This window comes from Scyliorhinus torazame, chromosome 4 (assembly GCF_047496885.1).
Source record: "Scyliorhinus torazame isolate Kashiwa2021f chromosome 4, sScyTor2.1, whole genome shotgun sequence".
Lineage (NCBI taxonomy): Eukaryota > Metazoa > Chordata > Chondrichthyes > Carcharhiniformes > Scyliorhinidae > Scyliorhinus > Scyliorhinus torazame.
The window spans coordinates 103,288,504-103,360,592 of record NC_092710.1 but is presented as its reverse complement, the minus strand read 5'-3'; the positions used below and the strand labels follow the sequence as shown (position 1 = coordinate 103,360,592).

Below are 72,089 nucleotides of genomic sequence, written 5' to 3'. Positions count from 1 at the left end.
CTTGTGACACTAATAAAGATTAAAAAGATTTAATGTCTTCACCCAGTGAGTGGCGAATCTCTGGAATTCGCTACCACAGAAAGTAGTTATAATAATAATATAATAATAAGTGTCACAAGTAGGCTTACATTAACACTGCAATGGAGTTACTGTGAGAAGCCTCTAGTCGCCACATTCCGGCGCCTGTTTGGGTCACAGAGGGAGAATGCAGAATGTCCAATTCAACTAACAGCACGTCTTTTGGGTCTTGGGAGCACCTAGAGGAAACCCACGCAGACACAGGGAGAATGTGCAGACACCACACAGACAGTAACCCAAGCCGGGAATCGAACCTGGGACCCTGGCGCTGTGAAGCAACAGTGCTAACCACTGTGCTACCTTGCCACCTTTCCCTCTCTGTCCATCCCCGTCTCTGTCCTTGTCTCTTTCTCTCTATCCCTGTCTCCACCTGAATCCTGCCCCTTTCTGTTCCCATCGCCTAACCACATCTCTGTCTTTGCTCCAACTTGTCCCTATCCGCTCCCCAATCCCTATATGGACCCCTCTTCCTGTCCCTTGCCCTACCTCATGTTGGCTCAGTGTTTTGGCCAGCGTTGGAATTGCGAATCATTGAACATACTCAGTTGGCCAAACCTGTCCTCTCAACAAAGAAAGATCCCAAAGCATGGAAATGTACAACAACAATGTCTTGCATTTGTGTAATGCCTCTGACACAGTAGAACTTCTCAAGTCACTTCACAGTAGCTGAATCGAACAGAATCTGACTCTGAACCACATCAGGAGCTATTAGGGCGAGTGACCAAAAGCTTGGGCAGAGACAGAAGTTTTAAGGAGCAGCTTGAAAAAAGAAAGAGATACATGCCTCGGATAATCATTTTCAGGTGTTTTAAGTGTTTTCCCAATGGGAAGTAAAACTCCAAACGCAAAGCAGCGAGAGGTCACCATTTCTGACGAAAACATTAATTAAAACCGCAAGTGAGGAGAACGTGACTTTGATCTTTGGCTCTGAATTTCTCCATTGGCTCCTATCCAATCAGATACCATGTTTAAAGTCATCCATCTTCCGCCCCAGCCCTGCAGTGTACAAAATCTCCTCGTCCCGCAATACCATTTAGCTCAACATCAGATCATTGCTGACACAGTAACTATTGACTGTCACAATATTGTGATGCTTCTGATACATCCACTCAATTGCCATCCATGTATACCTCTCATCCTGTTGTCAACGTCGATTCATAATCTAATTGTTTATTTCGGAAAGAAAAAATGATGAAGGGGATTCTTATTCGAAGCCTGATTATATCTTACTCCTTTCAGATGCTGACTAGTCGATTATATATCTACTATATTTTTCTGTTTTTATGTCGCACGTTTGGTTTATCTTTTAGTCTCGGGGTTTCATGATTATGCCTATTGATCCCACAGAATTATTCATCTGTGTGGCATCAAGGTTTTGTTTCCCCTCATCCCAGGGCATGTGACTATTGCGATAATATCCTTGACGTCTGCAGCTTTGTCAGTCAGCATTATCTCCTTCACTCAGCTCCTTCTTTTCAGATACTTGCTCATCCATTTTGAGCAGGTGACATTGCGAGATAGGGAAGGCAGCCCAAGAAGACAGGTGAAAGTGGGAGAGATTCGAAGGGAAATCCTGCTGCGATTGAAGGCAGCGGGAATAAAGCGCGAGAGCGTGCTAGTGCGATGTGAGTATAGCGCCGACTTGGCGTCTGTGGCCTGTCGCACCTTCCAGAATAAAACTGGTTTCAGGAGTTGAGCACCGGCTGGGAGGTTGGTGTTGTTATAACCCGCATGGGTCTCACGGGGTACGGGTGATCCACTGCCCCCGTGGAGCTTGCAGAATATGGTCTCCCCTGGGCCGGAGAGTCGGCACATACCCCGACCGGCACCGCACTGACCATGCGATTCGCCCCGGCATCGGGGCGGCGTGGCCCGATTCGCCGACCTGGCGGGGGTCAGAGAATTCCGCCCAAGGTTCATGTGTCTTTGTATAAATCGAGTCGGCCAGTCAGGCACTGACAAGAGAAGGCCTTGTAGGGAACTACTGGAGCTGTACATAACAGTTAATGTGTTAAAGAAAGTAAGTTTCGTTTTTCTCTACAACTTGATGTACCATCAATGGTACGAGACGAGAATGGTGAAACAATCGAGGCTTTATTGCTGAAGATGTTGTGCCTCCTGCAGCTGGAAGCAGAATGGGAGCAGCGGAGGAGAGCTTACACTTTTATACGCCGCCTGCTGGGAGGAGCCAGCAGGCATGGATTTACTGTTGTACCTGTAATAGAGTAGCAGTACCGTAATACATGCAATGTGTTACTAGTGGTGTTTACCACATTCACCCCCTGTTTAAAAAAGAGTCTGGCGGAGGTGAAGAACAACATTATAGATTAAGTCTGTCGGGGGGCTTTGACCCTCCGCTGCTATCGCCTCAGTCCTGGTGGTGATGTGGGCACCGACGTGGTCACCTGCGACTCTGGGAACGCGTTGTCCTCGTCTTCGTCACCCCTTAGTGGATCCAGTGGGGAGACGGATCCTGCTGGGGTGGGGCCTGCGGTGAGGTTCGCTGGTGGGAGGGTGGGTAGCGCAGGGGTGAATGAGGCAACCGGGGGGGGGGAAGGAGCGGTGTCAGGTCGGGGGTCGTGGGTGGGGACCCGGCGGGTGATAGGTCCCGGAGGGTGACTGTGTCCTGTTGCCCGTCGGGATGTGCCACGTACACGTACTGCGGATTTGCATGGAGGAGGTGGACTTTCTCAACCAAGGGATCCAATTTATGGCTCCGCACATCATTCCGGAGGAGGACGGGTCCAAGAACTGTTAGCCATGTTGGGAGCGAGACCCCGGAGGTGGACTTCCTCGGGAAGGCAAACACACGCTCGTGAGGGGTTTCATTAGTCGCAGTGCACAGGAGCGACCGGATGGAGTGGAGCGCGTCGGGGAGGACCTCCTGCCAGCTGGAGACCGGGAGATTTTGGGACAGAAGGGCCAGCAGGACGGCCTTCCAGACCGTCCCGTTCTCCCTCTCCACCTGCCCGTTTCCCCGGGGGTTGTAGCTGGCCGTCCTGCTCGAGGCGATGCCCTTGCTGAGCAGGAACTGACACAGTTCATCACTCATGAAGGAGGATCCCCGATCGCTGTGGCTGTAGGTGGGGAAACTGAACAGAGTGAAGATGCTGTGGAGGGCTTTAATTACCGTGGCATGTCGGGGGATGGAATGGCGAAGGGAAACCGGGAGTACTCATCAATAACGTGAGGAAGTACACGCTGCGGTCGGTGGAGGGGAGGGGCCGTTTGAAGTCAATGCGGACGTAGAGCCTGAAGTTGCTGAACTCTACACCCTGAACGGTGAGGGTCGCGACACAGTACCCCCGGATTTCCACGGAATGGGATCCGGAGGCCAGGGAGCTTTTCTGGGAGACAGGGAGTACCGGGAGGGAGCGGCGCCTTACCGTAGCAGGGTGGATGAAACTCTCTGTGTTCCCGGAGTTAAAGAGGCAGGTCGTCTCGTGTCCGTTGATCTTCACCGTCATCGTAGCGGTCGCGAGGTTGCAGGGCGGAGACTGATCCAGGGTGATGGAGGCGAGCTGCGGAAGATGTTGGGACGTCCCAGGCTGAACATCAGTGGCGGAGGTATCAGCGGGCAGCAAACAGCCAGACGAGCAGGGGTCCTGAGGCGCGGTCCAAAATGGAGCCTAAGATGGGGGCGCCCACGGGCCGCACGTGGCTTGTGGTGAAGAAGATGGCAGCGCCCCTGGATCACACGTGAGGGGGGGTAAGCAATGCCAGGCCTGGAAATAGAGGCGACCGACCGGGCCTGGCAAACGGAAACAAAGTGGCCCTTCTTCCCGCACCCGTTGCAGGTCACACACTGCGCCGGGCAGTGCTGCCTGGGATGTTTGACCGCAAAAATAACACTTGGGCCTCCCGGAGTTGGTTGGCTGCCGCGCGGCTCAGGCTAGCGGTGAGCTCGAGTTGGCAGCTGGTGGGGCCCACGATGCCATGAGGGTGCCACGTGGTCGGGGGTGTAGGCCTCCAGATTACGGGAGGCCACTTCTAGTGAATTAGCAAGCTGCCTAGTCTCTGCAAGATCGAGCGTACCCCCTTCCAATAGTCGCTGGCTTCATGCCCGTGACGTAAGCATCTCTGATTAATAGTTCGGTGTGTTGAACTGCCGAAATTGCCTGGCAGTCACAGTTCCCACCGAGAATCTGTAGGACCCGTAAGTAATCATTCAGAGTCTCCCCCGGGAGTTGCCATCTCGTGGCCAGGAGGTGCCTGGCCTTCACTTGATTCACCGACTTAATGAAATGTCCTTTCAGTAGCGTCATCGCTTCTGTGTAGGTGGGCGCATCCCGGATGAGGCGGAAACATTTCAGGGCTCACCCGTGATTAGAGTACTTGGAGCTTCTGTGGGTCTGAGAGTTCTTCAGTGGCTGCTCTGAGGTAGCCTTCAAAGCAGGCTAGCCAGTGCGCGAAGGTGGACATGGCGTTGGCTGCGTGAGGGCTCAGCTGCAGGCGATCAGGCTTGATTACGAAGTCCATCTTTTAAAATCTTGTGCAATAAATTGATGAACCGTCAATTACCACGAGACGAGAATGGTGAAACAATCGAGGCTTTATTGCACAAGATGTTGTGCCTCCTGCAGCTGGAACCAGAATGGGAGCAGCGCAGGAGAGCTTACACTTTTATACGCTGCCTGCTGGGAGGAGCCAGCAGGCTGGGATTTACTGTAGTACCTGTAATACAGTGGCAGTACCGTAACACATGCAATGTGTTACTAGTGGTGTTTACCACAAAACTCTGTTTGGACTCTTACAAATTTGGTGCGCGCCACGGTCAGATGAGGACTCCACATGGTTGAAGCCTCAATGCCAAAAGCAAGCATGGAGGAATGGCATTTGGTCAAATTATCATAAATAGATAGGGATCATTAAGATGGAGGTCATGTGGCACAGTGGGTAGTGTCTCTACCTCTGAGCCAGAGGCTCTGGGTTCAAATCCCACCCCAGGACACCCCTAGGGCAGCACGGTAGCACAAGTGGATAGCGTGGCTTCACAGCGCCAGGGTCCCAGGTTCGATTCACCGCTGGGTCACTGTCTGTGCGGAGTCTACACGTTCTCCCAATGTCTGCATGGGTTTCCTCCGGGTGCTCCGGTTTCCTCCCACAGTCCGAAGATGTGCAGATTAGGTGGATTGGCCATGCTAAATTGCCCTCAGTGACCAAAAAGGTTAGGAGGACCTATTGGGTTATGGGGATAGGTGGAAGTGAGGGCTTAAGTGGGTCGGTGCAGACTCGATGGGCTGAATGGCCTCCTTCTGCACTGTATGTTCTAAGTTCTATTCAGGACTTGATGGCTAAGGACGGGGTGCGTTCATAACAGGGTCAAGCAGATTGAGTGCGTCAACCTATAAAATTCTTCCAAACATGCCAATGGCTGGTGGTAAGAGCAGGAGAGACACCTGGTCAGCCATGCTTGATGTGGAGTGTCGTCCCTCAAGCTATAAGCCCCTGGTGACAGATTAATAATAATAATATTTTCTTGTCACAAGTAGGCTTACATTAACACTGCAATGAAGTTACTGTGAAAAGCCCCTAGTCGCCACATTCCGGCTCCTGTTCGGGTACACGGAGGGAGAATTCAGAATTCTCAGCTGGTACTGGAATTGATTAACAAATTGATTAATAAGGCATTCAGGAGAAACATGTATACCCAGAGAGTGGCGGCAATGTGGAACTTATTACCACGTGAATGACATAAGAGGCATTTAAGGGGGAAATAAACAGAAAGTGCTGGGCATACTCAGCAGATGGTTTTCAGAATTGTCACAATGCATTCGAAAAGTTAACTCTTGTTTCTTTATCCACAGATGCTGCCAGATCTGCTGACTTTTCCCAGCATTTTCTGTTTTTATTTCAGATTATCAGCATCTGCAGTATTTTGCATTTGAGAGGAGAGTTGGATAAACCCGCGGATGAGAAAGATAAATGTCGGGATTTTCCAATTCAGCCAGCCACAGGACCGGGATTTGCTGCCCGAAATCAAGGCACCTTCGGCTGATCCATCAGATTTTTCATCCTGCCCGCAACTATATCCATCGTGGGCAGGAGCAGAAAATCCCGGCCTTAGGAAGAGACAGGAATGGAGGTGGGAAGAGGAGAGAGAGGGAAGGATATGAGAGGCAAGGAAAGAGAGAGGAAATGAAAGAAGAAAGAAGCAAAAGGGGATTAGAGGAGAAAAGAGAGGAAGAATTAGTGAGGAGCACATCGAATATAAAAATCTACAGCATTAATTTTAAGAAAGGCGATAAATTATAGGCTATGAAAAACTATGAATTTTTCAGTAGCCCCATGAGGCCATTAGCTAAGGATTCCATCTTCCACCTCGAGTTAAAGCTGACCTTTAGGAATATAAATTTGCACCTTTCTGAAAATTCGAGTCAATATGGCGAAGAATGATGGCTTTCTGCTTCAGAAACAGGATTCACAGGCTATAAATTGTCTCTATTATTACTCATTTCCGACAGTGTGGTCTTCCTCTTCACTGAGGAACATATTCCATGCATGTGCCCAGTATAACTGCTGAGCAAAGGGCGGATTTATTATTTGCTTCATGGAATCCCTTACCCACCAGAGGGCTGAGGTCTACAGCTGTGTTACAGTCCTTTAACTGAAAACAGTGCAATTGCTCATATCTAAAACACACATAACTCAAGAGCAGATTGAACTCCAATACCAAACCCACAACCTCTATCTAGAAGGACAAGGACACCATGCACATTGGAACACCATCATCTCCAGAGTTCTCTTGAAGTCAAGCACCATCCTGTCTTAGACACGCACTCCTATTCCTCTATTGTCACTGTGTGTTAACTGCCCTTACATGCAGGTCAGCAACAAATAAATGAAATTATATTTAGAATAATGTATAAACCAGATTGCAATCCATTCTACTTCGCTGGTCAATCTTTGAAAGTTACTGCCTGATCCTTCTGTGGCAGCTAACTAATCAAGGGCTTCACGTGCTTTTTTTAAATGTGTACAATGGATGTGGGCATGGTGGGCAAGGTCAACATTTATTGCCCATCCATAATTGACCTCGAGAAGACAGTCGCCTTCTTGAACCGCTGCAGTCCATGTGGTATAGGTGCACCCACAGTGCTGTTTGGGAGGGTGTTCCAGGTGTTCCAGGATACTGACCCAATGACAGTGAAGGAACATATATATATTTCTATATATATATAAGCAATATATTTCTAGTTAGTATGGTGAATGACTTGGAGTAGAATTTCCAGGTGGTTGTGTTCCCATGCATCTTTAGCCCTTGTTCCTCTAGATGGTAGAGGTCATGGGTTTGGAAGGTACTGTCAAAAGAACCTTGGTGAATTGTGTCTCGAGAATTGTTGGGGCTGCGCTCATCCAGGCAGGGAGCCATTTAAAAATGGTGCCCCAAACTCTTCCTGCATTGGTGACTGGAGCCCCTGCAGGAAATGTGATGAGTGTGGGCTCGGAGGGCCATTCCCTGCCGGAGCCCGAAGAAATAACAGGAGTGAAGATTATTCCATTACACTCATGACCTGTGCCTTGTAGATGGTGGACATGTTTCACAGAGTCATGAGATGAGGTACTCACCATCGGATTCCTAGATTTGACCTGCTCCTGTAGCCACAGAATTTATATGGCTAGTCCAGTTCAGTTTCTGGTCAAAGGTGTTAATAGTGGGGGATTCAACGACAGTAATCCCATTCAATGTCATGGGGCGGGGATGTTAAGTTTGCCTGATAACTCTCTTTTTTCTGTGTTTGGTTTATTCAAGTGAGAGTAAACTCAAAGTGGGGAAAGGAAAGGTTAGGGGAAAAAAGATAAGGAAAGGGGTCACATTGGCTGTGACACTTTTGATGGTGACTAACTGATTCGATGGAACTTGTTGGAACTCCATGGCAGCTGGAAACAATCGGTAATTTAAGTTATAACTGGAAAATGTTTGAACAGCTGTTCCAAATATTTATCACAGCTAATGATTTAAACACTGCCACTGACGCAACAAAATTGCCCTACTACTTCAACAGGAGGGCATGAAGCTAGAGGAATCTACAATTGCTTTAATTACTTAGAAGGTGAGGACAACACCAAAGTAGACGTTATACTCAAAAAATTTTCTAAACGCTGTAACAGTCAGCCTGGTGCGATGCTGGAAAGATTTAACTCTTGTCAGAGAAACGGAGGGCCCATCTCTGATTTTTTAAACAAATCTCAAGTTAATACCACACGGCTGTGATTGCGCTGATTTCAGAGACACTGTGAGAATTCATTAATTAATTTCTGGACTATCTGATAAAAATTTGAGGGAAGAACTTTCACAAAATAAATATCTAACTCTAGAAATCGCTATACAAAAATGCCTTGCTTGTGAACAAAAACAAAATCAGTACTTTGAGTCTCTACAAACACAGAATCATCATTTAGAAAACAAAATCAGTAAAAATGGCGTGAACACTCACCACGAGGCGGAGGCAGGGTTGAATCGGAGGAAGATGAAAATTCTGAGTGGCAGCCATCTTGGGAAAGGAACCGCACATGCTCAGTTGCGAAAAGAGCGCACAGTACAGGAAACACGGTGTGCGCACGGGCAATTGAGTCCTACGCATGACGTCATAGGACCAGGACCACGCCCACTTAAAAGGGACATGCACGAGAATGAACAAAAAGAAATTTAAAGCTGCAAGACCCAATTTTCTTGCCTCAAAAGACAGAACAATGCCTGAACTTACACCAGCAGTTGAAAATAACTTTCACAACACCCTGGAACAAGCAGTTAGCACCGCCCTACAAGATGATATGGTCCTTGTAGACGACAACTCAGGCGAAGATTTCATCTTGGGAGATGTCTACCCCAGTACCAAATCCGAACTGCAACTAGAGGAGTTGTACCGGGAAGACCCCAAAGCTGAGTTCTTCGGAATGGGGAATCTTCAGCCCAGCATATATGACATCCCGACTTGTGAATGCAGGATTATGCTGCGGCCTGACGCCAAGAAACAGAGAGTGATCCACGCACCACGAAGGGTCCCAGCCTCCACACAAGAAGATGATTTGTTCATTGAACATGAAGAGAACGATCCCAACTCCGAATCAAAAAGCGACGATCCAATATGTATAGCCTTATGTGGGTCCAATAGGTATTGGCTTAAGTCCAATATGTATAGCCTTATGTGGGTCCCAACATCCCCAGAACAAGTCCCAATGTCCCAGGAATCTAAAAGAGTCAATCCATTTCTCCAGCCACACATCCAGCTGCTCTATCCTCCTATTTCTGTATTTATTAGTGCATGGCGCTGGGAGTAATCCAGAGATTACCATAATTGGGGTCCTATTCCCAAGGTCTGAACTGCCTGCAGGGTCTCATTCTCCCTTTCTGCATATATCTTTAGTACCGGTATGAACCACGACTGCTAGCTGTTCTTCCTCCCCCCTCAGCTCTTTGAAGTTGCTCAGTGATCCTCCCACCAGGGAGGCAACATACCATCCCAGATTTACATCTGTGGCTGCAGAAATACCTGTTTGTTCCTCTAACAATTACATTTCCAACCACTGTTGCTTCCCCAATCTTCCTCCTGCCCGACTGGACTTTCAAGGTGCTGTGGACTTGGCTCCGGCTGCATTCCCCAGGAGAACCATCACTCTCAACAGTCTTCAGAGCTGAATACCAATTGGAGAGCAAGAAGCACACTGGGTACCCTGGCACTACCCATCTGGTTTCCTTGTCTGTCTGGCAGTCACCCATTCCCTCTCTACCTGCACATCCTTAAGCTACCTGATGAATCCCACCAGGAACATGCCGTCCACATCGCTCTCAGCCTTGTGGAGGTGCCATAGTGATACCAGCTGCTGCTCCAGCTCTGGAGCCTGAGTTCCTCTAGTTGACAACACGTTCTACAAATGTGGTTTGCCACAGGAAGCAAACAGGATTCCCACGTCATACAGGATGTGCAATCCATGGGACTGATGTGCCCTGCCCTGTTTCTATTCAACTTATTAAACTTTAACAAATATAAACTAAAGACTTATGAACGAACAATATAAAAAACACATCAGCTATTTATCAATCAGGACTTTCCCTTGCGCTGTTGTTATATCTAGTTTTTGTTTTGCCATGCACCCTGATAATGATGCTCCCTTTGGGCTTCAGTCACTCTCCTGCACCATCATCGAACTCCTTCATGTCTGCTCTCCTGGCCTCTGGACTCTCCAAACTTGCTCAAGAAAGAAGTTTGTTCTGTTTACTCACCCTCCCTGTTCTGTCAATGTTGATGTCACTTTCCCAGAATACTGAGAATCCTCGGTCGTTTGAATTATTTGAGTCCCTCACTGTCATTCTGTTTTAAACTGGCTGTTCTCATCCTTAAACGTTCTATGTTAATTCTCCTCAGCCTCCCTGCTGAAGGAGATTGTGGTTCATTGTGGAGTGAATAATGGATAGGCAGTGTGACAGCAGAGCAGCAGTGGAGAGATGGAGAGTAGGTGGAGAGCTGGGTGTGAGCATAGGGAAGATGACCATACATCTGAAAATCATGTCGGCAAGATGCAGTACATAGAAATAAAAGCTAAAATGTTGGAAAAGTACAGCAAGAACGATAACTTCCCTTTATATAGCACCTTCAATGTTTCAAAATGCCTCAAGGCCCTTCACACGAGCAAAATTAGGCAAGTTTGACACTGTGTCACATAAGGAGATATTAAGAGAGGTGGCCAAAAATGTTTGGTAAGAGAGATAGGTTTTAGAGAGCATTTTAACAAATGTAGGGAGCTGAGAGATTTAGGCAGCAAATTCCACAATTGAGGGCTGAGAAAGCTGAAGGCAAAGCCACAATGACGGAAATCAAGAAGGTGTAGGGAGGGTTGAAAAAGTCAAAACATAAAAAATTCATAGTGTAGAAAGGGGCCATTTGGCTGGAGGAGGTTACACAGCTTTGCAAGGGGTGATGCCATGAAGGGATTTGAAAACACGGGTGATAATTTTAAATTTGAGATGTTGTGGTATTGCGATTGTCACCAGGCAGGGATGTTCCTTTCCAGTCGGGGAACACTTCAGCAGTCAAGGGCATTCAGCCTCTGATCTTCGGGTAAGCGTCCTCCAAGGTGGCCTTCAGGACACGCGACAATGCAGAATCGCCGAGCAGAAACGTATAGCCAAGTTCCGCACACATGAGTACGGCCTCAACCGGGACCTTAGATTCATGTCGCATTACATTCACCCCCCCCCCCGCCCCACCCCACCAACTGTCCTGGCTTGAGACAATTCACACCTCTTTAACCTGGGATTATCCCTCTCTCTGGTTGCTCCGTCTGGACCTGTAGACTTAATTACCTGCAAAGACTTGCATTCAAAGTATCGTATTGCATCTTTGACTTTGTCTATATATATGTTTCTGGAACTCACCTCTTCATTCACCTGAGGAAGGAGCAGCACTCCGAAAGCTAGTGATTCAAAACAAACCTGCTGGACTTTAACCTGGTGTTGTAAGACTTCTTACTGTGCTCACCCCAGTCCAACGCAGCATCTCCACATCGTGGTATATCTATGCATGCGTAAGCACAGGGGCAATAGGTAAATGGGACCAGGTGCAAGTTCAGATTCTCAGGCAGTGATAAACCCGCCTGATGGATATAAAAGATTCCAAGGGCACTAGTTTGGATCAAGGATTGGCTGACTGACAGAAAGCAAAGGGTCGGCATAAATAGGTCCTTCTCTAGCTGGCGAACTGTAACTAGCGGGGTACCTTCGGGGTCAGTCCTCGGACCTCAACTGTTTACAATCTATATCTGCAAGCAGGACAGAGTGTAACATAGCAAAATTTGCAGAGGATACTAAAATCGGTGGGTAAGTAGGCAGTGAAGAGAAGATAAAGATTTTACAGACGGATGTAGATAGGCTGGGAGATTGGGCCAAAATTTGAAAGATGGATTTTAATGTGGATAAGTGTGATTTTATCCATTTTGGCCGAAAAAATAGCACAGCAAATTATCTAACTGGAAAGCAGATTCAAAATGCATCTGGGCAGAGAGATCTGGGTGTCTTTGTTCATGAATCGCAGAAAGTCGATATACAGGTACAGCATGCAATTAAAAAGACAAATGGAATTTTAGTGGTTATTGCAAAAGGACTGGAATATAAAAGTAGAGAGGTGTTGTTGCAATTGTATAGGGTGGTGGTGAGACCACATCTGGAGCATTGTGTCCAGTTTTGGTCTCCTTATTTGAAAAAGGATGGCATTGGAGGCAGTTCAGAGGAGGTTCAGCAGATTGATTCCGGGGATGAAAGGGTTGACCTATGAGGAGCGATTAAACAGTTTGGCTTATACCCGCTGGAGTTTAGAAGGCTGAGAGGGAATCTGATCAAAGTATATAAAATACCAAGAGGGATTAATAAAGTAAATGTAGACCAAATGTTCCCTCCCTCGTGGTGCAATCTCGAACAAGAGGTCACAGATATAGGTTGAGAGGTGGTAGAAACTGAGATGAGGAGGAACTACTTCTCATTTGTCGAATTGCTGCCCCATAGTGCAGTGGAATCTGAGTCATTAAATGGTTTCAAGAAGGAGATAGGTATATTTCTGATTAAAATAAAATGGGTTAAAGGGATATGGAAACAGGCATGGAGGTGAAAGAGATCAGCCATGATCTGATTGAATGGTGGAGCAGGCTCAAACTGCGCCTAATTCCTATGTTCCTATTAGGATGAAGACCAGGAGAGTATTTCCCAGTTTTCCAAACAATATTGATCCCTCAATCAAGATCAGTAAAAAATACACAATCTGGTCTTTATCACATTGGTATTTGTGGGAGCATACTGTGCACACATTGGTTGCAGCATTTCCTGCATTACACCATTGATTATTCTTCAAAGATATTTCACTGTGTGTAAAGCGCTTTGTGACATGAAGAGTATTATGTAAGTGCAAATTATTTCATTCTTCCATTCCTTCTTTTCTTTTTCTCTCAATCGTGTGTGTCTACTATTCTATTTACAATAAATAAGCCCCATCACATTCCTACTTAATACACAATAAAAACAGCAGGGACACTCACAGCCTCTCTGCTATCGCTTTACTTAGCAACTATTTGAGCCTTTGTTCTAAATACTCCCTTAACTGATGGTAAACAGTGCAGTTGCTGCCGCTGTCTGATGGATAACAAAAAGGCACTGTCCTTCTATTGTCCGGTTGAAAAGCAATTACTGCCAATGCTGTGTCGAGGTTGCCCTCTAGTGATAGCTAGATTTTTAATCTTCACAACAAGGCATCGCTGTTCTTTGCCTAGTAGATTATAGCTGCCTGCTGATGCAATTAGCCTGTTTACTTTTATACGCAGCTTGCTGCAGCTCATTTGCTTTGGTGTCCCTCTGATTATCTGGAGAATAGAGAATAACATAGCATCCCACATGTGCTCAATAGTTCATAAAGACAAAAACAAAATACAACACAATGCAGAAATATACCACAACAGAGATAAACCACAGAGCAGTTATGCCACAGCAGAGATGTACAACATCACAGAAATAAACACAGATATATACCAAATCGCAGAAATATACAACACAGATATATACATCACAGAAAAATACAAGAGAAAAACAACATCACAGAGATATACCATGACACAGAGATATACAATACATATACCTCATCACAGAAATATGCAAGAGATATACAACAGCACAGATATATACCATGACACACAGATATATAGCACAGATATACACCTCATCACAGAAATATACAGCAGAGATGTACGACAGTACAGAGGTATACCATGGCACAGAGATATATCATGACACAGAGATATACAACACAGATATATACCTCATCACAGAAATTTACATCAGAGACATACAACAGCAGAGATGAAGCACGACACAGATAGACGACACAAAGATATACCATGACACAGAAACATACAACAGAGATATACCACGTCACAGAAATATATAAGAGAAATTAAATGAAATGAAAATCGCTCATTGTCACAAGTAGGCTTCAATGAAGTTACTGTGAAAAGCCCCTAGTCGCCACATTCCGGCGCCTGTTCGGGGAGGCTGGTACGGGATATACAACAGCACAGAGATATACCACGACACAGAGAAATACCATGTCAGAGAAATGTACAACAGAGATATATGACAGCACAGAGATATGCCATGATACAGAGGTATACCACGTCACAGAGATATACCACGGCACAGAAATACACCACACTAGAGCATTTCACAAAATATAGGTATATACCACATACACCTGCAGGACAAAATTGTATTCCTTTTAATACATCTTGCAGTCTGTTAATCTTTTATTGTACAGAAATCATCATTAAAGCATAAGTAAATCAATCTAAATATTTTCTGTCCTGAGCGTAGACTAAACAATTAAAGCAGCTCGAAGTTGAATCATTGTAGAAAGGTCCAACAGAAAGTAGTCGTGATTCACTGATGGTTGAAATTCACTCAGGCCTCGTTCCCTCTGCTCGTTGTCTGGGCTGGAGGAAGGAGTTGACGGGACGTTATCAGTTCAGGTTCTGTCTGGTAGCCAATATCTCGGAGAAGGCAGAGAACCATCTTTCTTTCTCCTGTGTCTTGTTTTAGTTACCTGTAGGTGCAGAACGGGCTATCCAATTAGTCCCACCACCACTGCACTTCCCCCATTGCCAAGTCTTTAGCCAATTCCTTTTTGAAAGTTTCTCTTGAATCTGCTTGTACCATTCCTTCAGGCAGTGCACTCCAGATCATAACAATTCACTTAATACAGAAAAACTACATTATCCCTTGGCTTGTTTTTCTCATTATCTTAAATCTATATCCTCTGGTCACTAACCCTCCTGCCAGTATCAAAACAACACATCATTTTGAACATCTCTATTGAACCTCCCCTAACCCTCTTTGCTCTAAGGAGAAGACTCCTAGCTTCTTCAGTCTCTCCACATATCTAAAGTACTTCAACCCTGGTACCATTCTCGTAAATGCTCTCTGCACCTGTTTGGAGGCCTTGATACCCCACCTAAAGCGTGGAGACTGGGACTGAGCACATTACTCCAGCTAAGGCCTAGCCCACGTATCAGAAAGGCTTCATGTAATTTCCTTGAAATTGTGCACGCTGTGCCTCTATTTATAAAGTCCAGAATCCCGGATGCTTTTTTAACAGCCTCATCAACTTGTCCTACCTCCTTCAAATCACAACCTGCCTGTGCCCCCTAAGCTTTGTCATGAATTGGTCCTCTGTAATGTTCAGGTAGCTGATTGCACTGTGGGAGTGTGGTAGTTGTGTTGTTGAACCAGTAACTATTTCAGAGACAATGATCTGTAGTTTCTCAGCCCAGTGGAGAAGAGCTTGGAGACAGGGTGACCAGGAAAATAGAGGAGAGTCATGACAGACTCACCCCACCACCCCCCCCGCCCGCCAATATGTAGCTGTTGATGTGACCTCTAGGTAGCCAGACCAGATTCCATCGGAACCAGAGACTCCATGTCCCACCAAAGACATTGCCAAGACAATAGGCCTCTACTCTGGCTGAAACCAATCCTGTGAGGTATTCCTCCTCCAAATCATGGCTCTTCCTGCTGTTGGCTTTCTTTTACAGAAGACATCATCAAAAGCATCCATGTTTCATAGATTTCATAGAATTTACAGTGCAGAAGGAGGCCATTCGGCCCATCGAGTCTGCACCGGCTCTTGGAAAGAGCACCCTATCCAAGGTACACACCTCCACCCTATCCCCATAACCCAGCAATCCCACACAACACTAAGGGCAATTTTGGACACTGAGGGCAATTTAGCATGGCCAACCCACCTAACCTGCACATCTTTGGACTGTGGGATGAAACTGGAACACCCGGAGGAAACCCACGCACACACGGGGAGAACGTGCCGACTCCGCACAGACAGTGACCCAAGCCAGGAATCGAACCTGGGATCCTGGAGCTGTGAAGCAATTGTGCTAACCACTATGCTACCGTTCAGCTATAGGTGGTGGCACGGTGGTTAGCACTGCTACCTCATGGCACCAAGGACCCGGGTTCGATCCCGGCCCCGGGTCAATGTCCGTGTGGATTTTGCACATTCTCCCCAATTCTGCGTGGGTCTTAACCCCACAACTCAAAGATGTTCAGGGTGAGTGAATTGGCCATGCTAAGTTGGACCTTAATTGGAAAAAAAAAATAATTGGGTATCTAAATTTATTTTTTAAAATATTGTTCTGCTTTAGGACCAGTCCACATGGCATGATGGGCATGTTGATGAACTCTCGCCCTTGTCTACTTGCCTCAGCAACGCCCACCTCTTCCAGCGGGACTGACAGTGAGACATGGCTGTGGGCCTGCTTTTGGACTTCCCACTTCCCTGGTCCACCCACTGTCCTTAATTGACCGGGCTCACGGAGGCAGCTTCTTAATGGGGTTCCTCCAGGGGGATTGAGGCCAATTTCCCTCCACAGACACTTCCAGCTTGCTGGTCCAGAATTGAGGCTGACGTCGGGATCTCAACCCAAACGGGAAAATCTAACTCAGTGAGTTCAAATCCCACCACAGCAACATGAAAATTGTAATGAAATTTGAAACAAAGAATCTTGAAATCAAAGGTTTGCATCAGTGTAAGTGAACATAAAACCCAATTAAGTCACGCCCTTCAAAGATCCTTACCTCGTGCGTGGTCATTTGTAATTCCAGTTCCTTTTCTGGCCTTTTCAAGGCTCGATGTTCTTACTCTTTATAGATGTCCACTCTAAGTTGTTGGAGGCACATAGAATGTCAGCGACCACCTCCAGAGCGACCATTGAGAAATAGTGCCTGTCCTTCAGTACACACGGTATCCCAGAGGTGTTGGTTACAGGCAATGGAACATCTGTCACAAGTGAAGAGTTCTCAGGATTCCTGATGGCTAACGGGTTATGGCACATCCGCATGGCCCTGTTTCGCCCAGCTTCAAACAGGCTGGTGAAAAGAGTGGCACAAGTATTCAAACATGGATTAAAAAAGCAGACTTTGGGGTCAATGGACACGAGACTGACCAGATTTTTGTTCTGCTATAGGTGGTGGCACGGTGGTTAGCACTGCTACCTCATGGCACCAAGGACCCGGGTTCGATCCCGGCCCCGGGTCAATGTCCGTGTGGATTTTGCACATTCTCCCCAATTCTGCGTGGGTCTTAACCCCACAACTCAAAGATGTTCAGGGTAAGTGAATTGGCCATGCTAAGTTGGCCCTTAATTGGAAAATAAAAATAATTGGGTATCTAAATTTATTTTTTTTAATATTGTTCTGCTTTAGGACCAGTCCACATGCCAGACCGGGGTGGCACCGGCTATGTTTCTAATGGACCAAAGGTTTTGAACCCATCTTAGCTTGGCTTTTCCTGATATTGGCGGTAAAGTGCGCCACAGCCAGGAACTGCAAGGGCGTTGCCCTGTTCGCCGAAAACCGCCCATATTATTTGTACCACCTGATGCAGTCTGTGTTCCAAACTTTGCAGATGGCACCCAGTGGATCTCAGGGACAATTGTCCACCAGATGGGGTCGGTATCTTATCAAGTTCAGGCGCAAGGTCGCATCATGAAAAAGCACCTCGATCACATACGGTCCAAGCGTCCAGTTGTATGAAAAATTCCTTGGGAGAGGAAAGTTATGGTAAAACTAAATCCGATGCCCATAGAGATTAGAGTATTACCGCAAGCGGGTCAAGATGCTGAAATGAGAGATTCTAGATACGGAATCTCACATGGAAACCCAGGCATCAAAAGTCTACGACGGGGAGCAAGAAATGCAGCAGTCTCAGACAGTGCATCCACCACGATGTACCAAACCAAAGCAACGTTCGCCATCCAGATCCAACCCTGCAAGTGCAGGAAGCACAGCCATGGGCAAAGAAAGACTGGTGCCCTCCTACTCTGCAGTCGCCAGAAGAGTCTTCGGACTTTTTAAAAATTCATTTACAGGATGTGGGCCTTGCTGGTTAGGCCAGCATTTATTGCCCATCCCTGTTGCCCTTCAGAAGGTGGTGGTGAGCTGCCTTCTTGAACCGCTGCAGTCCTTGAGGTGCTGTTAGGGATGGAGTTCCAGGATTTTGCCCCAGTGATATTAAAGGAACGGCAATATATTTCCAAGTCAGAGTGGTGAGTGACTTGGAGGAATCCTCCAGGTGGTGGTATTCCCAGGTATCTGCTGCTCTTGTCCTTCTAGATGGTAGTGGTCGTGGGTTTGGAAGGTGTTGTCTAAGGAACCTTAGCAAGTTACTGCAGTGCATCTTGTAGATGGTATATAAGGCTGCCACTGTTCGTTGGTGGTGGAGGGTTGAATGTTTGTGAAAGGGGGAGAAATCAAGCGGACTGCTTTGTCCTGGATGGTGTTGAGCTTCTTGAGTGTTGTTGGAGCTGCACTCATCCAGGCAAATGGTGAGTATTCCATTACACTCCTTACTTGTGCCTTCTAGGTGGTGGACAGGCTTTGGGGGGGTCAGGAGGTGAGTCACTGTATTAATGTGACTAGTCCAATTCAGTTTCTGATCAATGGTAACCCCCAGGATGTTGATTGTGGAGGATTCAGCGATGGTAATACCATTGAATGTCAAGGGGCGATGGTTAGATCCACTCTTGTAGGAAACGGTCATTGCCTGGCACTTGTGTGGCGCAAATATACCTTGCCACTTGTTAGCCCAAGCCTGGATATTGTCCAGGTCTTTCTGCATTTGGACATGAACTACTTCATTATCTGAGGAATTGCAAATGGTGCTGAACATTGTGCAGTCATCCGCAAACATCCCCACTTCTGACCTTATGATGGAAAGGAGGTCATTGATGAAGCAACTGAAGATGGTTGGGCCTAGGTCACTACCCTGAGGAACTCCTGCAGTGATGTCCTGGAGTTGAGATGCTTGACCTCTAACCCCCACAACCATCTTCCTTTGTGCCAGTGAAGAGTTTTCCCCAATTCCCATTGACCCCAGTTTTGCTAGGGTTCCTTGATGCCATACACGGTCAAATGCTGCCTTGATGTCAAGGGCAGTCACTCTCGCCTCACCTGTGGCATTCAGCTCTTTTGTCCATGTTTGAATGAGGTCAGGAGCTGAGTGACCCTGGCGGAACCCAAACTGAACGTCATTGCAAGTGCCGCTTGAAGGCACTGTTGATGACTCCTTCCATCACTTTGCTGATGATGAAGTGTAGACTGATAGGGCTGTAATTGGCTGGGTTGGATTTCTCCTGTTTCTTGTGTACAAGAATCACCTGAGCAATTTTCCACATTGCAGTGGGGGGAGGGAAGTAATAACCCGCATGAGACCTATGGGTTGGAGCAATCAGTCTCCCCTGAATACGAGTTCCCACTAAGGCGGCGGGGAGCCCCAGATCATTCATGATTGAGTCAGCGAAGTGTGAAACTGACAAAGCAGAACCGACTGGGATCTGATGTATATCGTAAATAAACCAAGTTTTCTTCTTACCAACTCAGTTCTGACTCATTTGTGGCCTACTAAACAGCCTTGCTTTTGATAATCTCATTTGCCCATTTTAAGATGATGGTTTGAAGGCTGAGAGACAATCCATTGCTGGGAACTGGGCTCGTCCATTACTCTTGACAACTGTTTTATTAAACTTAATGCCTGAAGGAAACAATGATCCAATATTTCTCATAGATCTTCCAGTATCAAAGCAACAAAAAAAAATGCTCTTCAATGAGAAATAATTTATAAGCAGATTACAAAGAAAAAAAGCAAGACCTGAAACTTCCCAGTTTTGGTAATCCGTCAAAGTCCATTAAAATGTTATGTTGTACAACTTTCTAAAGCATTGTAGAAATATCCTTGGCTCCATGGTTCCATGGCAGAACCAGAACTGAATTGGAAAGAAAATTATTTCCTTCCCAAGCATTAGCTTAACAACCCAGATTCCTCATCATCACATAAAATGGTGTAAGGACTCCTACTGTAGGGAATTACACCGTCCTGTCAGCACAGCACAACTTAAAGAATGAGGACTTGGTTTGTGAATGGAGAACTTTGACATTGTCATTAAGCAGCATGATATATTATATATGATATATTGTCCATTTCATGTTGTATATGGTATATTGTATAGTAAATATAATATATTACATAGTGTATTTGATATATTGTAGGTTATATATTAAATATGATCTGCTGCATGTGATATATAATGTATGGTCTGTAGTAGTGTGCTGTATATAATATACTGTATACTATTCAATACAAATGATCTGTTGTATATGATATATTGTATTCTGTATATTGTATCTTATACATTGTATCTTGTATATATAATGTGCTGTACATGATGTGGTATATAATGTTGTATATGATATATTGTATGGTACCTATTAATAATTTACTAGATGAAGTATTCTAGGTACTTGTCATCCTCGCCATCTAATGCCTGCGTCTTCAATTCAAACTGTTTGACCGCAATGAAATGTTGGATGAAAGGCTCGCCCAATGCCCGCCGGATGCAGTGGTCGTGCTCCAGTGCATCAAGTGCATCCTCCAGCCGAACGGGAATGGTACAGGGTTTGAGCGGGTGAAGAATGGGGGCAGCTCGCATTTCGCTTTCCGATGACCCCCTCCTGAGCCCATCCAGGCCCGCAGCCACGGTGGCAGCGAGGACGATGTAAGGATTGGCCATGGCCGACGCCAGGCGGTTTTCGAGACGGGCTCCTCTGCCCCCATGGAACTTGGCGTTAAAGGCACAGCTGTTGTCGTTGGACCCGCACGTCACACCGACAACCCCTTCGCCTTTCCCATTGCTGTAGCGCTTGCGGCAGCATGGGCCAGGGGCTACCAGGCAACTGAGGGCTGCGGCATGCTGTGCCAGGCCAGCCTGCCACCTCTTCCCGATGCCTGACAGCTCCTGTGCTGCTGTTGGATCACAGAAGAGGTTTTGCCTCCCATTCGCATCCCACAGAGAGTGGGAAAGCGTCCCGGAGTTGCCAAAGCCGGAGGGTGTGAAGAAGCTGGCAGCGTTATCGTGTTTCCTTGCCAGCTCTTTGACACCCGTTCTGAACGTGAAGGCATTGTCTGCGGCACCCATCCCAAACTCAGCTCGAAGTGACACCTCCATTTGACCGGGCCCCCGGGACGAGGAAAAGCTTTCAATATCAACCCCAGCACCGTACATGGCATCAAATAACTCCTGCACAAAGTTCTGGTCATGATTATTCAGGAGGGTTGCAGCAGGGAAAGATGTTGGTGCGTTTAATGTCTGAGCAAAACTGAAAAGCCAAAACTCATAGGTGAAGGACGAATGCAAAGTGAAGCCATATGCCCGAAGCTGGTTCAGTTGAAGCTTTGCTATTTGTCTAGGAGATGTCAGAAGAGGGTTGCCTGTTATTGAGCAAGAATCGCAAATTACCCTGGCTGTTTTCTCAGCCCACGGGAGGACTCTAAAGGTTGCGATGTCAGGCATTAAGAGTATGTCGCTATTGAAACTGGGATGATCTACTTCATTTTCCTTTGGACTCCACGTCAGCTCCAGGTAACCTCTTGGGAGGGGCACCCCGTGAAACACTTTCTCCTGTGTAGGAAGCACAAGTTTGACTGAGTTAATCTCCATGCAGTTCTCTGGCAATTCAAAACCATTTAGAATGATAGAATCATAGAATCTCCTCAGCCCATCGAGTCTGCACCGAATATTTGAAAGAGCACCATTCCTAGGCCCACTCCCCTGCCCTATGCCCATAACCCCACCTAACTTACACATCTTTGGACACGAAGGACCAATTTTACCACGGCCAATCCACCTAACCTGCACATCTTTGAACTGTAGGAGGAAACCGGAGCCCCCAGTTGAGGCCCAATGCAGTCACAGGGAGAATGTGCAAATTCCACACAGATAGTTACCCAAGCCACATTAAGTGTTGGTTATTTAAAAGTGTATTTACGGATGTCGGGTGGCGGTTATGAGGGAGTAAGTCGCGCATTTGGTGGCTCTCGCTCCGGTCAGATTTTTAGACCTTTTCCCCCGACTTTTTCGAACTTTTGAGCGCTGGAGGGGAAAACAACAGCACTGTAGATCTGGATCCATACAGAGTTGTATGGACTTAAGGAGTAGAAGGGAGAGAAAACAGGCGAAGAAGGGGCTGAACAAAGGTGGTGCGGAAGTTCAAGTGGGAGGAAAGATGGCCGACAAACGGACCACGGAACGGACGGTCCAGACAGCACTGGACAACATGTTGAAGGTCATGAAGGAGAGCTTCGCAGCACTGAAGCGGGATAATTTGGAACCGCTTCAGAAAGCGGTGGAGCGACTGGACCAAAGGCTGGACGCCCAGGATAAGAAGGTCCAGGCATTCGGGAAGACAGTGGAGGAGCAGGCGGATTTCCAAACGGTAGCGGACGTGGAAATTAGAAAGTTGAAGGAGCAACAATCAAGGCTGATAGACAGGCTGGAGGACCTGGAAAATAGGTCTCGCCGGCAGAACCAAAGAATCATTGGGCTCCCGGAGGGGGCCGAGGGAGTGGATGCCACGGCATATGTGGCAGACATGCTGCAGAAGCTGGTGGGGGATGATTTCTTCCCGCGTCCATTGGAGCTGGACATGGCACACAGAGTGCAGGCGAGGCAGCCGCGGGGGGTGGGGGGGAGAGGGGGGGGGGGGGCGATGATGGTCAGGTTCCATAGGTTCATGGACAAGGAGCGGGTCCTACAGCGGGCCAAGAACACGAAGAGCTGCTTATGGAACAACAGTGCCCTGCGCATCTATCAGGATCTGAGCCAGGAGGTGGCCAGAAGGAGGACAGCCTACAGACAAATTAAAGAGATCCTGTTTAAAAAGGTCAAGTTTGGGCTTCTTTTTCCGGCGCGGCTTTGGGTCACAGACCGGGAACAGCAGCATTATTTTGAAGACCCGGAGGAAGCGATGGACTTTGCTAAGGGGCATGGACTGGTGCCGAACTGAGGACCCATGGACTAAAGTTTGAGTGTTACAAGGGATGCTTGCATTTTTTGTGGATTGCCCTTCGTTCGGCATGTTCTTTTACTTAAAATTTGGGGAGTTCTTGGGCGAGATTCTCCGACCCCCGCCGGGTCGGAGAATCGCCGGGGGCTGGCGTGAATCCCGCCCCCGCCGGTTGCCGAATTCTCCGGCACCGGATATTCGGTGGGGGCGGGAATCGCGCCGCGCCGGTTGGCGGGCCCCCCCCCCCGCGATTCTCCGGCCCGGATGGGCCGAAGTCCCGCTGCTAAAATGCCTGTCCCGCCGGCGTAGATTAAACCACCTACCTTACTGGCGGGACAGGCATGGGCGGGCTCCGGGGTCCTGGGGGGGGCACGGGGCGATCTGGCCCCGGGGGGTGCCCCCATGGTGGCCTGGCCCACGATCGGGGCCCACCGATCCGCGGGCGGGCCTGTGCCGTGGGGGCACTCTTTTCCTTCCGCCTTCGCCACGGTCTCCACCATGGCGGAGGCTGAAGAGACTCCCTCCACTGCGCATGCGCGGGAATGCCGTCAGCGGCCGCTAACGCTCCCGCGCATGCGCCGCCCGGAGATGTTATTTCCGCGCCAGCTGGCCGGGCACCAAAGGCCTTTTCCGCCAGTTGGCCGTTTTGGGCGCCAGTCGGCGGACATCGCGCCGATACCGGAGAATTTTGCCCCTTGTGTTTGTTTTTGCCTGTTTGAAAGTTTTAATGTTAAAGCCAAAGTCATAGTTAACGGTTAAGTTATTGGGTGCTGGGGGGCGGTACGGGTTCTTTTTGCTATTTTTCTGGTAATGTTGGGAGGGGGCTGGGTGGTAGCGCCCACCTCATTACACAGTTTGAATTGCACTATTGTGAGGGCGAGCTTGGTTCTTTGTTTGTTTCTCTCTGTTTCGGTCCAAAAGCGATTGCTCGAATAGGGCTGTTCTGGGGAAGTGGTGTTGATGGGCGAGGGGGAGGGGAGTGGGGGGACAATAGGTGGGAGACATAGTGGCGCCGGAATTGAGAGACACCAGGCTAGCTGCTTTGAGCTGGTCAACGGGAGCGAGGTGCGGGGTGTGTATACAGCCAGTATATGGCAGGGGTTAGGTTACAGGGTGTTGTTGCTGGGGGGGGGGGGGGGGGGGGATGGTCTGCTGTCGAGGGAGGGAACTGAACCAAGTAACAGGAAAGAGGTCGGGGGTGGGAGCTGTGAAGAGGCAGTCCAGGGGAGGCGCAGCACATGGGCAGGGGGTGGGCCCAAGAAGGGGGATGGCTGATCGGCGCGGGGGGGCAGGGTGCCCTCCAACCAGGCTGATCACCTGGAATGTTCGAGGTTTAAATGGGCCGGTCAAGAGGGCACGTGTGTTCGCGCACTTACGGACTCTGAAGGCGGATGTAATGATGCTGCAGGAGACACACTTGAAAGTGGCGGACCAGATTAGATTACGGAATGGCTGGGTTAGCCAGGTCTTCCATTCGGGGCTTGATGCTAAGACCAGAGGGGTCACGATCATGATTAACAAACGGGTTCAATTTGAGGCGGACAGCACAGTTGCGGATGGGGGTGGTAGATTTCTCATGGTCCGGGGTAAGCTTGAGGGGGTGAGGGTGGTCCTAGTGAATGTTTACGCTCCAAACTGGGATGATGTAGATTTCATCAAAAGGCTGCTGGGGGAAATCCCCAACTTGGATTCGCACAAGCTGATTATGGGTGGGGACTTTAATACAGTCCTTGATCCCGACCTGGATCGGTCGTGCTCCAGAACGGGCAGGGTCCCGGCAATGGCAAGGGAACTGAGGGGGTTCATGGAACAAATGGGAGGGGTAGTCCCCTGGAGAATCAGTCAGCCGACGGGGAAGGAGTTCTCGTTCTATTCACATGTTCACAAGGTTTATTCTCGTATTGACTTCTTTATTATGAGTAGGGACTTTTTGGAGGGGGTGAGCGATACAGAATACTCGGCGATCACGATTTCGGACAATGCTCCACATTGGGTCGACCTGCAGGTCTGCAAAGAAAGTTACCAGCGCACACAATGGAGGTTAGAGGTGGGATTGTTGGCAGATGAGGGGGGGGGGGGGGGGGGCGGGTGGTGAGAGAGTGAGGAAATGCATGCAGAACAACCTGCAGGTCAACGATACAGGGGAGGTCTCAGCAGCGGTGCTCTGGGAGGCGCTGAAGGCGGTGGTAAGAGGGGAACTGATCTCAATCCGAGCCCATAGGGACAGAATGGACAGGGCGGAGATGGACAGACTGGTTCAGGAGATGATACGGACGGACAGGGAATATGCGGAGTCCCCGAGGACAGAGCTACTTAGGGAACGACGGAGACTGCAGGCGGAGTTGGGGGCGCTATCCGCAGGGAAGGCCGTAGAGCAGCTCAGAAAGGGGCGCGGTGTATGAACATGGAGAGAAAGCCAGCACAATGCTGGCACAGCAACTTAGGAAGAGGGAGGCGGCCAGGGAAATAGGGACGGTGGTGGACAGGGAAGGGAACCGGGTTGGAGACCCGGCAGGACTGAATAAGATAGTCAGAGACTTTTACAGCAAGCTGTATGCCTCGGAACCCCCCACGGGGCCGGAGGGGATGAGGCACTTCTTAAATGGGCTGACCTTCCCAAAGGTGGGCAGGGGGATGGTAGAGGGGCAGGGTGCCCCGATTAGAGTTGAAGAAGTAATGGGGCGCCTGTAGGCCATGCAGTCGGGTAAAGCCCCGGGGCCGGACGGGTATCCAGTGGAGTTCTACAAAAAGTTCTCGGGGATAGTGGGGCCGGTGCTGGTTAGGGTGTTCAACGAGGCGAGGGACAGTGGGGTGTTACCCCCGACGATGTCGCTGATATTAAAACGGGATAAAGATCCGGAAGCTTGTGGGTCCTATAGGACAATCTCCTTGATTAATGTTGACGCTAAACTGCTGGCCAAGATCCTGGCGTCCAGAATCGAAGACTGTGTACCGGACGTGATTGGGGAGGACCAAACGGGGTTTGTGAAGGGCAGGCAGCTGGTAGCCAACCTAAGAAGGCTACTCAAAGTGATTCTGATGCCCCCCGGAGGGCAGAGAGGTGGAGGTAGTGGTGGCAATGGATGCCGAAAAGGCTTTTGACCGGTTTGAGTGGGACTATCTATGGGAGGTGCTGGGGCGGTTTAGGTACGGGGAAGGCTTTGTGGACTGGGTCAGACTGCTATATCAGGCCCCGGAGGCTAGTGTAAGGACGAACAGGATGACATCTGAATATTTTCGACTACACCGTGGGACAAGACAGGGATGCCCCCTCTCTCCATTGCTGTTTGCGGTGGCCATGGAACCGCTGGCAATTGCTCTGAGAGCGGCAAGGGGATGGAAGAGAATGGTCATGGGCGGGGGGTAGAACACAAGGTCTCGCTCTAGGCGGATGACCTGCTGTTATACGTGTCGGATCTAGTGGCAGGGACGGACGGGATTATGGAAATCCTAGGGGAATTTAGCCGGTTTTCGGGGTACAAATTGAACATGGCAAAGAGCGAGATGTTTGTGGTGCAGGCGAGGGTTCAGGAGAATAGGCTGAGGGAGCTACCGTTTAGGCTATTTGGGGAAAGTTTTAGGTATTTAGGGATACATAAGTTGAACTTGTCTAGACTGGTTGAGCAAATGAGGACAAGTTCCGGAGATGGGATGTGCTCCCGCTGTCACGAGCGGGGAGAGTACAGACGGTGAAGATGACGATCCTCCCGAGATTCCTGTTTATTTTCCAGTTTCTCCCAATTTTCATTCCGCGGTCCTTTTTTAAAAGGATCAATAAAATCATCCTGGGATTTGTGTGGGCGGGGAAGTCCCCGCGGGTAAAGAGGGGGATGCTGGAACGGAACCATAGTGAGGGGGAACTGGCGTTGCCGAACCTCAGCAACTACTACTGGGCAGCTAACATAGCCATGATGAGGAAATGGATGGTGGGTATGGGGTCGGTTTGGGAGCGGGTGGAGACTGCTTCGTGCAGGGGCACCAGCTTGGCAGCCCTGGTCACGGCTCCTCTGCCGCTCCCGCCGGCCAGGTACTCCACCAACCCTGTGGTGGCAGCTCTGCGGATTTGGGGCCAATGGAGGCAGCATGCGGGGGAAGTGGGAGCGTCGGTCTGGTCCCCAATATGCGACAACCACCGATTTGTCCCGGGGTAGATGGATGGCAGGTATTGAACGTGGTGGAGGACGGGGGTGGGAAGGATGCGCGACTTGTTCCTGGAAGGAAGCTTCGCGAGCATGAGGAGAAGTTCGGGCTGGCAAGGGGAAATGACTTTCGGTACTTGCAGGTGCGGGATTTCGTACGTAGACAGGTCCCGTCCTTTCCACGCCTTCCACCGGGGGGCTCCAGGACAGGGTAGTTTCCAGAGGAGAGGTTGGAGAGGGGAGAGTCTCGGATATTTATAAAGGAGCTTATGGGAGCGGAGGACACAGGGACCGGGGAACTGACACTCAAGTGGGTGGAGGAGCTTGGTGGGGAGTTGGAGGGAGGCGTATGGGCAGACTCTCTGAGGAGGGTAACTGCAACTGCAACATGTGCCAGGCTCGGCCTGATTCAGTTAAAGGTAGTTCACCGGGCCCACATGACGGTGGCCCGGATGAGTAAATTCTTTGGGCTGGAGGACAAGTGTGCTGGATGTGCGGGAGGACCAGCGAACCATGTCCACATGTTCTGGGCGTGCCCAAAACTCAGGGGGTACTGGCAGGGATTTTCAGACGTCATGTCCCGGGTACTGAAAACAAGGGTGGCGATGAATCCAGGGGTGGTGATTTTTGGGGTGTCGGAGGACACGGGAGTCCAGGAGGGGATAGAGGCCGACGTTGTGGCCTTTGCTCCCCTGGCAGCCCGGCAACGAATACTGTTGGTCTGGAGGGACTCAAAGCCTCCAAAGACCTAAGTATGGCTGTCGGACATGGCAAGTTTTCTCGGCTTGGAAAAAATCAAGTTCGCCTTACGAGGATCACTATCGGGGTTCGCCCAAAGGTGGCAACCATTCATCGACTTCTTCGCGGGGAACTAATCGTCAGTGGGGGGTGGGGGAGGTAGAATAGTGTAGAGTAGGGGGGAAGAATAGGCAGGTCTATTTGCGAGAGAGGAACTATTATTTGCACTATGTTTTTGTAATTGATATTTGCACACTAATGTATATTGTTACTGCTTACAATGCCAAAAATACCTCAATAAAATTGTTTGTTAAAAAAAAAGTGTATTTATGCCACCAGTTTAGCACATGGTAAAATGGTCGGTTGTCTTGATGTCCCGATAGAGTTCAAGCTTGTATAAATCTGTCAAGCAAACGGGACTGGGAGCTAATTTAATTGTATCTACACAATTAGATAGTTAAACTCAGAATTGAAAATATGGTCATTAGAACACATGAACAAGTATAGCCCATTTTATCCATCGAGTCTGTGTTTTTACTGATGGCTGTTCCTATAATGGACTGTGCGCAAATATCACCAGAGGTCAAGTAATACTCCAGAAACTAGATCCAATTTCATTCTCCACCCATTCAATCATGGCCTGCAAGTCACATTCCTCATGGTGCCGTTACATACCCTCCCCAGCCACGCCATCTTCTTATGCTGAAGAGAACGAGAGTGATACATGGAATATTTAACTCCGAGCAACAATCATTCAGCACTCAAACCTGTTCCATCATTCAATTAGAACCTGGCTTCTTTACTTAAATTCAGGAGAGATGGCGGCATGACGGTAATGTTACTGGATTAGTAACTCAGACACCCAGGCTAATGCTTTAGGAACACAGGTTCAGATCCCACCATGGCAGCTGGTGGAATTTAAATTCAACAAGTTAATCTGCATTCTAAAGCTATTTTAAGAGTGGCAACCAGGAAATTATTGTTGTAAAGATGTATGTCTAAAAATGTATTTACTGGATGTGGGCATTGCTGACTGCGCCTGCATTTTTGCCCATCCTTAATCTGGTTCACAACTGTCCTTTAGGGAAGGAAATCTGCCATCTTTACCAATATGGGGCAGGATTCTCCGATGCCGAAATCGCGTTCGCTAACCGGCCGGAGAATCCCCGTTGGTGCCAAAATCGGGGGCGGTACCACATTTGCGATGCTCCGCCCCCTCCAAAACAGTGTACTCGCAGAGTACGCCGCACGCCGTCGGGACATGCTCAGGACGTTACCTGAGGCTCTCCCCCGATGCTCCGCCCTTGATGGGCCGAATTCCCGCCGGCGTGGGGCACGTGTGCTAATTTTTTCCAGGAACCCGGCGTGGCGGCTGCGGACTGAGACCAGCGCTGTCACAGTCAGTGGGGGGAGCCGATCTGGGTTTTCTCCATCTGGAATTCCTCCAGGTGCTCTGGTCTCCTCCCACAGTCCAAAGATGTGCAGGTTAATAATAATAATAATCTTTATTGTCACAGGTAGGCTTACATTAACACTGTAATAAGTCTTACAACACCAGGCTACAGTCCAACAGGTTTGTTTCAAACACTAGCTTTCGGAGCACTGCTCCTTCCTCAGGTGAATGAAGAGGTACGTTCCAGAAACATATATATAGATAAATTCAAAGATGCAAGACAATGCTTAGAATGCGAGCATTAGCAGTTAATTAAGGGTTTTACAGGTCCAGATTCACCTGAGGAAGGAGATGTGCTCCGAATGCTAGCGTTTGAAACAAACCTGTTGGACTTTAACCTGGTGTTGTAAGACTTCTTACTGTGTTCACCCCAGTCCAATGCCGGCATCTCCACATCACAGATCCAGAGATAGGGGTAACCCCAGGTTAAAGAGGTGTGAATTGTCTCAAGCCAGGACAGTTGGTAGGATTTCGCAAGCCCAGGTCAGATGGTGGGGGGTGAATGTAATGTGACATGAATCCCAGGTCCCGGTTGAGGCCGCATTCATGTGTGCGGAACTTGGCTATAAGTTTCTGCTCGGCGATTCTGCGTTGTCGCGCGTCCTGAAGGCCGCCTTGGAGAACGCTTAACCGGAGATCAGAGGGTGACTGCCCTTGACTGCTGAAGTGTTAACGCTGCAATCGAGTTACAGTGAAAAGCCCCTAGTTGCCACATTCTGGCGCCTGTTCGGGTACATGGAGGGAGAATTCAGAATGTCCATAATTACCTAACAGCACGTCTTTCGGGACTTGTGGAGGAAACCAGAGCACCCGGAGGAAACCCACGCAGTCACAGGGAGAACATGCAGACTCCGCACAGACAGTGACCCAAGCCGGGAATCGAACCTGGGATCCTGGAGCTGTGACGCAACATTGCCCACTGTGCTACTATGCCTGTGGATTGGGTGGATTAGATGGATTGGCCATGCTAAATTTCCCTTCGTGTCCAAAAAGGTTAGATCGAGTTACTGGGTTACGGGGATAGGGTGGAGATGTGGGTTTAAGTAAGGTGCTCCTGGGCGGCAGAGTGGTGCAGTGGTTAGCACTGCTGCCTATGGCGCTGAGGACCAGGGTTCGATTCCAGCCCCTGGTTACTGTCTGTGTGGAGTTTGCACATTCTCCCGTGTCTGCGTGGGTTTCGCCCCCACAACCAAAGATGTGCAGGGTAGGTGGATTGGCCACGCTAAATTGCCCCTTAATTGGAAAAAAATAATTGGGTACTCTCACTTTTTTTTTAAAGTAGGGTGCTCTTTTCAAGGGCCGGTGCAGACTCGATGGGCCGAATGGCCTCCTTCTGCACTGTAAATTCCACGATATCTATGACAGTTGCACACTACATATTGTTTGAAAATGTCAGTGCAATGAGCGGATTGATTAGTATTAAACATTTGTGAGAGATAGGTCTGTATAGAAACTGTGTTTACAATTTCTATATGAATCTTTATGTGTTATTCCCTCTCTGAGTCTCAAGGCTGGAGACCTTTCTTCCTCCTTCCAATTTCTCTCACTCCCACAATCTGCATGTCACCGAAACATGACTTATTGAATTATCCTGTCTTCTCTCATATTGTACTCAGCTTAGGTGGGACATCTTGAATTATAGCCTCTGGCCTGGACTCCTCAATACAAAAAGTAGTGAAGATTAATTTCAAAATTCTTTGCAAATATTGAGTTGCTCTAGGGCAGGGAAGTATGGCACCCAGCAGGGTCCCATAAATAACCATAATGAAATGGGATGCTGGGCAAAACAGTAAGAAGACTCTACTTTAGTACAGGACATTGATGTCTCACCTAGTGCATCACATCTTTTTCAGTAATGTAATGAAGCATGTTTTTGCACTCAATCCAGTGTGATTCTCCGAAAAGATTTCTAAGAGTGGGAATTGCTGCGAGTTTCCCGGCGCTTGGCCCAGCGAGGCCGGCAACACTATTCAACGTTAATTGGTCCATTTAATGAGGCCTCACAGGCTTATAGACACAAATGAAGGCTTGCCAGCTGATTCGCTGGCACTACACTCGCCAACCCCCCGCTACCAAGGTCAAGCATCACTTAAGCTGCACTTGCTCAGCCAACCCTCCCCCCCCCAGCCAGCTCGCAACAATGGCGCCAAGGAGAACGAGACCGACCCCAAGATTCGGGGACGCTGACCTGGGAGGCTGCTAGACGCTATGGAGGTCAGTCCTGTTCTCCCGAGGGTCCAGGAGGGTCAGCAAAGGGCAGCCAGTGCCGCCTGGGATGAGGTGGCGGCGACAGTGAACTCGGGCAGTGTGACCAGGAGGACTCGCCTCCGGTGCAGGAAGGTCAATGACCTACACCGGGCAGCACGAGTGAGTAGACACCAACGCCTCCTCCTCCCCCCAAGAACTTTCCACCCCCATGGGATCATCCACCCACCCCCAAAACCCTTTGCCCACCCCCTCTCCCCCTTCAACCCCTCAGCCCTCCCTTCACACCCCACCTCCCACCACTGTGAACCATACGTATGGCTAATGATGCCCTCTTTGTGTCTCCTCAGGAAAAGCTCTCCCACAATCGCCAGGAGAGGGCCAACTGGCAGAGGGGTGGGTGGGGGGGAATACCAGACATCATAATCTGACGGTGATCGTGTGGCCGAGTACAGGGCGGTCACCAACACGGAGGCTGGAGGACGCCGCAGTGATGAGGAACCATCGGGTTCCACCTGGGGGATCTGTTAAATGTGAGTTGTTATTGTCTTACTGGCTGACCCATCCCTCCCACTGACCACTTGGCCATTCTCCCGCAGGTCCTCCAGCCGATGGTACCAGCCCATCCTGGGTGGCCCCCCTCTCCAGACTCCCAGGAGTCTGCCTCAGTGGGGAGCTTGAGGATGCCACCATAATAATCACGTTACAGTTGTCATCTCCGCCCTCCATCAGCGCAGATACACGCACCTCGGTGAAACATGTTAGTGTTCAGGCTTCTGGGGCACAATCTGTGAGCAGGGGCGAAATTCTCCGGTATCGGCGCAATGTCCGCCGACGGGCGCCCAAAATGGCGCAAATCAGTCGGACATCGCACCGCTCCAAAGGTGCGGAATGCTCCGCATGGCGCTGACGGCATTCCCGCGCATGCGCAGTGGAGGGAGTCTCTTCCACCTCCGCTATGGTGGAGACCGTGGTGAAGGCGGAAGGGAAAGAGTGGATCGGTGGGCCCCGATCGCGGGCCAGGCCACCGTGGGGGCACCCCCTGGGGCCAGATCGCCCCACGCCCCCCCCCCAGGACCCCGGAGCCCGCTCGCGCCGCCTTGTCCCACCGCTAAGGTAGGTGGTTTAATCTACGCCGGCAGGACAGGCATTTTAGCGGCGGGACTTCGGCCCAATGGTCCTCATCACCAACCTCCAGCTCGTGGCCCCGCTATTGTGTGAGGTTGTGGAGAATACAGCAGACCACCACAAAGGGGGTGACCCTCCGGGCGGTGTACTGCAGGGCACCACCGGAGAGGTTGAGGCATCGGAACCACATCTTGAGGAGTCCGATGCACGCTCAGTTACAGCCTCTATACTGGCATCATTAGCCAGGTTCACAGCAAGTACCCCTTATCCCCCAGGAGCCAGCCGCCCATCCAGGGGTACTCCTCAAAGAGGCCGGGGATGATCGACTGTCCCCAGGATGTAGCTGTTATGGACGCTCCCCAGGAAGCGTGCGCACACATGCATTATCTTCAACTGGTGGTCGCACACAAGAAAATGTTATGTTAACTTAGGGCAGCCCCAGATGGCGACATGCATAACATCTATGATACACTGGACCTGGGCACCCCTGCGATGGTGGAGAAACCTGCAGCCAGGGCATCTTGTTGGGTTTGGTTCATATCAAAGAGGATCTAGTTTCCCACCCGGGCATACAGGGCATCGGTGACCTGTCGGATGCACCTGTGGGCTGCAGCCTGTGAAATTTACACATGTCCCCGCTCGAGCACTGGAAGGATCCCGAGACGTAAATGTTCAGGGCTGCGGTGAACTTGCCGGTGTCCTCCTCCTCCATGTGATGCCAAGTCCATGAGGACATGGCACAGGTGCTGCACTGTCTCCTTGTTGAGGCGGAGCATCCTGCTGTCCGTCACCTGTTCAAATGATTGGCGGCCAGGTCCTCAGCGTGTGGAGCAGGGTCCGGCACATGGGCCGCCGCCTCGAGCATCTGCAGACGCTGCAGCTGCCACCGTCTCCAGCGTCTGGCCGCCCAGCCTAGCAGCAGTGCCACTAGGGCACATTCTGCATCCAATATCCCTGCCATAGCGCTCAATATCTGTCAGGAATTGGGGGAAGGTGTTAGACTGACATTAGCGGTGGCTGCCACCCTGGGACTCTCCATCCCCCCATTGATCCCACCCCTCCACCCATAATGCCCTGCCCATCCAGTCTCAGCTGCAGCGGGCCACCCTCACCAGACCCCAGACCCTGTATGCCGGACACCCGCTCGTAATGTCACCTGGACCGGGTGCTGGTTCCCTTCCCATAGCACTCACCCAGCCTCCGGCCGTGGACATGTCCCTGGAGCTGTGTCCCATGCCCTGGGTGTTCGGATGTTGGCCGCTGGGTGTGTGGTGTTACCTCCCGCAGTGTTCAGGCATCACGGGATACTAAGCAGTGACTCCCACATGCTACATGGCCCGCCCACTCACGTGAATCCAATTGGGATGCGTGCAATGCTCACATAACCACGATTGGCAATTCCCTATTAGCGATAGCCTTCAGCCGCGCAGCCAGAGGCCTCACCAGTCGGTGGGGGTTAAGGGTGGTCGGTGGGCCAGGCGGGCAGGGACAAGGGTTGCCCCCAGAATGGGTAAACATGATCCAGTGGTTGGCACGGTGGTGCCACACCCCGGTTGCCCCCCTTTCCATGGCGGTCCACCCCAGCCAAAGGTCCCACAACCCCAACCCCTACCAAGCACTGGGGTGACAAGTTCAGCGCCCCCGGGCTCTTTGCCTGTGAAAAAAGATGGCTACTTACCTCCTTGGCTCCCCACAGAAGCCCTCTGCAAGCTTCACGATCTTAAAAAGGAATACTAATCGGCACCAGCGTGAGCACTTGCTGGGGAGGCCGATGGGAGAATGATGGGAGGCTTTAGGATAAGGGGTGATTCCCGTTAATTGGATGGAAATAGGGCTTAAGTGGTGACTTTCATGGGATTTCAAGATCGCCACGATGTAGCCACGCTACATCGAGATCCCGATTTCGCCTGCAGGAGAGGGCCGGTTGCATTGCAAACTGTTTGGCGTCTGGCACAGTTTTCGTTTACTGCCTCTCCGCTATTTATCGGCCTCGTTCCGCTTGAGCGAGAGTGTAACCAGGCCGGAGAATCACACCCATATGGTTTGAGCACACAACTCAGAGGTTGCACTCACAACAAAGTAAAGCTGCATGATAGAGCTTGTCTGCTCACCACTCCTCTGCAACATTAAACTGTCTGCGCAAACGCGGAAGGGATTTGAACACATTACCTTACATTTCTAAGCAGCTTTCTTCAATTGGTGTGTTAACCTGTCAACCAAGAGGCAAATTACATACTGTAGACCATCATGTGAAGGCTGGGATGATGCAGTACACAAGGGGTCATGTGTCAGGAGCGCGTGAATTCTCCCCAGAGCATAGCAAACACATGGCATGCAAGAGCTGCTCAGAGTATTCAATAAACTGTTATTGTTCTAAGCCCTTGGTCACCAGTCATTGGAACCCAGTGCTTCTACACATACTATACCTGAAAAAAACGAGATGGCACAGTTTTCGATCTTGAAATCCCATGAAAGTCACTTGCTTCAAAACGGATGAACCTAATGTCTTCTCTTGTGATCTGTTGCTTCACTTGCTCAATAGTAGTGCTTGTTTGTGAGAGAGTTGCACTGCTATTCATAGGTAGCTCTCTCATGCTATCTATAAGACAAAAAATGAGGATTACATTACATGGAGAGCACCATACAGAAGTAGACCATGTGGCCCAAAAAGTTTATAATCACGGCAAGCTTGTTTATATTTAAATAATGCATTATGCCACATCAGAATATCTCAAAACACCTTAAAGCCAACAAAGTATTTTTAAACTGAAGTCACTGTTGTGATATAGGAAACGTGGCAGCCATATTGTGCAAAGCAAGCTCCCTCAATGTGATAGTGAACATCTAACCTGTTTTTTGTGATGTTTCCAGCAAGATAACTATTGAATACATCAATGACAAGGAAGAACTCCCCATCTCTTCTTCGAAATAACACCATTGCGTCAACCATGTCCAGATGAGAGGGTAGATAGTGGTTCGGTTATGTCTTCTCCGAAAGGCAACATCTCCACAAATGCAGCTCACCCTCAGTAACATACTGATTGTCTGTCTAGATTTTGTGTTTAGATTTCTAAAGGGACTTGAACCCAAAGCTTTGGACTCGATGCTGGCCACTGAGGCATGGCTATTACAATGGCAGACCATTGCTTCTAGGGAACTGCTATATGAGCATTTCTCCTTACACCGAACCCATGCCAACTTTGCCTACCATCAATCTGTGAGTGGGGAATAGCGCTGTGGTGATATGCCTGGATATGCCGATCACAGATGGATGGTGTGTGACCTCCAACCTGCAGGTGGCGGTGCAGACACACCATGCGTCTCAAGACCGTAGTCATGTGACCAGGGATTCCCATATAAGTGGAGACACAATCAGCCATCACCAGATGGTTGTTGGAGATGGTAGTAAGACATACAGATGAACACTCAAGCTAGGTGTAGTTCCAGAGGAGTGCAAAGAAACTCCATAATAACTTATTCTGTCACAGATCGCTATCTTACCACGTGTGATTTAATAAAGATCCTGGTTTGAACAAGTCTAGGTGTTTGCTGGATTCCTTTGCAAGACATAGAAGACCAAACACAACAAGCACCAGTCCATAAATTCTAAGTCTGTATTTCGTTCAGTACAGAAGATCGAGGAGTGATACTAGTAGAAATGTTTACAGGGCAGCACGGTGGCACAGTGGTTAGCCCTGCTGCCTCACGGCACCGAGGTCCCAGGTTCGATCCCGGCTCTGGGTCACTGTCCGTGTGGCGTTTGCACATTCTCTCCGTGTTTGCGTGGGTTTCGTCCCCACAACCCAAACGATGTGCAGGCTAGGTGGATTGGCCATGCTAAATTGCCCATTAATTGGAAAAAATGAATTGGGTACTCTAAATTTATAAAAGAAAAGAAATGTTTACAAAGCATTACAAGATGATTAAAGGAATTGATAGCAAGTTAGGTAGAGAGAAACTATTTCCTCTGCTGGGGGAGGGTGAGGAACACATTTCACTGATTGAAAGCAACCAATCGCACCAAACCCAGAGAGATCATCTCCCCATTTTGCAAAGGTCCCTCCTGAAGGAAGTCAACCAGTCCAGCTTCAAGTGATTGATTTGAGCTCAGACCAGATAATCCTGGTGAAGACAAATTGCCATCTCCTGCAAGTGGAGAAATAGGGCAAATGGTTATTAAACACCTTTTCAACATGGTTTATTCCATATTTATATTAGAATATATCTCTCCATAGCCTCGCACCCGCCCATCCCTCTCCCATCTCTCCTCCAGTCCTACAGTCTCCAAGATATCTATGCTCTTACATATCTGATCTCTTTCACATCCTTGATTTTTCATTTATCCTACTATTGGCAACTGTACTCGGGGCTTTTCACAGTAACATCATTGCAGTGGTAATGTAAGCCTACTTGTGACAATAAAAGATTATTTATTTACTTTATTTATCTTCAACTGACAAGGCCTGAGGCTCTGGGATTCTCTCCCTAAACCACTCTGTCTCTACCTCTCTTGGTCCTTTAAGGCACTCCTTAGAAACTACCTTCTTGACCAAACTTTTGGTCATCTGAACTAATCTCTCCTTATTTGGCTCAGTTTCAAATTGTTTGATAATAGTCCTGTGAGGTGGCTTTGGACATTTTCCTACATTTAAGACACTTCATTGTTGCTGCTGCTGAGGTTGGGTGAAATTCTCCCACCAGAAGTTTCATCAACTGCTTTCTACTATATTTGAATTGGCTGACTGGATTAACAGAGGGGTAAAGGCAGGCACTAACCATGGAGGTCTTGTGGCGCAGTGAGTAGCTGGAATTCTCCAACCATTGAGATCTTCTGTTCCCGCAGGCAGTGCAACCCCGCCCCGCGGGTTTCCCGGCGGCATGGGGTGGCTTCAATGAGAAATCCCATTGACAAGCAGTGGGAAGAGAGAATCCCGCCAGCAGCGAACGGCACGTCGCCGAGAAACACACGGCTGGGGAACCGGAGAATTCCGACCCCTGCCTCTGAGGCAGAAGTTTTTGGAAAAATCCTACTCCAGAAATTGATGACCAAGGAAGATGCGGCAAATCCTTCCGAAAGTGGCAGATGGGAGGAATTCCTGGTGGAAAGAATGTTGGAGTCTCTATCAACACTACCCATAGTTCCAGACTACAGCATGCATGTAAAAGTGCATGTAGCCACATTAACACGGACTCCCTGAATGAACTGCAACACACAATCTCCAAGGTACTGACCTGTGACATTTGAATCTGAGTCATGCTTTGAACTTAGCCCGCTGTCAGTGAGAGTAGATATATCTGTTGTCTTCAATGCCGTTGCTTTGGTTTTGGTACTCTCCGAAGTTTCAGCATCTGAAGTGGCCACTGCCAGCTTTGGTAGCTCATCACCCCTGGACGCCTGGCTGGGTCTCTGTGCTGTCTTCTGTTCAGGGACCCTGGAACATACTTTTGAGGAGGCAGAGGGTTTACCTTCTCCCTCCTGGAGTTTCTCTTCAGGATTCTGAACCTTCAAACAGGAGGGCGAACAACTGCTTTTACTGTTCACTTTCTGTCGGCTGGTAATTAAAGGACTCTCCTTTAGAAGGGCTTTCAGCTCATCCATTGTTTCTTTTGAAATCCCAACCTTTGAAACAAATATGCCTCGAGTCTTTTCCTCCTCGCTACTTGTTTCCCAATCCTCTGTGGTCTTCTCTCCTTGCTTTTGACTGTCCCCACCGCATCGACTACATTTTCCGCCCCCGAGTTGCTCACCTGTCCCTGGGGATTCAGTCGGCTTGTAAAGGCCTGGTCCTGTGACAATTGACAGACCAGGTCTGTGAAGGTAGGAGTGACCTGCGGAGCTTGATGTGTGCTTCTTCTCGATTCTCTCCCAGTCCAGGGGTGGCATGAATTTTCCACTGACTTTCACACTCCTCTTCTGCCCAGTGCAGGATATTCCACTGCCATCAATTTCATCTGTTCCATCAGTCACTTCCTATCAATAAGATATTGCATTGGGTTACTAACTGGAAAGGACACTATCATTTGAATGAATCAGGACAGAACAAAACATAGTCGTACCTGAGAGAGAAGAGCAACTTGTAGTTCAATTTGAACATTACCACATATATAAAATGCTTGCCAAAAGCATTTTAAACCAATTAGTGTTCGCCGTCAAATCAGGAACAGAACATCAAAGACCCTTCAATTTTCAAGTACCAATCAGCCACAGACATGATGGGCTGAATGGCCTCCTCCAGCCCTTTATCATTCGATGCCTCTACGATGCTTTATAATTTTAGTCTTTGACTTGATTCAGAGTAGAAAATTTGTATCGTACAGCATAAGCCAATACCATAATGCCCTGGTTCATGTTGGACCCCTCATTTCCTCTCTGTGACTGGGTATGTTCACTTGTTTACTTTTTAGATCAACAGTTACAAGGAGGCTAACACAACTCAGTGACAAGTGAGCTTTGACAGTGTGATCAAGATGTGACGCGGAGGTCCACATGAACATACACATCCGAGACGCCTATGTGTCTGGAATCCGATCGAACTATATTAGGCAGCGATTCCTGGAAAACGGGGCGAAAGATCTGCAGGAAACGGTAACGCTTGCCACCTCTTTGGAGGTGGCCTACCAGAACCTCGGCACTTATCCCGCGGACCCTGCAAGCCCCTCTCGGCCTTCCCCAGACTCGGCCACGCCACGGGCCTGCGCCGCGCGGCGACCCGCCCAGACCCCTGGGCACACCGTGCTTTTTCTGTGGACAGGGCCAGCATCCACGACAGCGCTGCCCAGCTCGTTCCGCGACCTGTAGCGACTGCGGAAAGAAGGGGCATTTCGCGAGGGTCTGCCTGACCAGGCCCAAGGTCCAGAAACAAAAAGCCCAACAGTCCCGAAAATCGAGCTCACAGGTCCGCAGGCCCCGCAACGTGGCTGCGCACCGGCCGGACACGCCCATTTCTGACACGTCATCAGCTTCGTGCAAGTCATGGGGCGGCCATCTTGGTGGCGGCCATCTTCTAAACCTGACATGTGCGACTGACGGGGGCGGCCATTTTGTGACCCCGACTCAGTAGAAGACTCACTCAGACTACGCACAGCTGGGAGCAATCATCCTCGACCAGTCGCGGCCAAAGCACCTGCGGAACTCCATGATGCTCGTCCAGATCAACGGGCGCGACACTTCCTGCCTTTTCAACTCAGGGAGCACGGAGAGTTTTGTGCACCCAGAAACGGTAAGGCGCTGCTCCCTGTGCACCTATCCCTCATCCCAAACCATCGCTCTCGCCTCTGCGTCCCATTCGGTCCAAATCAAGGGGTACTGTATTGTGAATCTCGCGATCCAGGGCGCCGAATACGCCCGTTTTAAGCTGGACATCCTCCCTCACCTCTGCGCCCCCCTGCTGCTCGGCCTGGATTTCCAATGTAGCCACCGAAGCCTGACCCTGAAGTTCTACAGACCCTTGGCCCCCCTCACGGTATGCAGCCTCGCAACACTGAAAGTTGCACCGCCCTCACCCCCAACTGTAAGCCCGTCGCCACCAAGAGCCGGCGGTACAGTGCCCAAGATATGAATTTCATCAAGTCAGAGGTCCAGCGTTTACTGAAAGAGGGGGTCATCGAGGCTAGCAACAGCCCCTGGAGGGCACAAGTGGTGGTAGTCCGGTCCGGGGAAAAGAAACGGACGGTCATGGATTACAGCCAGACCATAAACTGCTTCACGCAGCTCGATGCGTACCCCCTCCCCCGCATAACAGAGATGGTCAACCGGATCGCGCAATACCGGGTATTCTCCACTGTCGACCTGAAATCTGCCTACCACCAGCTCCCTATTCACCCGGAAGACCGCCTCTATACTGCTTTGAAGCAGCCAGCCGGCTTTTCCACTTCCTTAGGGTCCCCTTCGGCATTACTAATGGGGTCTCCGTCCTACAGAGGACGATGGACCAAATGGTGGACCGGTACGGGCTGCGGGCTACTTACCCGCATTTGGACAATGTCACCATCTGCGGCCATGATCACCAGGACCATGACGCAAACCTCGAAAAGTTTCTCCAGACCGCCCGAGCCCTCAACCTGACCTACAAGAAAAATGTGTTTTCCACACAACCCGACTAGCCATCCTCGGCTACGTCGTGGAAAACGGGGTCCTAGGGCCCGACCCCATGCGCCCCCTCAAGGAACTCCCTCTACCCCATAGTCTCAAGGCCCTTAAACGGTGCTTGGGGCTTTTCTCCTATTATGCCCAGTGGGTCCCCAAATACGCGGACAAAGCCCGCCCACTCATAAAGGCCACGATTTTTCCCCTCACGGCTGAGGCCCGGTCGGCCTTCAGCCGTATTAAGGCCGACGTCGTCAAGGCCGCTATGCACGCGGTGGACGAAACCATCACTTTTCAGGTTGAGAACGATGCATCAGACATCGCCCTGGCTGCTACCCTCAACCAGGCAGGCCAGTAGCATTCTTTTCCCGAACCTCAACGCCTCCGAGATCCGGCACTCTGCAGTCGAGAAGGAGGCGCAAGCTATTGTGGAGGCCATGCGGCACTGGAGGCACTACCTAGCCGGTAGGGGGTTCACCCTCGTCACTGACTAACGGTTGCCTTCATGTTCGATAACGCGCAGCGGGCCAAGATCAAAAATGACAAGATCTTGAAGTGGAGAATCGAGCTCTCCACCTACACGTACGATATTAAGTATCTTCCAGGGGAGCTCAACGAGCCCCCAGATGCCCTGTCCCGCGGCACGTGCGCCAACGCGCAGGAGGATCGCCTGCGGGCTATCCACAATGACCTCTGTCACCCGTGAGTCACCCGGCTCGCCCATTTTCTTAAGTCCCGCAACCTATCTTACTCCACCGAGGAGGTCAGGGCCATGACCAAGGCTGGCCAAATCTGCGCCGAGTGCAAACCGCACTTCTATCGACCAAGCAAGGCTCGCCTGGTAAAGGCCTCTGGGCCCTTTGAGCCACTAAGCATGGATTTCAAAGGGCGCCCCCCATCCACCAACCGTAATACCTATTTTTTAACCGTCATCGACGAGTTCTCCCGCTTCCCATTCGCTGTCCCCTGCCCCGACATGACCTCGGCAACTGTTATAAAGGCACTGCACAGCATCTTCACTCTGTTCGGTTTCCCTGCGTATATCCACAGCGACCGGGGTACATCGTTCATGAGCGATGAGCTGCGTCAGTACCTGCTCAGCAAGGGCATCGCCTTGAGCAGAACGACCAGCTACAACCCGCGGGGAAACGGGCAGGTGGAGAGGGAGAACGCGACAGTTTGGAAGGCTGTCTTTTTGGCCCAACGGTCGAGAAGTCTCCCAACCACCCGCTGGCAGGAGGTCCTACCCGACGCGCTCCACTCCATCAGGTTGCTCCTCTGCACAGCCACAAACGAGACCCCTCACAATCGCTTGGTTGTCTTCCCCAGGAAGTCCACCTCCGGGGTCTCGCTTCCACCTTGGCTGACGACTCCGGGACCTGTCCCTCTCCGGAGGCACGTGAGGAGCCATATGATGGACCCTCTAGTCGAGAGGGTCCAGCTGCTACATGCAAACCCCCAGTACGCCTACCTCGCGCACTCGGACGGACGACAAGGTACAGTTTCACTGCGGGATCTGGCACTGGTTCCCCTACTGATGCTCCCCCCTTGCCAATGTTCCCCCTTGCACCCCCACACCACCTGTTGCAACCAACCACACCCCCCCTCGCGCCTCCTCCTCATTCCTCCACGCGGGCGATGTCACCGCCACCCCCAGCTACCCTCCCTACTCCCCAACCCCCTACCCCGCACCACACAAAAGCTCCGACCACCGTGCTCCCGGATGTACCCTCATCGAAGACGTCCTTGTCCGCCACACCATCGCCCAAGCTGGGAAGGTCGACAAGGACGATCAGGCCTCCAAAGAGAATGGACATGTAATCCCACTTCACCCCCGACGGACTCTGTGTTTTTCTTAAACAGGGGGTGAATGTGATGAATGGGTAATGTCCCTTTAAGATCATGCATGTAATGTCCCTTTAAGACCGGGTTTGGAACCCCGGGGGACTCCGCCTCCGGCTCCACCTCCCAGGGGCCGGATATAAGGTGACGTCCTGTGGGCGGCGCTCAGTGAGCACTCATCTCTCCGGCTGGCGAAGTTCTCTGTTTATTAAAGCCTTCGTTTTACGAGTACACTCTCTCGTGTCATGATTGAGGGTATGTCAGGCAGGTTAAAAGAACAATGGCGCAGGCAGGAAAAACCTCTCGGAATCTAGTACCAGGCAGTGTGGTCATTCAGCCCCTCGAGCACGTCCCACCATTTTATTACATCGTGACTAATCTGTATCTTAATTCCATCAACCCATCTTGGTTCGGTAACGAAACAAAAATTAGTTTTGAACTATTTAGACACAATGCCGGGATTCTCCGCTATCCGGCGGGGCGGGCCGTACCGGCGCCGAGGAGTGGCGTGAACCACTCAGGCTTCGGATGTCCCGGAAGGTGAGGAATCCTCCGCACCTTCAGGGGCTAGGCCGGCGCCGGCAGGGTTGACACCACGCTAACCAGTGTCGAAGGGCCTCCGCCTGCCGGCACGAGTTGGCGCATGCGCGGGTGTGCCAGTGTGTTCTGGCGTGATCCCAGCACTTGCGCAGTGGGGTTCTTCTCCGCGCCGGCCATGGCGGACCGTTACAGCAGCCGGTGCGGAGGGAAAGAGTGCCCCCACGGCACAGGCCCGCCCGCAGATCGGTGGGCCCCGATCGCGGGCCAGGCCACCGTGGGGACCCCCACGGGGCCAGATCCCCCCCCCCCCCGAGGGTCTGCAGGCCACCCGCAGAGCCAGGTCCCGCCGGTATGGACCTTGTTTGATTTACGCCGCCGGGATTGGCCGAAAAAGAGCGGCCACTCGGCCCATCGCGGAGCGGAGAATCGCCGGGGGGGGCCACTGCCAACGGCCCCCGACCAGCGTGACACGATTCCCGCCCCCGTCAAAAAAACAGCGCGGGAGAATCCGGCAGCCGGCGTCGGGGCGGCATTCACGCCATCCCCCCCCCTCCCCCTCCCCCCCCCACCCCCCCCCCCGCCCCCCCAGCGATTCTCCGGCCCGGCAGGGGGTCGGAGAATCCCGCCCAATGGCTTTCTGGGAGGGAAAGTTTGACATTTCTATCACCCTTTTTCTGAAAAAACACTTCCTGATGTCACCCCTGAATGAGCTTGCTCAAATTTTACTGTTATGGCCTCTTATTATGAGCAATCCTCATAATTTAAACATTTTGGTCTGATGGCATCTGATACTGCAACCTGGAGTAAGTATCAGAGTGAGAGCTCAAACTAGAATAAGCATCACAGGGCAGCATGGTGGTGCAATGGTTAGCACTGCTGCCTCACGGCGCTGTGGACCCGGGTTCAATCCTGGCCCTGGGTCACTGTCTGTGTGAAGTTTGCACATTCTCCACGTGTATGCGTGAGTTTCATCCCCCACAAGCCAAAAGATGTGCATAGTAGATGGATGGGCCATGCTAAATTGCCCCTTAATTGAAAAAGAAAATAGTTGGGTACTCTAAAAAAAATTTTAAAAATAGAATCAGCATCATTTGGGGAGGGTGAAGACCTACTTGTTGAGGTGGGACAATCGCCCTCTGTCGTTGGTGGGCTGGGTACAGGCAGTAAAGATGAATATTTTACCATGATTCTTGTTTTTGTTTCAATACCTGCCGGTCTTTTTGTCCAAGGTATTTTTCAGGGGGCTGACAGGCTGATCTCCTCATTTGTCTGGGCAGGGAAGGTGGCGAGGATAAGAAGGGTGATACTGCAGAGTGGATGGCAGGTGGAGGGGGGCTAGGCCTTCCAAATTTGATGGGCGTCGAATGTAAAGGAGGTTAAGATAAAATAGGGAGGTGGGGTCTTTGTGGGTGAGGATGGAGGTGTTAATGTGTTTGTTGTAAATTATAAAATTGTTGAAAATTTGGAATAAAAATACTCTTTAAAAAAAAACCTCCGTGCAATATTTTATTAACATTTTTCACTGTGCTCAAAGATCCCTCAAGTATTTAATCCCTCATAAAACAAACATTTGTATTCCTATTCCCACAACAAAAAGATAGCTAATCATTTAATAACCTTTAGGATTGTTGATTAAACTGGGAACTTAACATTCCCAACTGTGATAATGACAAGTTATGGAAACAGTCAAGCATCAATAATGCAATAATGATAGCAATTAGAATGATACAATCCAAACAGTGCAGAAGGAGACCATTTGGCCCATCAAATCTGCACCAACACACTGAAAAACAACCTACCTAAGGTCAAGCCCCCACCCTATCCTCAAAATCCAACCTAACCATTTGGGCACTAAGGGGCAATTTAGCATAGCCAATCTACCTAACCTGCACATTTTTGGACTGTGGGAGGAAACTGGAGCACCCAGAGGAAACCCACTCAGACACAGGGTCACCCGAGGCCGGAATTGGACCCGGGTCCCTGGCGCTGTGAGGCAGCATTGCTAACCATTGTGCCACTCTTGTTGCCTTTTTTACCTGCTATAAATATGGCAGTCAATAAGGCTGTCCTTCTTTCTTTAGATAGCGATATTATATTGCTTTCAGAGTCGCCAGTTATCAAATGATACCACCACAAGGTTCAACCGGATATCGATCAAAGAGCCAAACACCAGTTAGTTAGTTCAAGATCAATGGTACTTTATTTACACACAAGATTAACATGCACATGCAATATAAACACTACTAGTTAAACTACACCTAACAGCTATGACAACCTGTACTTAACTTCAGGCACCCGGCTTAGGTCAGAGGAACAGTGGCCTTTGTTCGAATCTGGATCTACTGGGTCTGGAGGAGTAACTGCTGCTCAGCTGGGCTCATCCGTCTGGTAGCGAGTGTTGAACTTGAACTTGTTTCGGGTGGTGCTGCAATTGGAGGTGGACGTTGCCGGAGCGCCAGGTCCAAAAAAGATTGAACACATGGCAGTGTCTCTCTTTATCCTTGGGGGTTTCACGCTCTTTTGGACGGTCCTTAGGTTTGGACCCCATTGGGCAGTTCTCGATCACTGTCTTCGATCTGAGCCAATAAAGGGGCGGGTGCCTTGATGGCTGGGCGTGTCCTAAGCGGTCATTGACCCTGTTGTTTATGCTTCCTGAGTAAAGGGAGTGGCGCCAAAATGTCTGGACTTGTATCGGTTACCTGAGTATCAATCCTTTGTCTTACGGAGATGGGCCATTAAGATGCTAATCGGTTGGGGGTTTCAGTGCTGTCTGGATTCTTTGCTCACAAATATACATTCAGGCTCTGAGCCTGCCTGAATCTTACATTGTCCACATTTCGCTTCAGGCTTTGCGAACATCCATGTTTCTTGTTGTAAGTGGCCATCCCAGATGGCTACACCCTTAACACTAAATGTTATGTTAACAAGTATCTATTGAAATTGAAAGCACATACCTTTAACTCATGGACACAGTCAGGCAGTTTCTTTTTCAACATTTAAATGGTAGAATATTTAAATAGTTTAACACCTTTACTGTTCCAGAAACCTTCTCTGCTATTCACAAATATTTATGTCAACTCTAAAAATTCATAAGTCACACACTGCCAGATAAGGCTTTTCCTGCAGTGAAAATGTTTGAACTCAGCATTGAGTTCAAGTGGCCCTCCTGAGCTTGGGTTTCCCCAATGTGTGAGTCACATCCTAACCCTCTTTCCCTGCTGGTGAAAATAGGATCTGTGGGAAACGGGCAGGAGTTCCAGATCCGGGTTCCCAGTGCCATTTTGAATGAGTCATGTCCTTGAAAATCTCAGCCTTTGTGTTCTAGTCTCTGGAGTGGAACTTAAACCCACAACCTTCTGACTCAGAGGAGAGAGTGCTACTCAGCGAGTCATGAAGGAGTCAATGGGCAGCATGGTAGCACAGTGGTTAGCACTGTTGCTTCACAATGCCAGGGACCCGGGTTCGATTCCCGGTTCCGTTCACTGTCCGTGCGGAGTCTGCACGTTCACCTTGTGTCTGTGTGGGTTTCCTCCGGGTGCTCCGGTTTCCTCCCACAAGTCCCGAAAGACATGCTGTTCGGTGAATTGGACATACTGAATTCTCCCCCCAGTGTACCCGAACAGCCGCCTGAAATTGGCGACTGGGGGATTTACACAGTAACTTCATTGCAGTGTTTATATAAGCCTACTTGTGATACTAATAAAGATTATTATTATTGTTATGAATGACACCAGATGGCATCTCTGGACTGTTTCAACTTTCCAGAGATAATTGCTCATCCAGGTCTTTTCTGAATGATGAAGATGGGTTGTGTGATGCAGACAGTTGAAACAGTCCAGAGATAATTGCTCATCCAGGTCTTTTCTGAATGATGAAGATGGGTTGTGTGATGCAGACAGTACAAAATTCAGAGTAATAGGAACAATAAAAATGCTGGTAACCAAACACCTCTTTGAACCACATTGAGGCAGGACCTCCTTCTGTCACTCAAGAAGGTGAAGCACTTGTCCAAGCATCAAGACTTTTGGTTCTGTCTTCAGCTAAATTTTGAATTTGTCAGATTTTTTTCTGCTCTTATCATTTTAAGATGGCAGTAGTGCAGTCACAGGAAGGATTCTAACGTACTTTCTGCAGAATAGTCTCACCTTTTGACTTTGCTAAAACTGTGCTTAAAATGTAAAAGTGCCCCCATGAGATTGGCATTAAAAAACAGACAGACCTTCAATTAATCCCTTCAATTAGCGCTTAGTCTGTTAAGTGGAAAGGCTCTAAGATCTGTGCTGGGTGCCTGTGTCTGCATAATGTTTATTACTCATCTTTGGTCAGACTCAGCAATCTGAGGAGTTAGTCTGCAGCTAAATCTTTTACGTAATCTGACATTTTACAGGTAATTACTATTTATAAGGACTGTCCAAAGATCAGGATGTTTTTCCCTTGTGTTCTGGTCTTAGAAAGCTGTCCATGTTTCAGTTGGTGAAGACACACACTAATATGAATGCGACCATAGGGGCTAGAATGGTCCTGCCTCAAACCCCAGACTGAAATTTATCAATTAATCTAGGCTGGAGACGACTGTTTTTATTATTCCTTGGTTATACTCAGAATATCCTATGATATGGACAAATGATCTAACATGAAACTTTAGGGCCATTGAGAGTCAAGTACAAGCAGCAGCTAATCTGAGGATCAGAGAATACAACAGTATAGAAGTAGGTCATTTGGCTCATTGTGCTTATACCAATTCTTTGGGAGAGTTACCCAACTAATCCTGCTCCCCAATCCATGAAATTGTGCCCTGGCCTGAGTCAGTATAGAGGTATAGAAAAGTTAGAGCACAAATAACTACAGACAAGGACAGAAACAAGGTAAGCCCATATCCAGGACAAGCATCTTAATTCTTAGAATCCTAGAATCCGTAGAATCCCGACAGTGCAGAAGGAGGCCATTCAGCTCATCAAGTCTGTACCAGCCCTTGGAAAGAACACCCCAATTAAACCCAGACCTCTACCCTATCCCCGTAACCCAGTAACCCCACCCAACCTTTGGACACTAAGGTGCAATTTATCATGTCCAATCCACCTAACCTGCACTTTTTGGACTGTGGGAGGAAACCGCAGCACCCGGAGGAAACCCATGCAGACACGGGGAGAAAGTGAAAATTCCGCACAGGCACCCGAGGCCGGAATTGAACCCGGGTCCCTGGTGCTGCGAGGCAGCAGTGCTAACCACTGTGCCACCGTGCTGCCCTAATGCCAACATTAGTCTCCAGATATGCCCCCCATAGTGTACAAGGCTTGCTCTTGTATATCCTACCCCTTGACCCAAGAACTCCCACAATGGGATCAGAGTCAAATCCTCAAAATATGGCTCCCCAGCATTAACAGGAGAAGCTGAAAAAGGTGTTGCACCACTTCCAGCCACTTCTGGCATCAGCCAGCTCAATGCCCTATCCTATGATTGCAACGGTGTGAGTGTGGGCGCACCATGATTGCGCCAGAAGCATGCACAGATCGTGACATCAAGCAGTCTCTCAGATGGAGTTCATGTTGCCAATTTAGACCAAGCAGGTCCTGGCCTCACCCTCACCCAATTCCCAGCTAAAGAAGCTTTCAGCTGCATGAGAGATACACCACCTCTAAATATTTGAAGGGCCAGTGACCCAACTTACCGATAAGATGGTTTGGACTTTTACTCTTACAAAGTTTGTGGGAGTCCTGTGATATGGTATTGGAGGAGTTTGGGATTTTGAAGCAAGTGCAGCTGTATCCTCACAAGGAGGTCAGAGTAATTTTCTCTATTGGAATTTCACATTCAGTTTGAGAGTGAAAGTGTGGGCCTAAAACTAGAGTCCTAAATTTAAATAGAGGGAATTACAAGGGTTGAAGACAGACAGTGGGATTTTCAGGCCCCACTGCGGTAATTGGGGCTCATTCTGGGGTCGGTGGGACCTCTACAAACGGGATGGTCTACACCTGGACCAGAGGGGTACCAATATCCTGGGGGGGGGGAATTTGCTATTGCTCTTCGGGAGGGTTTAAACTAGTGCAGCAGGGACTTGAGAACCTGAATTGTAGCTCCAGTATATAGGAGGTTGAGAGTAGTGAGGCCATGAGTAAGGTTTCAAAGTTGCAGGAGTGTACCGGCAGGCAGGAAGGTGGTTTAAAGTGTGTTTTCTTCAATGCCAGGAGCATCCGGAATAAGGTGGGTGAACTTGCGGCATGGGTTGGTACCTGGGACTTCGATGTTGTGGCCATTTCGGAGACATGGATAGAGCAGGGACAGGAATGGTTGTTGCAGGTGCCAGGGTTTAGATATTTCAGTAAGCTCAGGGAAGGTGGTAAAAGAGGGGGAGGGGTGGCATTGGTTAGTCAAGGACAGTATTACGGTGGCAGAAAGGACGTTTGATGAGGACTCATCTACTGAGGTAGTATGGGCTGAGGTTAGAAACAGGAAAGGAGAGGTCACCCTGTTAGGGGTTTTCTATAGGCCTCCGAAAAGTTCCAGAGATGTAGAGGAAAGGATTGCAAAGATGATTCTGGATAGGAGTGAAAGCAACAGGGTAGTTGTTATGGGGGACTTTAACTTTCCAAATATTGACTGGAAACACTATAGTTTGAGTACTTCAGATGGGTCCGTTTTTGTCCAATGTGTGCAGGAGGGTTTCCTGACACAGTATGTAGATAGGCCAATGAGAGGCGAGGCCATATTGGATTTGGTACTGGGTAATGAACCAGGACAGGTGTTAGATTTGGAGGTAGATGAGCACTTTGGTGATAGTGACCACAATTCGATTAAGTTTGCTTTAGTGATGGAAAGGGATAGGTATATACCGCAGGGCAAGAGTTATATCTGGGGGAAAGGCAATTATGATGCGACTTACCGATAAGATTGTTTGGACTTTTACTCTTACAAAGTTTGTGGGAGTCCTGTGATATGGTATTGGAGGAGTTTGGGATTTTGAAGCAAGTGCAGCTGTATCCTCACAAGGAGGTCAGAGTAATTTTCTCTATTGGAATTTCACATTCAGTTTGAGAGTGAAAGTGTGGGCCTAAAACTAGAGTCCTAAATTTAAATAGAGGGAATTACAAGGGTTGAAGACAGACAGTGGGATTTTCAGGCCCCACTGCGGTAATTGGGGCTCATTCTGGGGTCGGTGGGACCTCTACAAACGGGATCTAGGATGCATCGGATGGAGAAGAAAACTGCAGGGGATGGGCACAATGGAAATGTGGATGTTAGATATAGGACAGATGTCAGAGGTAGGTTCTTTACTCAGAGAGTAGTAAGGGCGTGGAATGCCCTGCCTGCAACAGTAGTGGACTCGACAACACTAAGGGCATTCAAATGGTCATTGGATAGACATATGGACGATAAGGGAATAGTGTAGATGGGCTTTAGAGTGGTTTCACAGGTCGGCGCAACATCGAGGGCCGAAGGGCCTGTACTGCGCTGTAATGTTCTATGTCTTCCAATGGCAGAGGCAGCTCAGAGTCGGCCACCGGTGGGATCTTCTAGTCCCTCCGATGTCTATCTCATGGCTTGTCAATCCCGCCGTCAGGGAACCCACTACAGAAAGTCGCCTTTGGCGGGACCGGAAGATCCAGCAGGGTGGGGAAAGGCTGGAAAATCCCACGCAGAGTTGGCTAAAGTGGACGAAGAAAATAGGCTAAGATGGTAGAGAAGCAGTGACAGACATTTAGAGAGATACTTCATAGCTCTCAATAAAGATATATCCCATAGAGAAAGAAAGATTCTATGAGAAGGAAGCACCATCTGTGGCTCACTCAGGAAGTTAAGGATGGCATCAAATTGAAAGAAACGATAAACAAAGCTGTGAAAATTGCTGGAAGGCCAGAAGATTGGGACAATTTTAGAAACTAGGTTAAATGAGAGAGAAATTGAAGTATGAAAGAAAAGCAGCAAGAAATATAAAAACAAACAGTAATAGCTTCAACAAGCATATAAAAAGGAAAGTAAGCGTTAGTCCCTTTGAGGGTGAGACTACGGACTAATAATGGGAAACATGGAATATCAGATACTTTGAATAATATTTTGTATCCGTAGAAGGTACAAAAAAAATCCCAAGATCAGCAGAAAATTAAGAAGTATCATAGAATCATAGAATTTACAGTGCAGAAGGAGGCCATTCAGCCCATCGAGTCTGCACCAGCTCTTGGAAAGAGCACCCTACTTAAGCCCACACCGCCACCCTATCACCGTAATCCTGAAACCCCATCTAACCCAAAGGCAATTTAGCATGGCCAATCCACCTAACCTGCACATCTTTGGAGAGAGGAACTTAAAACAATCACGATCACTAGAGATTAGGTACTAGGAAACAAATGGGACTAAAGGCTGGCAGGCGCCCTGGACCTGATGGCCTGCACCCGAGGGTCTTTACGGAAGTGGCTGTAGAGATCATGGACACATTGGTTGTAATCTTCCAAAGTTCCCTAGATTCTGGAGTGATCCCAATGAATCGGAAAGCCACAAATATAACACCTCTGTTCACGAAAGGAGGGGGACAGAAGGTAGAAAATGATAGGAGTGTTGGCCTCACATTTGTCATAGAGGGCTGTAGTGGGTGTATTTCTGGGTCTGTGACACAACAGGGAGATACAGTGCAGACCGCAGAGAGGGAAAACTGCGAGCTGAGGGAGGAGGAGGTGATCTCTCCATAGAAGCCCCAAGCCACCACGGATTGTAATCAGCGAGAACGTTGCGTACCTCCACCTTACCCAGGAGTAATGACTGAGGCACCTGAGATTCGCCAGCAGGTTGGTCACTGAACCGAGAAACACACAAACTTCTCATTTAAGACCTTCTTGGCAGTACCCATCTGTGACTTCACGCTCCAGTGAGCGGGCACATGAGATACCGGTTTCCACTGGCTTGTCTGCAGCTCACTCATGCCCACTGACTCACCACGTGCAGATCCCAATTCTCTTCTATCCTCTGAGGTATGGTCTGTGTCAGTGTCTGAGCTGGTGACTGAATTGTCAGATCAAATGACAATGCTTCCCATCAGAGGTCTGGTGTGGTTCTTGCCCTTCCTTGTAAACGTTGATGTTCAGAGAGACTTGGGTGTACTCATACAAGGAACACAGGAAGTTAGCATGCAGGTATAGAAAGCAGTTAGGAAGGCAAATAGCATGTTCGCAAGGGGATTGGAGTACAAAAATCAAGACACCTTGCTACAGTTGTATGGAGTTCTGGTGAGACTACACCTGGGATTTTGGCCTCCAAGTTTAAGGAACGATATATTTGCATTGGAGGCAGGGTCGCAAATGTTAATTAGATTGGTTCCTAGGTTGAAAGGATTGTCCCATGACGAGAGGTTGAGTAAATTGTGCCTATACACTCTGGAGTTCATAATAATGAGAGGTGACCTCATTGCCACAGCCAAGATTTCGAAAGGCTTTGGCAGGGTACACACTGAGAGGCTGTTTCCCCTGACTGGGCAATGTAGAACATGAAGGCACAGTCCCAGGGTAAGGGGCCAATCGTTTCAGACTAAGGTGAGAAATCACTCCACTCAAATGGGTTGTGAATCTTTGGAATTCTTTAAGCATGCTCAGTTGTTGAATATATTGAAGGCTGGGATAGACAGATTTTTTGGTCTCTCAGGGGATTGGAGGAATTGGGAGGTGTTTGAAGCTGAAGATCAGCCATGATCATTTTGATAGCAGGCTCCAGATGCCGTATGGTCTACGGTTGCTCCAGTTTCTCATGTTCCTCATGAGGATTTGTGTGCCCAAAGGTGGAAAATCAGAAGGGCAGGGTTGGGGTGAGGGAAAGGGGTTTCGGTTGGAAATAGAGAGGTACATGTTCTCACCATCTGTAGCCTGCATTTCATATCATATTTCAGGATGAGAGTGAATGGGAATTGAGAACAGCCTTGAGGCAGAAACACACCATCATCCTGAATGTTCTTGATGATGCCGGATGCAATAGGTTCTTTCACAGTCAGCCGCATGATATGGAAAAATGTCTACTCCAGAGTGTTCAGGAGATATAGGCCTGTCTGTGATGGGGGTATGGCGCACTGAGCAACATGAGAGGCATTGGGGTGCAGTAGATAGCAGATGTCCTGGGAAAATATATTCACGCACCTTGACCATCCAAGTCACATCATTGTACTTTTTGTGGCACCTCTGCCAGGTTTTAGGAACATACTTCAGGATTTGGTTTCCGGTCCTCCTGCTCCCTTTCCCTTTGGAGAGTGATCCTAGCTCCCAATGGAAACACAGCTGCTCTCCTTCTGTCAACCAGCTGGAATAAAGTCAGCTGTGCCATTTTGGAAAATCTCTGTCATGCCTGTCGCTACATTTAGTGTGCTTTTTCTTTTTAGCCAATCCCTCAGTCTGTTGCAGCTTCCTTCCAATGAGTGCAGCTTCCCTTTAAGAGGGGCAGGTGGTCTTTAAGAGGGGCAGGCTGTCTTTAAGAGGAGCAGGCTACCTAAAATACCTGCTAGCCATGGATGTTGCTGGGCCCCCTGGTGAGAATTCAGCAAGTCAGCAGAGTGTTCACTGCTGAGTTTCAACAGGACAGGGTGCGAACAAATCATCAATTATACCCTCTGCACCAAATTGTGCCTTTACCCCACAAATCTATGGTAGACAATGGGATCGCACCCACATGGATATTTTTGGTCAATAAATTTTGTCCAGACGCAAATTTAGATCTCTGACTCCAAGATCGAATGGAAAACTCTTACCATTTTATTAATATCTGAATATATTTTAACATGAGGGTCTTACAACACCTACTTACATTTGTATAGCACCTTCAACATAGTAAATCGCCCCAAGGTGCTTCACAAATGCGTTTAACCGAGATTTAGCATCAAAGGAAGGAAGCATTAGGACAGGTGACCCAATGCTTGGTCAAGGAGTCTTAAAGGAGGAAAGAAGGTGGAAGGGATCCCAGAGCTTTGGGCCGAAACAGTTGAAGATACAGCCAATATTGAGGGGGTGAAGGAAGAGTTCACAAAGGGTTTTTGGGATGGAGGAGGTTACAGAGATAGGGAAGGACAAGGCCACGGAGAGATTCTGACATTTAGATGAGAATTTTAAGAGCAATGCATTGCCAGAGGGTGAGCCAATGTAGGTCAATAAGCACAGGGATGTTGGGTGACTTGGTGCGAGTTAGGATACGAGCGGCGAGGGTTTGGATGAGTTCCAGCTTATACAGGTTCGGTGGGGGGAAATGTCGGCCAGGAGAGTATTGGAATGATCGAACATGGAGGGTAAGAAAGGCATGGACAAGTGTTTCAGCAGTGAATGGGTTGATGCAGCATGGAGAAGGGCACTATTACTGAGGGGGAAATAGGCAGTTTTGGAGATGGACCAGATATCGAGCCAGAAGCTCAGTGAAATAAAATGCAAAGATTGTGGCAAATAATGAACAGCTTAATCTCATTCGTAGCAATTGAAGAAATAAGGTTGCCTTGCCATGCACGTCAACCATGCCATGTGCCGCATCGTAACCATTTCTCATGAAAAACCTATTAGATTCATTAATGACTATCTTATATTTGGAAACACTCGTTTTGGATTTCCTCACCAATGGTGAGCTTGGCCTCCCCTACCCTATCAAATCCCTTCATGCTTCTAAAAGCCTCTACGTTACCCCAACCCCAAGCCCATTCAAGTTCCCTGTGGTTATCACATCTTAACCCATCCTTGCCAATTTTCTTTGCCCCTTCTCCAGTGCCTCCATCTTCCTCTTCCTTCAGGTACCATGCCCTAAGAGGGCGTTGGTGACCATGAAGTTACATTGTATTATTCCGCGATTTTGCTTGGTAATGTACTGCAGTGGTTTGCCATTGCCTCCTGCAGTGTGGCGGACCAGGAAACTCTCCCACTTTTACCACCTGCCATCAAACATATTGGAAGGGTTTACAAGCTGGTAATCAAGCTGTTCAGTGCCTCTATATCCTTTTACAATAACAGAGTGCAAATGCACTTTTTCCACTTATGGTGAACCTATCAACATTAAATAGAAAAATAATGGGAACATAAACTTTGTTTTCAAACAGGAAGGCTTTTTAACGCTCAGTATTGTTTATCCCGCATCTGACCGGCACACACACATGGCACTCAGGGTTGTAGCTTTGGCGACATACACCCTTATCCTTGTCATAAATTCAGTATTTGAGCTTAAAGAGAATGATAGGTATAGAGACAGCACAATCCGAGTGGTGATGTGCAAAGAAGTTAGGAGGTGGAACTTATTCTCCTGACTCTCTGCCCTCCTTCAGGTCACCGTGCGGAATACCGATGGAGGGAGGCTTCTTCCAGCCGCTGCCCCGCCATCATGCCGTCACAGTCGGGGTGGTTGGATTGACTGGGAATTCCGGAACTGCTGCCTGTGACGCCTTGCGAATGCAATCGGTCCAGCCCACACACCTTGCCCATTCCACTCTCCATTTCCAAATCGGAAACTCCAGCGGGGGTTCGGATACCCTGGAGTTTCCTCCTTGGGCCAAACTTCTGTGGAATTCTGAGCACGATCCATTTTCTCCATGTCAAGTTAAGCCCAAGTATCCTTCCAAACTTGAAATGCGCGTAGATTAGTATAAACAATTGGCCCAAAATAAAGAAACGTTCCGATTTGTTTATCCATCATCCATACACATCAGGTACAACACGTGTTTACAAAACTGCCGTTTGGCATCTTTACCGTGATTTGCACTGAGTTCTGAAAATGCTGCTTACATTCAAAGATAACACAAAGCGGGCTCAGTGAGGATAAATGTTTTCATTTGTGAAGATGGAATTACAATTAATAGACCAGAAGAATGACTTTCCTTTTCCACCTGAAAATGAAAATTGGAGCTTGACCACTGCTGCCTCTGGTGGAGGCTAGTAACTCAGCACATTGCCCAGGGAATGCAAACCTAGGACACTTCTGATCTGTACTCACAAGATAGACTCAATGAGCCAACCATGAAACCCCCAGGGCAACACTCATGCAATATAGATCTTTTTTTTTGGCTTACTGTTACAGTGAGGATCTCCTCTTCCTCTATATCTTGCATCGCCTCCATTCACATCGCCATTCAACATAATGTAAATTGGGCAGAACTTTGAAAGAATAGATGTCATCTGTCGAATATTTATAGATAGCCGGACAATGGTGAATAGATAGAAAATTCTGTGTTTAGTTTAATCAGTGACTTTTTTTTTTCCTGTTGGACTGAACAACATGATGCCTGAAAGGAATTTAGTCCCTCCCAAAACATCTGACTCCTTTATAACAAAGGCTGTAACTAATCCAGCTGACTTGCCCTGGAAGCGGGAGTGGAAAACTCCCGAAGCCCTCGCACGGTTCAACAAAACAAAACCATTGTTGTGGGGGAAAATACAACTCTTTGAAGAGACAGTGCAACAACCGGGACATTTGGTTTCTGTTTGTTTCTAAATGAAAGTTCTCTTTTCATTGAACAACAAATGAATAGAAATTAAGCAATACTTTACAAAAATCTAGAGGGGGCGGGGCGGTTGCAGCAGGGTCTTGGACTGTGGGGTCTCCGTTGACTTTGCATGATCATGTGATAGCGAGTCCTCAGCCCATCTTACATTTTCATTCCCGCTAAGATTCATTCCCGGTAGACGCCCTGGCGAAGAGGAGTCGGAGCTGCTCAGACTTTGGTCACTTGACCCACCTGCTCCAACTGCTCTTCCTCCAGGTCCTCCACTTTCAGTAATCAAACCTCTGGACCTCTTTGTGAGATACCAAACCACCTTACAACATATTCCAAGAACTAAACATTTTGTGGCCCGAAGCCAGCCAGGCGGCAGGCAGGCAGGCAGCCCAAAAGAAAAACGGCACTGCCAGCCTGCGTGCTGGTCTGCTACCTTCGTTCCCAACAACAATATTCATGAGGGCAGGGGAAGGGCAGGTTAGAGAACTTTCCCACATTCAACAGGCCAATCACTATATGGAGCTAAGGAGTTCACTTTCTTTGCTGCTGTAATTTGCAGGCAGGCAGGCCAGTGGCCCTTGGCAGCTGACTGTTGCAGGCTAGCTCAGCGAGGATGGGGACAGGGTCGGCTGTAAGCTTCCGTGCGAGAAGCTGCAGTTCGAAGTGGCACGAAAGATGCTGAGCATGGCAGAGCGGTGCTACCCCTTCATAGAAAATTCACTGATTTTAACGAACACGGTAGCCTTGTGGATAGCACAATTGCTTCACAGCTCCAGGGTCCCAGGTTCGATTCCAGCTTGGGTCACTGTCTGTGCGGAGTCTGCACATCCTCCCCGTGTGTACGTGGGTTTCCTCCGGGTGCTCTGGTTTCCTCCCACAGTCCAAAGATGTGCAGGTTAGGTGGATTGGCCATGATAAATTGCCCTTAGTGTCCAAAATTGCCCTTAGTGTTGGGTGGGGTTACTGGGTTATGGGGATAGGGTGGCGGTGTTGACCTTGGGTAGGGTGCTCTTTCCAAGAGCCGGTGCAGACTCGATGGGCCGAATGGCCTCCTTCTGCACTGTAAATTCTATGATCTATGATAATCACCAGCCTACCTCTGCCCCAGCCTCCAGGCCTCCTGTTGCCCTCCAAAATTGGAGAAACTTGGCCAATTTTGTCGGAAAACATTAATGCACAAAAGCGAGTTATAAAGTAGCCTGTATTTCCACAGACCCACCTCTGTTTCCAGAGCTATGGCCACTGATTGGCTGTTAAGCCCATGCCCAGCCTAAATGACAGGTCACCGCCACATTTCCTGTCAGGGATGGGCTCACGACCCAGAATTGAACCCGATTCCTTGCTCTCGCCTCCTCCAGGAAAATCCAGCCCCGTATCATCATAACTCGCTGCAGTGGCTCGAGATATACACTGGAGGCTTACAGTCAGAAACAAAGGAGTTTATTGATGAAAGGCAAACGCATTTAGATAGCAGGCAAAAAAAAACTATACAACAGGCCTTTATACTTCACTATCCTGGTCCACACTGTCCAGGGTCCTGCTCCCGGGGCCCCGCTCAAACTCCCCATTGGCCGGGGTTCGTACACTCCTGTGTGATTGGCCCTGAGCCGGTCATGTAGTCAATGGACTCCCTAAAGGACTCATGTTACCACATCCACCTCTCCCCTTTAAATCACTCAACACGCTACCCCAAAACTATGCACAAAAGTTACAATGATTAACAGGGACAACCAAGGGAAATGAGCCCATTAAAGAGTCAATTGGTCCAGAGACGTCCGGGTCAACCCGGACCTCTGTAGCCCAGGCACAACCTCGGCACTCTTTTGGGTGATCGAGTGGTCCACAGTCGATGCCACCTCAGAAGGGCCCACTTCCACGGCTGGCGAACTGGTCTCACCGGCCTCGACAGGAGCAGCAGGTGGAACAGAAACAGAAGTCCCTGGCTCCCCCTGGCTGGACCGGGTTACAGGAGTATTCACAATACTCGCTGAACTTGACGACTCCACGTCAGGGGTCGTCACCCCTTGATTCCTCAGGTGGTCGACGTGCCTTTTAGTCTTCCCATTAACATCAACAATATAAGAAACAACCCATCCTTCTAACCAAGGCGAACCGGCAGCGAAATCTCAGACCAAAATCGGGTCCCTCACCAGGAATGACCTGCCGCCTCTCTGCTCTGACCGCTATCTCTCCAGGGAAGCCTGCCATGCCTCCACCCTCCCTGCCAAATTTGGAAATACAAGATCCAATCAGGTTCTCAACCGACAGCCCATTGAGCAGCTCAGCTGGTGTGACCACCATGGTTGAATGGGGGGTTCAGTTGTCCAACCTCTGGCGAAGTGGTTTATCGGATTACTTTTTCATAGCATTCCCGGCATTCAGACTATCGACACTGGGTGGTCGGGGTTATCCTCATGTGTCGTACATCATTTACTGTCATGAAATGCTGGAAATCATCGCCGGTGAAGGGGTTGCCATTGTCTGAAACAATTAACAATTAACTCGGGAAGCCCATGAATGGCAAACACTAGTGGTCTCCATCTCTTGAACTGCTAGTCATTTAGAGTGGGCATCTACCAGTACCAAAAACATCTTGCCAAGGAACGGGCTCTCATAATCAGCGTGGATTCTGGTCCACGGGTGAACTGGCCATTCCCAGGGGTGAAGGCTGCACAGTTTGCTGCATTTGGCAAGTATGCAACTGTTGTGCTAGTTTTTCAATGGCTTTGTCTACACCTGGCCACCAGACATAACTGCATGACAACATCTTCATCTTTGTCTGCTCTGGGTGGTCGTTGTGTAACTCTTGAAGGAGGGGCCCCTGGCCTGAGGCAGGATGACGACCCGTGATCCCCACGGCATCACGCCACCTTCACCGGTCACATGTACATTTCTCACATTTTAGGCAAACTCCTGCAACCCAAAACCTCTTTAATACTTCCTCCAGGCTGTCCATGTGTTCTTCTGGTGTATAGCCAGTTACTAGCATGTCATCAAAATGCTGGAACACCACACTTTAGAGAAGGTAAGGCTAATGGTTGATTTGATCGAGGTTTACCAGATAATGATGGAGCTTTGATGATTGTGTGTATGTTGGCCAATTAGGGAGGATCAAGGGTCACTTTAATAAGTTAAGTAAGATAAGAACTGGGTTAGATGTCAGGATGTAGTTCTTTTCTTTTCCCAAGTTGGCAGCTCGTGTAGCGAACATCAACTCTCTCAATTGTTTCAGGCAAGAGCAGGGCTTGTATGAGGTGATCTTCATCCCAGCCAGAAATAAAAGGTAAGTACCTGGTAACAGTAATCTCACTCCTGGACCAGTTGGCATCACCTAAAGGGGTGCAGACAGGATGGTCAAAGAGAGATATTTCTCTCCGAATTCGCCAGGATATTTACCTTGAATTTTGGATTGGATTGGATTTGTTTATTGTCACGTGTACCGAGGTACAGTGGGAAGTATTTTGTTCTTCCCAGATGATCACATAGGATGCAGAGTGTATATATTGTGATGTAAATTCATCTTAACACTTTGGAACCGGCCGAGTGAATCCAAATACAATCATAGAATGGTTAGAGCACAGATGCAGGCCATTTGGCCCGCCCTGTTCATGCCGCCTCTCCAGAATAACAGCTCAACTAGGGCCAAACCCTTTCCTTTTCTCCGAAGCCCTGCAAATTAATTTGCTTCAGATGATTGTACAATTCCCTTTTGAAAGCCATAATTGACCCTGTCTTCCCACACTCTCAGGCAGTGCATTCCAGCTCCCAGCCACCCGCTGTGTAAAAAGGTTGGGCTGGATTCTCCGGTCCGCCAGCCGCGTGTTCCTCAGTGGTGCGCTCTCAACGCCAACGGGATTCTCTTCCCGCCACCTGCCAATGGGATTTCCCGTTGTGGCCACCCCATGCCGCCGGGAAACCCGTAGGGTTGGGTGCGCTGCTGGCAGAACAGAGAATCTGGCCATTGGAGAATCCCACCCGTTTTCCCTCATGGTCACCATTGGTTCTTTTGTGATCACCTTAAATTGGGTTCCTGACCCTCCGCCAATGGGAACAGTTTATTTCCAGCTACTCTGACCAGATGATTTTGAATGCATCTATCAAAATCTTCTCTCAACCTACTCTTCTCCAGGGAAAACAACCCTAGCTTGTCCAATTTATCCATGTAACTGAAGTCTCTCATTCCTGGAGCCATTCTTGTAAATCTTTTCTATATCCTCATTAAAGCCTTCAAATCCTTCCAACAATGGTGCCCAGAATTAAACATAACACACCAGCTGATGCTGAATCAGACTTATATAAATGTAACTTCCTTGCTTTTGTACTCCCTGGGTGGGATTCTCCTGTAACCGGCGGGATGGGCTGTGACGGCGCCGAGGAATGGCGTGAACCACTCCGGTGTCGGGCCGCCTGAAAGGTGAGAAATCCTCCGCACTTTCAGGGGCTAGGCCAGCGGCAGCGGGGTTGGCGCCACGTCAACCGGCAGCGAAGGGCTTGGCGCCGCGCCAACCGGCGCCGAAGGACCTCCGCCGGCCGGCGCAAGTTGGCGCATGCATGGGAGCGCCAGCATGTGCTGACGTGATCACAGCGCATGCGCAGGGAGGTTCTTCTCCGCGCCGGCCATGGCGGACCGTTACAGTGGCCAGCGCGGTGGGAAAGAGTGCCCCCATGGCACAGGCCCGCCCGTGGATCGGTGGACCCCGATCGCAGGCCAGGCCACCGTGGGGGCACTCCCTGGGGCCAGATCCCCCTGCGCCCCCCCGAGGACTCCGCAGGCCGCCCGCAGTGCCAGGTCCCGCCGCTAAGGCCTTCGTTTGATTTACGCCGCTGAAACTGTCTGAAAACTGGCGGACACTCGGCCCATCGCAGATCGGAGGATCACCGGGGGGGCCACTGCCAACGGCACCCGACCGGCGCGCGCGATTCCCGTCTCGCCGATAAACCGGCACCGGAGAATCCGGCAGCCATGGGCTGGGCGGCGGGGCGGGATTCACGCCGCGCCGATTCTCTGGCCCGGCGGGGCGGTCGGAGAACCCGCCCCCAATCTCTATTTTAAACATGATGTGGAGATGCCGGCGTTGGACTGGGGTGAGCACAGTAAGAAGTCTTACATCATCAGGTTAAAGTCCAACAGGTTTGTTTCGATGTCACTAGCTTTCGGAGCGCTGCTCCTTCCTCAGGTGAATGAAGAGGTATGTTCCAGAAACATATATATAGACAGATTCAAAGATGCCAGACAATGCTTGGAATGCGAGCATTAGCAGGTGATTAAATCTTTATAGATCCAGAGATGGGGTAACCCCAGGTTAAAGAGGTGTAAATTGTGTCAAGCCAGGACAGTTGGTAGGATTTCGCAGGCCAGATGGTGGGGGATGAATGTAATGCAACATGAATCCCAGGTCCCGGTTGAGGCCGCACTCATGTGTGCGGAACTTGGCTATAAGCTTCTGCTCGGCGATTCTGCGTTGCCGCGCGTCCTGAAGGCGGCCTTGGAGAACGCTTACCCGGAGATCAGAGGCTGAATACCCTTGACTGCTGAAGTGTTCCCCAACTGGAAGGGAACATTCCTGCCTGGTGATTGTCGCACGTTGTCTGTTCATTCATTGTCGCAGCGTTTGCATGGTCTCGCCAATGTACCACGCTTCGGGACATCCTTTCCTGCAGCGTATGAGGTAGACAACGTTGGCCGAGTCGCACGAGTATGTACCGCGTACCTGGGGGGTGCTGTTCTCATGTGTAATAGTGGTATCCATGTCGATGATCTGGCAGTCTTGCAGAGATTGCCATGGCAGGGTTGTGTGGTGTTGTGGTCACTGTTCTGAAGGCTGGGTAGTTTGCTGCAAACCATGGTTTGTTTGAGGTTGCGCGGTTGTTTGAAGGCAAGTAGTGGGGGTATGGGGATGACCTTGGCAAGATGTTCATCTTCATCGATGACGTGTTGAAGGCTGTGAAGAAGATGTCGTAGTTTCTCCGCTCCGGGAAAGTACTGGACGATGAAGGGGATTCTGTCGGTTGTGTCCCATGTTTGTCTTCTGAGGAGGTCGGTGCGGTTTTTTGCTGTGGCGCGTTAGAACTGTCGATCGATGTGTCGAGCGCCATATCCCGTTCGTACGAGGGCATCTTTCAACGTCTGTAGATGTCTGTTACGCTCCTCCTCGTCTGAGCAGATCCTGTGTATACGGACAGCTTGTCCATAGGGGATGGCTTCTGTTTAGGGTGGAAGCTGGAGAAGTGAAGCATCGTGAGGTTATCCGTGGGTTTGCGGTAAAGCGAAGTGCTGAGGTGACCGTCCTTGATGGAGACGAGTGTGTCCAAGACTGCAACTGATTTTGGCGAGTAGTCCATGGTGAGTCTGATGGTTGGATGGAACTTATTGATGTCAGTATAGTCGTTTCAGTGATTCTTCACCGTTGGTCCAAAGGAAAAAAATGTCATCGATGTATCTGGTGTATAACATCGGTTGAAGGTTCTGTGCGGTGAGTAGGTCTTGTTCAAACTTGTGCATGAAGATGTTGGCGTATTGGGGTGCAAATTTGGTCCCCATGGCTGTTCCGTGTGTCTGGATGAAGAACTTGTTGTCGAAGGTGAAGACGTTGTGATCCAGAATGAAGCGGATGAGTTGCAGAATTGCGTCTGGAGATTGGCAGTTGTCGGTTTTGAGTACTGAGGCTGTTGCAGCAATGCCGTCGTCATGGGGGATGCTGGTGTAGAGTGCCGAGATGTCCATTGTGACGAGGAATGTTCCTGGTTCAACTGGTCCATGGGTGCTGAGTTTCTGTAGGAAGTCTGTCGTGTCGCGACAGAAGCTGGGCGTACCTTGTACGATGGGTTTCAAGATGCCCTCGATGTAGCCAGAGAGGTTCTCACACAGGGTCCCATTGCCTGAAACGATAGGACGGCCAGGTGTGTTGGCCTTGTGTATTTTCGGGAGGCAGTAGAGATCTCCAATGCGGGAGACCTCAAACAAACCATTGTTTGCAGCAAACTACCCAGCCTTCAGAACAGTGACCACAACACCACACAACCCTGCCATGGCAATCTCTGCAAGACGTGCCAGATCATCAACATGGATACCACCATTACACGTGAGAACACCACCCACCAGGTATGCGGTACATACTTTGCGACTCGGCCAACGTTGTCTACCTCATACGCTGCAGGAAAGGATGTCCCGAAGCGTGGTACAGTGGCGAGACCATGCAGTCGCTGCGACAATGAATGAACGGACATCGCGCGACAATCACCAGGCAGGAATGTTCCCTTCCAGTTGGGGAACACTTCAGCAGTCAAGGGCATTCAGCCTCTGATCTCCGGGTAAGCGTTCTCCAAGGCGGCCTTCAGGACGCGCGACAACGCAGAATCGCCGAGCAGAAGCTTATAGCCAAGTCCCGCACACATGAGTGCGGCCTCAACCGGGACCTGGGATTCATGTCGCATTACATTCATCCCCCACCATCTGGCCTGTGAAATCCAGGTCTCTCTGTTTTTAAGCTTCTTTACAATTGTACCCCATATCATATATTGCCTCCTCTCATTATTCCTACCAAAATGAATCACTTCACACTTCTCTGCATTAAGTACCATCTGCCACGCATTAATGTCTTGTTGATTACATGGTTATGGTTTGTTAAAGTCAATTACTTCATCAAAGTTAAGAGAAACAGGTGATGGGTATTAATTGCCTTTCAGCACATATAAAATGGGTGATGACTGGGCCACTGGGCTGAGTGGGAGGAGACCTGTGAGACTGAACAAGTCAATAGTCACTCGCAATAAAGAAAAGCCGTGTCTTGATATCAGTTTCACCAATCGGCTTGGGTTCTATTCACATCATGTGTCCACCCATTCCACAAACCTGTCTCTGTTCTCTTGAAGCTTATCACTATTCTTTTCGCAGTTCACAATATTTCCAAGTTTTGTGTCATCTACAAATTCTGTATTTGTTCGCTGCAAACCCGAGTCTAGGTGATTAATATAGATGAAGAAAAGCAGTGTTCGAGTACTAACCCTGAGGAATCCAACAAGATATCTTCTTCTCTGAAAAGCAATGATTCACCACTACTCACTGTTTCCTGTCACTCAGCCAACTTCATATCCATGCTGTCACTGTCCTTTTTATTCCATGGGTTACAGCTTTGCTTCTGCAATGTGGCATTTTAGCGAATAGCTTTTGGATGTCCATATACATCACACTGACCGCATTACCCTCATCAACCCTCATAAAATCTTAAGCAAGTTAGTTTGACACAATTTTCCTTTTGCAAATAAATCTGTGCTGGCTTCCATAGTTAATCTGCACTCATCCAAGTGCATCGTTTCTAAATGTTTCCCCGCCACTGAGGTTAAACTGATTGGCCTGTGATCCTAGGTTAATCCTAACATCTTTTTTGAACGTAGGTGTAACATTTGTAATTCTCCAGTCCTCTGGCACCACCCTCTATCTAAAGAGGATTAGAAGATTACAGTCAGTACCTCTGCAATTTCCTTCGGATGCATCTCATCCAGTCCTGGTGGCTCATGAGCTTTAACCTTTCACGTCTGCAATTTTCCATAAATCAGAAGGAGGGAGTAGGGCGATGAGATATGGGGATATAGACAGCGGTACTTCTTCAAAACTTATAAACAGCAGTGTTGACTGAACGTAGAGTTTTACTGGTAAATACATAGTGCTCTGATTTGTAGGAGAGACAAACTTTACCTCAGGTTATCCTGACTGTAAAATCATACCATCGCTGTCTTAAGACCAATGATTGAGTGACATTGTAATGTCTTGTTAAATACATTAGTAACATTTCAAACTTTCCCACTTTACCAAAGTCCTTAGGTGTTAAGATGCATCTTAAAGGAGGAGAAAAAGGTAGAGGGACAGAGAAGTTGAGGGAAGGAATTCCAGAATTCAGGGTTTAGGAAACCGAAGACATGGCTGTCAGTAGTGGAGTGATTGAAATAGGAGATGCACAAGGCCAGAATCAGAGGAGTGCAGAGATCATGGGGCTGGAGGAGTTTTTTTAAAAAATTCTTTCATGGCAGGCAGCACGGTGGCGCAAGCATTGCTGCCTCACACCGCTGAGGTCCCAGGTTCAATCCCGGCTCTGGTCACTGTCCGTGTGGAGTTTGCACATTCTCCCCGTGTTTGTGTGTGTTTCAGCCCCACAACCCAAAGATGTGCAGGGTAGGTCTCGGTGATTTGCCTCACTAAATTGCCCCTCAATTGGAAAAAATGAATTGGGTACTCTAAATTTTTTTTTTTTTTAAATATTCTTTCATGGTATGTGAGCATTTATTGTCCATCCTTAATTGTACTTGAACTAAGTGGCTTGTTAGGCCTTTTCAGAAAACAGTTAAGAGTCAACCACATTGCTGTGGGTCTGGAGCCATAGATAGACAGACCAGGCAAGGACAGCAGATTGCCTTCCCTAAAGGATATTAGTGAACATGATTTTTTTTTCAAATACAGAAAAAATTATGGTTTTGTGGTCACCATTACTGAGACTGGCTTTCAATTTTGGATTTTATGAACTGAATTTAAATTTCATTCGCTGCCATGGTGGGATTTGAACCCATGTCCCCACAGCATTAGCCTCAGTTGCTGAGTTAGTCGTCCAGCGATAAAACCAGTAGATCGCCATCTCCTCGAGGTTACAGAGTTTGGGATGAGCAAGTCTCTGGAGGAATTTGAACACGGGGATGAACATTTTAAAATCCGAATGTGAGAGAGTGAGAGGAAAAGGAAGAGTGGAAACAAAAAAAGAAGAAATTAAAGTTGCAACCGCATTCAGTCAAACAGTAGTTTGAAGTGACTGTTTCAACAATTAAATCAATCAGCACCTTCAACAGCATTGTGAACTTACCTGTTATCTTCATCTCTGCCTTTTGTTTCAATGAGGGATTTGCTGTTCTCCACCAATCAGTTAAGATGAAAGATCGCAACCAAAAATGTGCACCCGATGTTATTTCTTTTTCCACCTGCCGTGGGTGCAATCTGAACATGGATGTGATTTGTGACTATCTCTCGGCTGTCTAGAGTACAATCGGCAGCAGGGGGAGCTCTTCAATAAGTCAGTCGTATGACTGGTCCTCAAAAGGCTCAAGCAGCTTGACTTCAACCAGCAGCCACTAGAATCATAAAATTTACAGTGCAGAAGGAGGTCGTTCAGCCCATTGAGTCTGTACCAGCCCTTGGAAAGAGCATCCTACTTGAGCACTCGCCTCCACCCTATCTCCGTAACCCAGTAATCCCACCTAACCTTTGGATTGTGGGAGGCAACCGGAGCACCCGGAGAAAACCCACGCAGACACAGGGAGAAAGTGTCCGGTGACGGGAAGACAGTCACCAGAGGCCGGTATTGAGCACGAGACCCTGAAGCTGTGAGGCAGCTTACAAGTAGGCTTACATTACACTGCAATTAAGTTACTGTGAAAATCCCCGAATTGCCACATTCCGGCCCATGTTCAGGTACACAGAGGGAGAATTCAGAATGTCCAAATTACCTAACAGCACGTCTTTCGGGAAGAAACCGGAGCTCCCGGAGGAAATCCACGCAGACACGGGGAGAACGTGCAGACTCCGCACAGACAGTGACCCAAGCCGGGAATCGAACCCGGGTCCCTGGCGCTGTGAAGCAACAGTGCTAACCACTGCACTACCGTGCCGCCCACAAAGGCTGCTGTAGGGACAGAAAAAAGAGTTGGAACATTCAATGAAACACGTCCATCCACTCCCACTGCTGCTGTGTTCACCATCTATTCAGTTGCTACCATAATATCCCACAAGGGACCTATCGGGTGGAAATGCTCGTCTTCCCCGTGTGCCTTCCAGAGAGCGAATTCCTGCAGCCAGCCATGGGGTTTCCCATTGTGGCCACCCCATGCTTTTGGGAAACCCGCGGGCGTGGCTGCGCTGCTGGGAGAGCAGTTCCCGCCGACGGAGAATTCCGCAGATGTTATTTAACACCTACCTGGGTGGGCAGACGGGACTTGGGATTAACATCCCATTCGATAGGAAACACCTCAGGGAGAACTCCTTCAATACTGGCATTCTGAGTGCCAGCCTGGATTTTATGTTCAAGTCTCCATTAGGTTGATTAATGATTATGAATCCACCACTTTCATCCCCAGAGGTGAAAGTCCGAAGGTCTGAACACAGCTGAGACGGAAGATGGGCATTTAAACTACATGGCAAAACTCCACAGTACAGATCAGCACAGTTGCACAGTGGTTAACACTGTTGCCTCACGAGGGCAGCATGTGGTGCAGTGGTTAGCACTGGGACTGCGGCGCTGAGGACCCGGGTTCGAATCTTGGCTCTGGGTCACTGTCCGTGTGGAGTTTGCACATTCTCCCCATGTCTGCGTGGGTTTCACCCCCACAACCCAAAGGTGTGCAGGGTAGGTGGATTCGCCACGCTAAATACGCTAAAAAATAGTTGGCTACTCTAAAAAAAATGTTAAACTGTTGCCTCACAGCACCAGGGCCCTGGTTCAATTCCGGCCTCGGTTGACTGCAGTTTGCACATTTTCCCCGTGTTTACGTGGGACTCCTCCAGGAGCTCCAGTTTCATCCCACAGTCCAAAGATGTGCAGGTTAGGTGGATTGGCCATGCTATTATAAATTGCCCCTTAGTGTCCAAAGACGTGCAGGTTAGATGGAGTTACAGGGAAAGGGCGGGAAAGTGGGCCTAGGTAGGGTGCTCTTTCAGTGCAGACTCGAAGGGCTGAATGGCCTCCTTCTGTACTGTAGGGATTCTATGATCTAACCGAATGGTGGAACAGGCTCAAGGGGCTGACTAGCCTAATCCTGTTGCAGACCAAGGAAGGTATTGGAAAGGTGTGCGAGATGGGAGGAAGACCTGTGACGACCTATTTGTATTCCTAGGTAGAAATAGGTACTTTGCTTGAAAATAGTCACACCTCACAACTAAAATGGAGGTGTCGATAGTGATTGAGTTGAAAAACTGCTGACAGAACATCTTTAAATTATGCCAGGCACAGATAATATCTAGAGGTTAGCTGGATAAACAGAGGCTCATAACAGGCTTAAAAACGCTGCCTTTTTAAGTCATGCTGAAGTGAGTCACCAGCGCAGTAATCTGGATTATGTTCTTTATGCTTCACTGTTACATTCAATGAAGGTCAACAAGATGTATTGGCCTCATGCACTGGTATCAAGTTGTACTTTCCACAGGCTATTTATCTTTTCCCTACATGCTCCAAACCTGGCTCTTACTATCTGCATAATCAACTTCATACACAAGACATATTTAGGTCTGACCTTTGTTTTTCATATGTTCACAAAGAAAAAATGACTTTTGAATAAATAGCACTGCTCAGGAGGTTCCAAAGGGCTTTAAAGCCAATGAAGAACATTTGAAGTATTGTCATGTCGGAAATGCAACCGGCAATTTGTGCACAGCAAGCTCCCACATACCGCAATGCGATAATGATCGGGTAATGTGCTTCTAAGTGTCAGTAAATATTGGCCACCCATGCTCTTCGTCAAAATAATGACATAGGCTGTGGGATTCTTCGTGGGTGGGATCCTCCACTTCATCAGCAGAGCACCCACGCCCGCGGGTTTCCCATCACCGTGGGGGTGGTCCACAATGGGAAACCCCATTGGCCGGCTATGGGAACGGAGAATCCCACTGCCGGCGGGGGCGCGCCACGCAGGAAAATGGGGCTGTCGGGACGGGGAATCCCGCCCCGGGTATTTTACATCTATCTCAGGGGGTAGATAGGACATTGGTTTAACATTTCAGCTCAGAGACAGTGGGATGGAAAGCTGATGGAGGCCAATGGGGTTCAGGGAAGCTAGGTGTCATGATATGCAGACACACACATAATGATATACAGACAAGCAGCTAATGGACACAGAGAACAGGACATGACCAATAAGCAGGCAGGACACTCCGGGGTGGGATCTGACTATAAAAGACACGAGGCACTCACACTCCGCCTCTTTCCACTGATGAACATCTAGAGAGTCAGTCAAGAGTGTTGTTACAATATCACACCTCCACCACGTGGCTAAGAGCTAATCTGGTTCAGTCAGACAGAGTAACTACACTTAAGTTAGCAGAGAATCGAACTCACAGAGAACTGTGCTAACTGTGCTATTAGTTCAATAAACCTGATTGAACTAACTTCAAGGTCTGGAGTATCTTTTTGATCTATGCTGCATCCAGTTGCAGCCAGTGTTATACCAGTGTCCCTAACTCGACACTAGGTAGGTGAGACTGAGTGGATAGGAGGTAAGGAGCAGAGTATATGTAACTGACAACCAATGAGGAGAGTGTTTAGGAAAAAATGAACGTAGGGATGACAAAATCATGGGTGTCAGCCAGAGGATGTTATTAGAACCAGAGAAAAGTTATGGCAAAGAAAGAGGCCATTCAGCCCATCGTGTCTGCACTAGCAGAAAAATTAAACAGAGGACGGCTCGGTGGTGCAGTGGTTAGCACTGTTGCCTCAAGGCGGCGAGGACACTGATTCGATCCCAGCCTCAGGTCACTGTCCGGGTGGAGTTTGCACATTCTCGTCGTGTTTGCGTGGGTCTCACCCTCACAACCCAAAGATGTGCAGGGTAGGTGAATTGGCCACGCTAAATTGTCCCTTAATTGGGAAAGAAAATAATTTGGTACTTTAAATTTTTTAAAAATTAAACATAGAGCACAAAAGTAAGGAGACCATTGTCAACCTATAAATAGAAGCATTGGAACAGGAGGAGGCCATTCAGTCCCTTGACCTTCTTCTCCAATCTATTGGATCATGGCTAATTTTAATGCTATCTACCCACCTTAGCTCCATAACCTCTAATACAAATGCTTAACAAAAAATTAGCAATCACAGTTGTAAATTTTTTAATTGAGCCCCCCTCCCTTGAGATCCTTGCCTCAGCAGCTCTTTGGGAGAGAATGTTCCAGATTTCCGCTGCCCTTTGTGTGAGGAAGAACTTCACCGACATCGATTGGATTGGATTGGTTTACTGTCACCTGTACCGAGGTACAGTGAAAAGTATTTTTCTGCAAGCTGCTCAACAGATCATTAAGTACATGGAAATAAAATAAAAAGAAAATACATAATAGGGCAACACAAGGTACCCTGAATAGCCTGGCTCTAGTTTTAAGGTATGTCCCCTTGTTCTGGGTTCCTCCGCCAGAGGAAATAGTTTCTCTCTAATCCAACCTAGCCAATCCCTTAATCATCTTGATTAGTTCACCTCTTAATCCTCTATGTTTAAGGGAAAACAAGCCTAGCCTCTGCAACCTGACCTCATAATTTAGCCCTTTTAGCTCTGTAACATCTGGTACTGCAACACAGTAACAGGGAAACTCTCCCTTACCTATCATCTACCTACAGCTTTTGTTAGGCGAACGGATATGGGGTCTGAGGTGGGTGGACACAACGCTGGTGACCCTTGAAGTGAGCCATGGGCTGCTTGGAGAAGTGGAGACTAAGCCAATCCTACGACATTTCCATCTGTATTGTCCAACTCTCGCCCACACCTGGCCAAATCTTCCACCTGAGTCGTGGACAGGTGAATTCTGGAAGTAGGAAGCTGTAGCCATTGTCCAATATTTAGCAGGACGTAATGTACTCGTGGTGTTTTCCGGATTCATCAGCAAAGTGCTCGGATTAAATTATGGGGACAAGATGCAAAAATGTGGTTTGTATTTCTTTGACGATAGAAGATTAAGGGGTGATTTCATTCAGGGGTTTAAGATTATCAAAGGATTTCATCTGGTAGTGAGAGAGAAAAGAGGTTGGTTCGCACAAAGAAATAAGAACATTTAATACTGGAAATGCTCAGTGGGTCTGGCAGCATTTATGGAGATATAGTTAGTTAATGGCTGGAATTTTCCCATATTTTTTCAGTGTCCGCCTCTGACAGAAACTCGGCGTGTAGCTCTTGGCTTTTCAGCCACCCTAAAAAAAGATTCAGGGGGAGAGGTTTACCCAGTCGCTGTGGTGGGGCGGTATGTGATAGAACCGGCAAAGACAGCTCCATGGAGATTGAAGGGTGCCCTGATCTGCAGAAGGTAAACACCCTCAGTCCCTCCCTCCAGCACCCCGCCCCCCTCCCCGCCCGGCAATAACTATCAGCATCGGTGGCTGCACCCCCTCCCACATATCACTATCAGCATTGGGGCTCCTACCTACAACCCCCTCCCCCCAACCCCACCATCAGCATCCCACATTCCCAACAAACATAATGACCCCCAACTGGGCTCCCTCGAAGGTCCGCCCCGGCACTGCCCCCTCCCTGGCACAAGCCAACCTGTGCTGGGGCATGTTCCTCGACTGATTCCTTTTTTCCAAACCTGTTGTAAACCTGCCAATGTAAGGTGTCACCGGCAAGGTTTAAATATTCAGTGAGGGGGTTTGTGTAGTGAGGGGGACTCGGTAATGAGATTAAAATGTATTTAAATCTATTAAAACGAGATGGGGGCAGCGAGGTGGCGCAGTGGTTAGCACTGCTGCCTCACAGCACCGAGGTCCCAGATTCGATCCTGGCCCTGGGTCACTGTCCGTGTGGAGTTTGCACATTCTCCTCGTGTCTGCGTGGGTTTC

The 72,089-nt window shown here is 48.9% G+C and overlaps 1 protein-coding gene across 2 annotated transcripts; it reads right to left on the bottom strand.

Moving 5' to 3' along the window:
- Positions 1 to 14,310: 14,310 nt before the first annotated feature.
- Positions 14,311 to 56,178, bottom strand: lgsn (lengsin, lens protein with glutamine synthetase domain). 2 transcript variants are annotated; one of them, XR_011940627.1, is made up of 5 exons: positions 56,098 to 56,178; positions 37,859 to 38,597; positions 35,053 to 35,225; positions 16,703 to 21,579; positions 14,311 to 14,657 (listed from the first exon to the last, which is right to left on the bottom strand). XR_011940627.1 is itself a non-coding variant. In XM_072498398.1 (4 exons), the coding sequence occupies exons 1-4, from the start codon at positions 56,143 to 56,145 to the stop codon at positions 20,401 to 20,403; spliced, it is 2,139 nt and encodes a 712-aa protein (XP_072354499.1). In that variant the 5' UTR covers positions 56,146 to 56,178; the 3' UTR covers positions 14,311 to 20,400. The 2 variants fall into 2 exon arrangements, 1 of the variants encoding a protein (XP_072354499.1); XM_072498398.1 differs by having other exon boundaries at positions 14,311 to 21,579.
- Between the last annotated feature and the right edge of the window lie 15,911 nt (positions 56,179 to 72,089).

Coding starts and splice junctions, on each gene's coding strand:
- lgsn (XM_072498398.1), bottom strand. CDS start 56,145: ATGGAGGCGATGCAAGATATAGAGGAAGAGGAGATCCTCACTGTAACA. Junction 38,598..56,097: donor AGGAGATCCTCACTGTAACA/GTAAGCCAAAAA, acceptor TCTTATTGATAG/GAAGTGACTGATGGAACAGA. Junction 35,226..37,858: donor CTCAGATTCAAATGTCACAG/GTCAGTACCTTG, acceptor TTTGTCTTATAG/ATAGCATGAGAGAGCTACCT.